This window comes from Mirounga leonina, unplaced genomic scaffold (assembly GCF_011800145.1).
Source record: "Mirounga leonina isolate KUSES-001 unplaced genomic scaffold, KU_Mleo_1.0 Mir_201, whole genome shotgun sequence".
Taxonomy (NCBI): domain Eukaryota; kingdom Metazoa; phylum Chordata; class Mammalia; order Carnivora; family Phocidae; genus Mirounga; species Mirounga leonina.
The window spans coordinates 9,103,660-9,169,797 of record NW_023270504.1 but is presented as its reverse complement, the minus strand read 5'-3'; the positions used below and the strand labels follow the sequence as shown (position 1 = coordinate 9,169,797).

At 39.8% G+C, this 66,138-nt stretch overlaps 1 long non-coding RNA gene across 1 annotated transcript; it reads left to right on the top strand.

Moving 5' to 3' along the window:
* Window positions 1-19,287: 19,287 nt before the first annotated feature.
* Window positions 19,288-43,747, top strand: LOC118025574. The gene is made up of 5 exons (XR_004683356.1): window positions 19,288-19,399; window positions 24,410-24,473; window positions 27,743-27,844; window positions 28,704-28,804; window positions 42,904-43,747. It is a non-coding gene; the product is annotated as an uncharacterized LOC118025574 (long non-coding RNA).
* Window positions 43,748-66,138: the final 22,391 nt, after the last annotated feature.

The following is a 66,138-nucleotide window of genomic DNA, read 5'->3' as shown; positions in this document are numbered from 1 at the left end:
CTTTCTTTCTTTCTTTCTTTCTTTCTTTCTTTCTTTCTTTCTTTCTTCTTTTTAAGATTTCATTTATTTATTTGACAGAGAGAGGGGGAGAGAGCACAAGCAGGGGGAGCGGCAGGCAGAGGGAGAAGCAGGCTCCCCGTTGAGCAGGGAGACAGACATGGGGCTCGATCCCAGGTCTGGGATCATGACCTGAGCCGAAGGCAGACACTTAACCTACTGAGCCACCCAGGTGCCCCTATCCATCTTTTTCTTGTTGATTGCTAGGAGTTCTTAATATATTTTGGATGTAAATTCTTTGTCATTTTTATTAAAGATACATTTTTTTTTTCTGGCTTATGGCTTGCTTTTTCACTTTCTTCATGGTGTCTTCTGATGAACAATTCTTAATTTTAATGTAGTCCAATTTATCAGTCTTTTCCTTTATGGTTATCATTTTTCATGTGCTTTCTTTGTTGTATAAGAATTCTCTATTTACTCCAAAAACCAGAAGGTGTGTCCTATTATAAAGAAATGGAGACATAGAGAGATGGGGTGGTTTACCAAACTCATATCCAGTTATTTTGATACCAAATTCTGCTTTATCTCCATTACATCATGCTAATGTCAATTTTTAATGCAGAATTATTTTTATTTATTTTAGTCACTGATCTTTCCTCATTGCTTGAGGTAGTACAAAGCTTTAAGAGTATGGAGGAGCAGGTGATGGTACTTAGGGATAAGAAAAGTCCATAAGCTCCCACATGTCCCTTTATACCCTCAACTGGGCCTAGAAGAATATTTGGAGATACTACAACTTTAATGCTCATACAGCCTTTTTTCAGCTGATTAATATTCCCACACATCTTCTGGCCTCATTTCTGTCCTACACATTCAAGACCAGGTAAAATACAGTGCAATAGGGGATTTAGGTTTGTAGAGAGTATATATGCTAGGCCAATAAATCACCTTAAAAGGTTTTTTTTTTTGTTTTTTTTTGTTGTTGTTGTTGTTGTTGTTGTTGTTGTTTGAATAGCAAAATACATGGAAAGTTTTGGGGAAGGATCTATAAATAAAGCAGTAACCCAGCATGTTTTCAGCTGATATAGGCCTCCTCAAGTTTCATAGGGATGTAAAGCTACATATGATCCCACCTCTGCTGGATAAAGATCCCACCAGATTTAAGAAGCATCTAGAGTTCCTATAAACACTCTGGCAACTTCCCCTAAGTGGTTCTAAAAACTCTGGGTTCATCTCTGCTTGCTCACTGGGAGTAAATGACTGGTACAGACCAACTCCAATACATCCCTAACATTATTTTGGATAACCAATTTTGACATAATTTTAAACTTGCAGAAGTTGCAATTATACATAGATCTCCCATATGCCCTTATGCAGTTTCACTAATTTTTTACATTTTAGTCTATTTGCTTTATCATTCTATCTATCTACACTGAATACATTTTTTTTTCTGAAGCATGTAAGAATGAATTGGAGACATCATGTCGACTTTTCTCCTAAATACTTTGTTATATTTCCCATTGTCAATATTATAGGCTCATTTGGTATTTTCCTTGCCTGAGCTTTGGAATCAATTTTTTTTTTTTTTATGGATCTCTAGTTCTATTTAGTGGAGAATGGTATTTAGGAAGCTAGATCCAGGTAGCATTTACACAACTGCATGCATTTATCAAAACTTACAGAACAGAGAAAGAGTGATTTAATTTTTTCTTTCTACTTCTTTGTATTTATAAAATAATATATGTAATCATTATAATAAGAAAAAATAGAAGTTTTAAAAATGAAATTCAGGCCATTAGTAAAGTCTCTATCAGTCAATCAAAATATAGTACATTTCCAGTACCCACACAAATTATCTGCGTTGCCCTAATGTCAATCTCTCCTTCCACCCAGCCCCTGACAGCCACTGACGTATTTTCTGCCCCTATATTTTTTGCCTTTTCAGAATGCCTTATAAATGGAGTCATATGGTATATAGCCATCTATCTCTTAACTTCATTCATTGAGCCTTTTCCATACTATTGCATGTATTGGTAGTTTGTAGGGTTATTTTTTATTGCTGTGTGATATGCCATTGGATATATTAAGTTTATCCATTCATCAGCTGAAGAACATCTGACCTTTGGCAATTATGAATAAAGCCACTATAAACATATATGACAAGTTTTTGTGTGAACATACATTTTTCATTTCTCTTAGGTAAATACCTAGGAGTAAGATTACTAGATTGCATGATGTGTTTAACTTTATAAAGTAAAACTTTATGCTTTATAAATTATTAAAAAATGAAGTATAAAAATGCCCTTCACTTTATACAGTTTAAACTGTTTACCTTTATAAAGTAAAACTGCCAAACTGTTTTCTGCTTGCATTCACACCAGCAATGAATGAACGTTCTAGTTGCTCTGATCTTTGCCAGCACCTGGTATTGTAACATTAAACAACGACAACAACAACAATAACAACAAAACTTTAGGTATTCTAATAGATGTATAGTGATATCTCATTTGTGTTTTAATTTGCATTAACTTGATTATTAATGACATTGAGCATCTTTTTATATAACACCTCTGCTTTTAAAAAACAAAAGTGGACTTATATTGCATATACTGTTTGTAACCTACTTTTTATTTCCCACCTAACATGTGTCATTCATGTTGTTCTATAATACAATCAACTATTTTGTCTGAAGTCTAAGTAAATTAGTGGCTAGCAAATGTGAAAAATAGATGAGGAATCATGTAATGTGATGCCACTTTCTCTAATAAAAAAATAAATAAATCTAGAATTCACATTTTGGTGCCAGAAGGACACTTAGCCCCAACTCTTTCCCATTATTTGCTTTCCCTCTTGGAATAGCCTACAGATTATTATTTAGTGTCTCGTTTCTCCATTTCCCGGACCTCTTGCCGGAATAGCCTTCAGTTAGAGACGGAGCTGGCAGAGTAATCTGCTTCATAGTTCAATCTTCAACATCTTCCTTCTCTTCCCTCCAATTCATCTCTCACTCTTTGATCAGCCTCTCCAAGAGGGAAGGGTTCAGACAGATTTTGCTTCTCTCCCCACTGTGTGGGAGACTTTCCTTACCTAGCGTCTTTTAACTGAGCTCTTAGAGATCGTCTACTACGATGATGACTCCTATTTCCCTGGGATCCACTGGACCTCTCAGGACCCAGTCACTAACTGCTCTGCTCTCAACCAGTTCCTATTTTATCATGGTCGTGATAGTTTTCCAAGAGCATGCCACAAACTTCTGCTGGGGTTGATTTTGTCAGGCAATTTCTTCTAAAGTTACTTTTTTTACTATTTCCATGGACTCTTCTGTTTAGCTGGATAGGTTTCCTAGAACAAGACATGTAGTCCAATTTGCTGTTTTGTTCACCTCACCCATGTGGAAATTTGACATAGAAATTTGATAAATCAAAATAAGAGAATGACTTCTCAGAGTTGGGATTTTAAAGTCCCCTTCCCTGGGTATGCTTCCCTCTGATAAGAGGCTATTCATGGACTTCTGTGCTCTCCTTTTTTCCAGAGGCAGAACAATCACTTGGAAAGGATCATCATGAATGCCTGGCTCTTAGGCCCCACTTCTCCAAGTGATCTCTGACTCTGCTGGTGAAAAATCAGTTGAAGCTTCTTGTTTTGAATGGTCATTCTCCTCTCCCCTTTGAAGTAGAAGATTTGTGGGAAGCAAGTTTCTCTGTGAACTCATTTCTCCTCCATGTTGGTAAGTACTTCCTCCCACTCTTGAATAGATTTCCAAAAGCTTCTCTCTGCCTGGACATTGACTCCACTTGGTCCTCTCCAGTTAAGTTTCTATTGTCCAGAGTAGGCATTTTCCTCCCCACTTTGTTGGAAGATTTGATGAGGACAAGCTAATCCACCATCTTATCCCTTAACTAGTGTTCAACCCAAAGCCCATCATATCAGAAGATGTGCTGAGAATGAGCTGGGATGTTGGTAAGATCTGAATCTGTCTCCCCTATTTAACACTCCTTCCGGACTTCTTGGCTCCATACTGCCATGCCTTCATTATCTCTCATTGTGTAATGAATTGTCCCAAAATAAAACAGCAAACATTATTATCTCACATAGTTTTTGAGGGTCAGGAATCTGGACTGACTTAGCTGGATGATTCTGGCTCAGGATCTTGCATGAGGCTGCAGTCACAGTATCAGTCAGGGTTGCAGTTTCTGAAGACTTGACTAGAGCTAAAAGATTTGCTTTCAGGCTCATTCCTGTGGCGGCTGACAAGTAGCTTCAGTTCCTTACCACATGCGTCTCTCCATTGGGCTGCTCATGGCATGACTTCCCTCAGAGAAACTGATGTATGAGAGAGAGAGAGAGAGGGAGGAAGGAAGGAAGGAAGGAAGGAAGGAAGGAAGGAAGGAAGGAAGGAAGGAAGGAAGGAAGCTTCCCAAGATGGAAGCCAAAATCTTTTCATAGGCTAAACCAAAAGCAACATACCATCACTTCCTGTTGCATGCTATGTGTCACAGAGCCCAGCTTTGCTACAATGCAAGAGGGGACTACACAAAGGTGTGAATACCAGAAAGTGGGATTCACTGGGGGCCATCTAGAGGCTACCTCCCATATGCCAGTTACCCTTCCCTACTGATAGCATTCTTAGAAACTTTGCCATAAAGGGCCAACCCTCATGATCTTCATGCTGGTCAGTTCATCAGCCTTTTTTCTGAGAGATCTCTCTTCTCCCTATTACATGGCTTTTTCCTTATCAACAAATATTTGCTGGTTGACAATAAACATTCTAGTGTTAGGATAGACTTTTTTTTCCTACCCTTTATTCCTAAATGTCCGCATTTAGTCATAAGTAAAACTTACTCAAATGCAAAGTATCATGGATGCCCCAAGTTGGTCCCCAAATCTTCTCTGTGTTTGTGCAACCTCACTGGCTTATGGAAACGTTTCATTCATAGACAGGCTAAGTGCTCCAATCCTTTTGAAAGGATTTTCTTAATCTGGTAAAACTCAGCACCTTCTAAGGATCAGTGCAGAGGGTTAGAGCAGTGGGTCATGCAGTTCTCTTTCTCCTTCTTGGGAGTGTCTTGCTGATTATTATTTTTTGCCACTACTCTGATGTTAAAGTTTTGTGATATCATCTCCAAAACTCTCACCCATTTCTTCTCTTTATAATTTTTAAGGCCTAACAAATCTGTAACCATCAAATAAGCTTTTTCTGAAAGGTTGAAGACTTATAATGAAAGCTAACACAGAGAGTAACAAATTTAGAAAATATAGCTAACAAGGTAGTTTAGAGACTTTTGCTTATACTCTACTCTGAAGTCCTGGTCCATCCTTCCTAGCTACTTCCCTGATCTACCTGGAAAAGGCTTTTGTTAATTCCAGCCAGTAGGGCCCACTTCCCAGACACCTGGATTCCTTACTGTCTAGCCAGAATGAAGACAGAGCTCTTTACTTCCCTAGAAGTCACCCCTACAGTTTTTCTCCTTAAGGAGTTTTCTCTTCTTATGAATGCACCAAGAAGGACATTGCCTACCCTTTAGGGGAAAGACTGCTTCCAAAGCTGAAGAACTGTGGCTCTGCCTCTGTCAGCCTTAACCTGATGGCCATTTCTAAACAAGCACAGTGACCTGATATTTGCATATGTAATGCAGAAACTGGAAGTTGTTTTCTTACAGCTCCTACCATGATCAATTATTTTAATTATTGATGTAATTTCGGTTCAGTTTCATTCATGCTGAGAGGATAATTCCCAGAGTAAATTAGAAAAAGGCTACAACAAATATTGGCAGAAGACATTTTGTATCATTTCTCCTACTAGGACAGGTGTTACATTTAACACCGACATCCTGTCAAAAGTGAGCTATAGATTCCAAATTAATTTCCAGTCACATGGTTTAATTCTGGCTTATTTCCCTGGTTTGCATGAAGAATAGGAAAAGCATCTAGAACTTTCAAAAGAGTTTGAAAGTTCTGGAGGACAGGCTCTAATCACAAGGACCCCTTGCTGTGAAGAGGAACTCTCAGGATATATCTTTCCTTTGTACAATACCTGTCATTCAAATCACATACTTAAACTGTGTCAGTATTCTCTGTATCTGGGATGGCAAGAGGATTTCCTATCAAGGGCCCGGAGTATTGTACTGTGAGAAATGATAAGGTTGCATTTGTGATGAGTAGCAATGAGTCTCTATAACTGATGAGAAATTTCTGCATTTGGGTCTGGGTGGTCTTATGTAGCCCAAGTGCCATGAACAGGCTGTGCCCACCCAAAAACATTGTCTAGTTGTGGGCTCTGGGATCTTGGACCATCAGCCCATCTAAGCCAAATGTGCAAGATGCCCAATTCCAATTAGGAGAGAAAGTGTTTATTCATCCCCTCCCCCAGTCCGTGGAAAGTGGACTCAAGTAGGTCTTTTGTTTAACAAGGTCAACCAAAAGAAAAAAAAAAAAAGAGGAAAAGCTAAAATTTTCTTATTTACACCTCTTATAAAAATTTCTTATTTACACCCCTTTTGGCAAATTGCATTTTAAATGGAACAGGTTTAAATTGTATAGCTAAATTTATGAAGTTGCTACAAATATTCAACAATGTACACCAACATGAAGCAAACTGTGTTTGAAAAGAAGCTCAAGACGACAATAGTTTCTCTTAAAGCAAAGGGGAGGGAAAAAAAAAAAAAACCCTCCTGATGTGACTTTACAAAACACCACACCAAATATTTTAGGCATTCATGAGAACTAGTTCTGGAAGCTTGTGTAAAGAAAAGACATATTCTTTTCCAGCACCCACATAGCTGTAACTACCCTCCCAACAGTCTCCAGAGTTCACATAATTGGCCCCAAGATTTTCAAATGATTTAGCCAAGTCCCTGGAGTAAAATATTTGCCATTTAAATGTTCATTGCTTCTTTCAATCATTCCTCCTTTTTAATATCTTACTCACTTCTTTGTCTAGTAATTCATTTACCAATTTGTGTAATCGCCAAATTTTTCTCTTTTGGGATAAACATACAGTTTCAGGGTAAAGAAGAATTTCCAGGATTTTGGATATGTTATATTACTCAATATTAAGGATCTTTATGATGGTAAATGTGGAGGATGGGAAGGAAAACATCTCTCTATACACTTGAAGATGGGAAGAAGTTACTAGTGCTTACTGGCACATCAAGTCTCCCTTTAGGTAACCAGCTAGCATTTAAAGTATTATAAGTAATTCAATCACACAATTTTTGAAACCAGTAAATATTTTCTAAATATGTACTCTGGGCATACACTGGAGGCTATAAAGATTGATAAGGCAGAATCCCTGCCCTAAAAAACTTACAACCTCATGAAGGAGCTAGGCACACAAGTATAATGTCCTATTCTTCTGAGATAATTGAGTAATAATGAATTGAGGCTAAATGGCTATGTTCCCATCCCAAAAGAAATATGGTTTAGATCTTTTTAATAGAAGATAAAGAATAATGTCTTCTCCAAAGGTGAAGTCGAAATGGAAAAGGATTTGGGGTTTATACCTGGGACACAACAGTCGTGCTTCATATACGCACAGTATTTCAGTGTTTGAAACATCACCGTGTTGGGTTATTATGATCCCGTTTTACACATAAAGAAACTGAATCTCATAAAGATGATATTATATTTCTTTAAAGCCACATAGCAAGTCAGAGTTAGAGTTGGGACTAAACCTCAAATATTTGTACTCCAAGATCAGTTACACCATATATCCAAGTAAGTCTTCTCTATATTCATATAAGCATCCTCACCATCCAGGAAGGCCCCACATGCAGGGGTGTATAATTCCACTAAGTCCATTTCCTAAATTTTCTCATGTCTCTTCTTAAGAGAAATGACTTCACAAAGTAATTACCCCAAGTTACCCAGTTGTTCCCAGCTCCACTGAAGAGAGAAAGGGAAAGAAATGTCACAGAGAAGATGAGATTAGAAATAAGACTGGAGCCATTAAACGCAACAGGTTACTGGTGATAGTTGTGCAATTTGCTCGAAAGGTATCTAAAGACAGGACAAATTCTCAGCTGCTCAAACTATTTAAAACATAGTTCTGTCTGAAGGTCAGAGAATAGTTCCAGTAGTCTCAAAATATAATTACACGATTTAGGGGAAATGGCCAAAAAAACTCTTTTTTATCCCCAGTGGAAGTGAAACATAGTGTGTCTAGGTTGATAGTCAATAATAAACAGAATGAACTTTACTTTGTAAGCTTTTAAAATAGAGACATTTATCTCAAACTCTTTCTGCTATTGTTAAATCCTAGAGTTGGAGACTTGTGACAAATAACCCAGATTCCTCTATGTTGTAACAGCCAACTTTCCCCTGAGGGAAAACACCTTTAATCTTCAAAAGACAAAAAGAGAAAGTGTTCAGATACAAAATTTTCGCTAGCATTACTTATCACCTAGCAGACATAGCAAACCTACCCTATTGAGAGTCTCTGTAAGACACCAGAGGGAATCCAGAGAAGGCGAAGGCACAGTGCTTATAACCGAGCCGTGTAGCAATTTTACTGGGATCACCAAATGGCAAAGAATCTATGATACATTTGCAGTTCGAATTAAAACTCCCGGGAGCGGTATCTTTAAGCCCCAGCCCTAATTCATTTCCAGATAGCCCGCTGTTTTAACGGGATTTGTAGACCGTCTGCAAAAACTGTGGAGAAAACCCTTGGTAATCAGATGTCTTGTACAAATATAATTTACAGATCAAATCAGAGAAAGAGCATCGAAGCAAGTCCAAGGGAGGGAACCATGAAATGTTCCTAAACCCCATAGCGTCCCTCACACTACAGGCACCTGATAAACTTTGGTCCACTAAAGAAAGGTGCGTGCCAGGCACTGCGAAGGCTACAGGGTGAGGAACACCAGATTCCTCCTCTCTGGAGGCTCATCTCTCGTGGGGACGGGGCACACAAGTGACTTATCATAGACGTGCCTGCTCGGGATCCCTGAACCACTCCCGACCTGACGGCGGCAGAAAGTCACGGGCACTGCATTCACAGCGGTCACGAGCCCCTGAACCTCGCTTACGTAGTTCGAATTAAATTTTAATTAATTTTTTAAATAATAATTTAAAATTTTTAATTTTAAATTTTAATTAAGTTTTAATTCCTGTCTGCTCGTCTTGCAGCTGTCAACCTCGAACCTTCTCACACGTCAACGTATGTCATTCCTGATCCATTTGGCTTTACATCTTGGTCCTGCCCATTGGTGTCGAGCTTCCCTTGGACGGGTCACCTTAGTTAGAACCGCTTACCTTGGCACGGCCCCAGCAAACAGTTCGGAGGGACTACATGGTGATTAAAGAGCACAGACTCTTAACTACCTTTAACCATCTGTATTTGAAGATTGGCTCTGCTTCTTCTTAGCTCTTCCATTTTCTCTTGGGCACATGACATAACTTGTTGTTGGTGTTTCAGTTTCCTAATCTTTTGAATTAGGATTATAATAGTACCTAATTCATAGGGTTGTTATAAGGACTGAGTTAATACTTCCAAAGCACTTAGAAAAGCTCCTGACACCTGATTTCTGTATTAAATTAAAGTCACCTCCTTGTGGTGTCCTCTTAGTGCTGTTTGACTAAATTGAAAACAATAGGCCCTATATGGCCACCTGGCCTGGCCGGATCCTAAAGAGCTCTGAGTGAGCAAAGGCAAGGAGGTGGGCAAGTAAAGAATGTCTAAGTAAGAGTGCAGTCTGACTAAAGCACTGGGCTCAGGGACCTGCATATGTAGTAGTGGTTTTATTTATTTTTTATTTTTTTAAAAGATTTTATTTTATTTTATTTTTGTCAGAGAGAGAAAGAGAGAGGGAGAGAGCACAAGCAGGGGGAGCGGCAGGCAGAGGGAGAGGGAGAAGCAGGCTCCCCGCTGAACAGAGAGCCTGACATGGGGCTCGATCCCAGGGCCCTGAGATCATGACCTGAGTCAAAGGCAGACGCTTAACCAACTGAGCCACCCAGGTGCCCCTGTAGTAGTGATTTTAAAAGGTTGAAAGGACCAGGTTTGGGAGTAACTTGAATACCAAGATGGGGTGTTTGTAATCTCTTCTGTGTACTACGTGCCATGCCAGCACTATGTCAGCGCTCTAGAAAGAATCCTGTTGGTAGTAAGGAGGATGGATAGGAGGCTGCGAGATGATGCAGGCAAGAAAATATTTTTCAGAAAGTTGCAATGACAGAAGTAAGCGATCATGCATCACGAAACTAAGACGCTGACAATGTCAGCGACCTCGAGAGAGAAAATGCTAAGACGGTAGAAACTATTTGGGGGCACACCAAAGAAAGGAAAGTGTAGAAAAATGATTTGCATGTCTGTTATATGTCAGGTCTGTACAAGGTGCTTCGGAAAACATTTCATTGATGCAACATCTCAGTTGGGTAAATATGGGTGCTTGATTAATTCAGATTAAGAAATTCAGGGAGATTAAGCAATTCGCCCAAGGTCGCAGTTCTAGAAAGCAGCCGAAAAGGGATCCAACCCAGTTCAATTTGGTTCCAAAGTTTGATCTTTTGTCACTGATTAAGTTCATGAAGGGAATGAAAAGAAGGAGCTGAATGTGCTCCCAAATGTTCTGAGTGGCTGGAAATGCATTAATCTAGGCAAGAAAGTTTCAGAGATGAGGTGACTTTTGCTTTGATTTTAAATTTTAAATTGTTTTAGGATATGGAGACATAAAGCGGGCAGTTGGAAATTCAAGTGCCGAATTAGGAGAGAAGTCAGGATTAGAAACACAAGGATTCGTCGTGGGGGGATAAAAGATTGGAAAGGTGTAACTTTTGGAATCACTTGCAAAAAGTTAAAAAGCTCTCAAAAGACAGCACAAAGAGAGAGCTGGATGAAGGGGATCAAGAAGACCCTTAGTAACACTTCATTTAATGGAGAGAAGAGAAAAAAAGTCTGCAAAAGGTAGTGAAGTCAAAGATCAAGGAGGGGAGTCCAAGGCTTCAGGGAAGAGAATTTCAGCAGGGAGTAGACGGTCAGTAATGTCAGATGCTACTGAGGTCAGAGAGGATAAGAACAGAGAAAAGGCCAGTGGATTTGTGTGTAGCGAGGCCACTGGGACCTACGGGAGGACCCTTTTAGGAGAGCAGAAGGAGCAGGCCTGGGTTTAAAAGTGAAGGTTTGGTTATAAAAGAAGGAAAAGAGATGGGACATTTGGACGGGGATGAGGAGAATAGAACATGTTTATAGGTTGAGGAGAAGTCAAGCTAGAAGGGGTGACTGCAACTTGGTGGAGGGATGACTGTAGAGAACAAGGCCTCAGAGGAGATTGGAAAGGATGAGATCACACGTAGGGGAGGAGCCTTCCCTAGAGGAAGTAAGTCCTCTTCTCTTCAAAGATCCAAGGAAATTTGTGGTGAAGGGCAGCATAGTGAAGGGCGCCCATGTTGCCAGATCTCGCTTTCCTCAATAAAGTAGATGCAAATAATGATCTGCTGAAGTTGAAGGTCTGGAGGGATGTCTAAGGCGTGTGAGAAGAGCAAATAATCCAAACCCTTCTCTTTTACCTTTTCCTGCCATATTGCTGAATGGCCCATTACAGACATGGTTTCTCATTTCCCTTTATTGACTTCTTGTTGTTATCTTTTTTGGCCTTATGCATGAGATACAGTAGGTTTCCAGCTCTTTAAATGGTTCTCAGTTTTTCCTGGCACTTAGGAAATACATTTAACATTCTACGAAAAAGAGTGAAAATTTTATAAGAGGATACAATTGTAGCAAAACAATAAATAAATAGATAGGTAAAATAAGATATCATGACAACTCTTGTCATAAAAATATCCAAACGAAGAACCCGAAATAAGATTTTTGGTGGATTCCTGAAAATGATAGTTAAATCATGTAAGCTTTGTCTTCGATGACCAATGACATTTTCTACATTTTCTAAGCATTATACTAGGAAAATGGGAAACATATTTTTACTTTTAATGATTGTTTCTTGTACTTCATTTGCCCTATTTCAAGACAAGAAGCTACATCTTTGTATAGTGTAAGTAACAATAACATCACTGTTGATGATAACAATAAATAGAAACATTTCCAATTCTTCCAAACTGTAGGTCAGGGACTAGAGGTTAGACGCTGAAATTTATGCAGAATGGGATGAATTCCAGCCCAGCTCCTGCAGGGCACTCCCCCGATCCTCCATTTTTCTAGAGATATGAGCAGTCTCGGGGATTTCCTGGTTGTAAAGAAAGGGCTGGTATGTAGTGGGGCTCTGCTTCAATTCTCATAGCTCTATGAGCCGAATCTGGGAGAAAACATATGAGGGGGATGGTGAACTGAAAACTTTCTGTGTGGCGCATTTGCAATGTGGCTGAAAACACTGATCAGAATATCACTTCTTTCTGTTACTACGCTTTTCATCGAAGGAGCTCAGACATCTTTATCCCACAGAGCATTCCTATCTCAGGATGGGCACAGTAACTAGCCCAAGGCAGAGGAGGCACCCAGATTAGCCATTTAGTTCACTTAGTCAAGGCAGAGGTTTAATCACATCTCCCACTTGACTTTTCAAAATTTTTTCCCCTAAGGTCACCCAGTTTTTAACTGTTTACTACGTGGTAGGCCCTGTATTATTCATTCACATAAATTAACTTGTCCCATATTAACAACTCTGAAAGGTAGTTTTTATTGCCTCAGTTTTATATATGAAGACACCATCTATCTGGAAAATAAGTAATTTCCCCAAGATCATTCAGCTAGAAAAAAGTAGAACTGAAATTTGAATATAGACTGTCTATATACAAAGGTCATGGTCTTTACACCCTAGGAAGCCACTTATCCATGGATCCCCCTACCCTCACCCACATATATACTATCTCCCTCCCCCAGACATAGAGTCTTATCCTTTCCCTCGGTTAAAAAAAAAAAAAAATCTTGCTTTTCAGTACATTTGTGCTTAAAAAAGTAATGAAGAAGAAAGCTTCATAATTTTATTTCTGAAAAGTAATACTGGTGTTACAAATGTTCATTCTGTATTAAATATTATGGGTCCAAACTACTTCAAAATACATACGTAATAATGCATTTTGAGAAAAATTTGAAAATACATATATAATTTAGGGTCCACTGAAGTCTGGTTTCGACCTCAGTACTCAGCCAAAATTTACTATTTGACTTCAGTTTCAGACTTACACTTGGCTTCTGAAAGTCGGAATAGCTGAATGCCTACGCCATAACATAGTATCAGTAATACAATGTATGTTATTCGGATTAATATTAATATCTGAATATTCACTTTCAAATAGAAGTGATTATATGCTTACATATTATATATTTGTAATGTAAGCTTTCTAGAAATGAGATTTTATAATGAAATTTATAATATAGAAATATTATAGTACTTATAAACATTCTAGAAAGTATGTAGAGTAAAAGTTCACTTGTGTGCTTTGCTCAGATTTTGTCAGTTGAAGCATAAGTGCATTTTGACTATTTTGAGAATAAAATGCTGCACTAACTGATCATAAGTGTAAGCTTACTAATTTTATGCACCCAAAATGGCCCTCGACTACTGAGAACCTTGAAATAAAGATTGACAGTTACTATAAATATAGGTCTATAATCCTTTGTCCCATATATCTTATAGAGTTCAGAAGTGTTCGGATTTCAGGAAGGTAATATATTACACGCACCATATTTATCGACTCCTCTGCGGGGTGGGGGACTGGGAAACAAAAGAATGAAACATATTACTGCATAGTAAAGTGTATGAATATTTCTACTGAGTTTCACATCAGATCAGATTTTGTGGCCAAGTTGTAAAATATTTTCCTTTCTCAGAGCTTTTGGATTTTTTAAAAAGATTTGTTTATTTATTTTAGAGAGAGAGAGAATGTGTGCACATATGGGGCGGGGCAGAGGGAGAGAGAGTCTTAAGCAGACTCCTCGCTGAGCCCGCTCCTCAACAAGGGGTTCCACGCAGGGCTCCATGCGGAGCTCGATCTCAGGTCCCACACGACCTGAGCCGAAAGCAGGAGTCAGTCGCCTAACTGACTGTTCCACCCAGGTGCCCTTCAGAGCTTTTGGATTTTTAAATTCCAGGTAAAGGATTATGGACCTCTTTAGTGGACACACTAGCTACATAATTTTAGGAAGAGTAACAAATGTTTTACAAAAAAAATGTTTAGAAACATAAAAGTAGTAATGCAAGACCGAAAAATAGAGATAGATATTATTAACATCATACCATAATGCTAATCTTGATTGAGTTGTTTTGTGAACTGAGATTCATAACATTAAACTACAATCATCTTTTAGAATAGTATTTAATTTTTAGCTCTTTGGTTCCATTTAGGCCATTTTTCAAGAAGGTCTCTATTCGGGATTTCTTTATACCCTGTGAGGATGAATTAAAAAAAAATTCAGTGTTACCATCTATAAATTCCACAAGGATAAAAAGCTCTAAAAGTATGTACAATAACATTCATGATGAAGACAAAATGTATGAAGGAAAGAAGATAATCTTAGAGAAAGATAAGGTACTCAAAACATACCCTGTACTCACTACTCAAATTTCAAAACAATAGACTTTGTAGGAATGTTTTAGTAAGATACTTTCTTTTGGTTTTGGGTCCATGAATTCAAAAAATTTAAACAAAAAACTTGTTTAAATGATTGTTACAGCTTGCCAACTATGTAAACATAGAGGATTTTCAGACTTAACTACACTGTGAGTCCTGGGTACAAATCTTCTTCTAGAAAACATCTTACTGAAAAACATCTTCTGTTTTGCACAAAAAAAGTGAGTGATGTCACTCAAAATGGGGCATATCTCCATTGACACAAATGTAGGATCTAGAACAATCTAACAGCTGACTATGCTAAGAAATTATTGTTTCTGTGATATCAAACTTTGAAAACTTATCTAATTTTTATTTTATTTTTTTATTTTATTTTATTTTTTTTAAAGATTTTATTTATTTATTTGACAGAGAGATAGACAGAAGAGCACAAGCAGAGGGAGTGGCAGAGGGAGAAGGAGAAGCAGGTTCTGCACTGAGCAGGGAACCCGATGCGAGACTCGATCCCAGGACCCTGAGATCATGACCTGAGCCGAAGGCAGACGCTTAACCATCTGAGCCACCCAGGCACCCTATTTTATTTTATTTTTTAAGATTTTATTTATTTGAGAGAAAGAGAGAGAGCATGAATGGGGGGGTAGGGAGCAGAGAGAGAGGGAGAAGCAGACCAGACCCCTTGCTGAGCAGGGAGCCTGACCTGGGGCTCAATCCCAGGACCCTGAGATCATGACCTGAGCTGAAGGCAGATGCCTAACTGACTGAGTACCCAGTGCCCCTAGAAAATATAATTTCAAACTGGGACTATAGAAAACAGTATAGTGACAAATTTTGACACTGGTACTGATGAAAAATCAACTACTATTTATTGAACTCCTATTATGTGCCATGCATTGATCTAGGTACCTTCAACCAATGGCTCTGTGAGAAAGGTGGTTTTAGTGAGAAAATTTCACAGGGGAGAAAATTGAGGCTCAGATAGATTTATTTATTTATTTATTTAAGGCTTTTATTTATTTATTTGACCGAGAGAGACACAGCAAGAGAGGGAACACAAGCAGGGGGACTGGGAGTGGGAGTGGGAGAAGCAGGCTTCCCGCTGAGCAGGGAGCCCGATGGGGGGCTCGATCCCAGGACCCTGGGATCATGACTTGAGCCAAAGGCAGACACTTAACGACTGAGCCACCCAGGTGCCCTGACTCAGACAGATTTAAATGTTGAGGTTGAACCCAATTCTTTTTTACTTCAATTTTTAAAAATGAAAAATGAGGGTAAAACTCCTAATTATCATGGCTCTCATATGAGAATAAAACCAAAGCAAATTTACAAATCAATGCCAAATTAAATCAATACAATATAAATCTACAGCAGTAATATGATATTTGATGTTATTTTATTGAAGTTAAATTGTCAAGTTAAATAATGGAAAGATATTTTGTGTATTTTACTCTACTTGTCTGCATGATTCCTTCCTTTGCTTTCCCACATGATTAATCCTCAGTTGCACTGCCATTGGACCTGCAGTTTGCTTTTCTTTTTAATTTTTGACTTTCATTTATTATTTTGTTCTGCTAATAATTTTAATAATGTCCTGCAAGACACTATCACTAGGACAATTTTGTAAGGTTTTATAATTTTAACTATGCTAATGTTCATCAACTGTTGTTAAGTTGGAACGCATACAGACATATACACTACAGACTCCTTGTCTAGAATAATGACTTGTCACCTAGACCACAGTTTCTCTTAAGTTCAACAAGTCTATACACCATGCTCAAGGTAATGACTCAATTTTCCTACCACTTTCCTCTATTCAAATTACTGGGAAATCTTTGCTTGTGCAACATAGCATGATGTCATTTGGCTTGCTATGAACCCAATCATAAACAGAAATGTAAATGAGGCCCCTGAAATCACATGACACTACTCAGAAAGAAGGTAGTTGTCCTGATGACCCAAAAGCTACTTGGATAACAAAAATAAAGCACAAAATTTTTAAAAAATCTTGAATTTCCAGACTCCTGAGAAAACAAGGACATAAACATAGGTACCATTAAATGTTAGTAAATGTGCTGTAAAACAGAACAAAACAAAACAAAAACCACGTATTGTTGAATAGGTTTGGGAAACTCATTACCGTATTAAAGGCTCTGAGAAGTCTCTTTAACTTTCACTCAGTTCAAACTAGAATGCATTTTGGCAAATGCCACTCTCAACAACGATACACAAGGTAGAACCCTATAATACAAAGACTGATCTTCTCAAAATATTGACTAACCAATTGTTTTCAGCTCAGACTTTCTGAAGTTTTTTTTTTTTTTTCCCATGGCTTGGTCTTCAAAGACCAAGAAACCAGCTATCTGTTTATACTACATTAATCACATAGTAATAATACCTGGATTCAACTTAACTCTCATTTCAAAGAAAAGAATTACATCTTTTATTCTGAATATGACCACATTGCCTACCAAGTGTCTTGCATGTTGTAAACACTTCCTAAATGTTTGATATTTGGCTGATGATGCAATTTCTCTAAGCCCCAGGTAAAATTTACAGGGGTAATTTTTGTTGATAATAACTAAGTCCATTGGGACTGAATCACATGAGCACAAATGTCAAAGCCATGATACTGTCAGGAACCTCCAGCCCTGTTGCTGTTGAATAAATATAAATAAATATTTATGATATATGCAGAAATAAAATACATAGGACATGTTTATATATGAGTACAATAAACAGGATTGAAAAGAACACAGGATATATTTTTAGCCCATGTTTTCCCTTCTTATGAGACTGGATGGTTTGATGTTTCATGTTTTTAAAAAGATGTTTTCATTTCCTTTGAGATTTTTATGAGTTCTTTTCGGTTGGGAAAAACTGCTGCCTCCCGTGGCACATAGGTCTGTAGAAGCTGCTTGTGGATTTTGGCCCCGGGGACGTAGGCGTTATTGTGTATTTCTACGATAAATTTTCAGGGATATGTAACTTGCCTATAAAAATATGCCTGTGGGCTGAATTTTGGCAGTTAGCATTTTAGTAAGAGAGTATATTTAGTAATATCTGAATGTCTAAACAACCAACACGTAGGTAAGCTATTTTTAAAAACTGGGTGACAAAAAAAATTGCCACCTTTTGAATGTGTTTGGCTATAACTAAATATCAACTTCCAAATTTATTTTTTAAAAAACATTTGAGAAGCAAGGATTTGAGTTAGCCCTGCCTTGGGTCACCTCGTCATGAAAAACAAATAACCCAAATCCTTCATTTGAAAAATTGGTGTCACTGAGCTGGACTTTTTGAGTCAATATTAACACACCTTGACTTAGGTCCTTGGGTTCAAATGTTGAGGGCTAGCAATGACTAGGGGTTCTCATTACAATCTCCCTTTTTCTTCACTAACTCAGTTTCATAAGGGTGTGGAGAAGGTGTTTAGCTTCCCTATTTAGTATTTACTTTGTCCCAAAAGTACATAAAGACAGCACCTAAGAACTGGAGGACGTTAGCTTTAACAGGTGTCTGTAATTTGCACGTACGGCTGAAACAAAAGAAGCAGCATTGCAAACTAAGCCGTTTGTTCAGTGGGCTTGTCATCAATAGTTTATGGGTGGGGACACAAATTTATTAACCCGCAAATTAAAACACCCAAATGAGTGAATAATAAGCGCATTTGCAAGACAGATGGCTGTCGTGAAAGACTCCATGCTTTGGATCCAAGCTTGGGCATGGTTCCCTAATCTCTTTTTGCCATAATGCTCACATTTGTAAAATTGGGATTGTTTTGCAGGGTTGCGGGGTTGTTGTAAAAATTAGACAAATATAAAGTGCTCAAAAACTGGGGACTACATGATGAAAATGTCTTTATGGCCAAGTGTCTGTTGGAGTTTCACAGCTAGAAAGTGCTAATGGGAGTACTCAGTAAGGGAAGGGTGAGGTAGCCCAGAGCAGCCGAGAAAGGCCTGGTCCTCGAAGAGGTGAGACCTGTGCGAGAGCAGAACGTAGACAACGGATGAGGTAGGAGGGAAGAAACTAGGTTTAGAAAGAAGCCTTTCTTTGATCTCACTTAGGACTACATGCTCAAGCCACATGGAAGGATTGTAAATCCAAAATCTCTGCATTTTCATGGTCAGTAGGATAGTACGTTGTTCTTAACACTATGGTTAAGCTGGATATGGCTATTATGACTGAAATTTTCTTTGACCGGAAATGAGAAATAACAGAGAAATCTGTTATTGGCCATATTTTCATATTTTGAAAAATATACCCGTTTATCTCCCAATCACATATTAAGTTGAGCATTGGCTCGGTGCTTTCAGAGACATGATCTCATTTCATCTGACGGCAATGTTGACAAGTATGCATTATTATTCTCACTTTAACTATGACAAAATAGGCTCAGAGAGCCCGGCAGAGCCAGCATTAGCCTTTAACGACACCTTGTTGCACATCCCATACATGTCCATATCTGTATCACATATCACTGATTTTCTACTGCTGTTCTTAAATTTCAAAACAGTAATTGAGGGAGGGGCACGGGGGCAGGAAAATCAAAGTATGGAGGGAGATCATGAGCTCTTGGGGTGGAGGTGGGATTGAAATGGGGACTGGGTAGGGAGGAGACTATCAACCATATTCTAAAATAATCCAATGTACTATTAATTCAAATATTTTGAGGGTCTCACTGGGAACCTCAAGAAATATTTTCTTGTTTCCTCAGTTACTTACTGGATCTCACAATTTTGGGGGGGTGCAAAATTTGTTATCACATGGATTTCTATGATAACTCTGTTTGAGACAAGCTGCTGCTAAAACCCCACCTCTTCCAGCAAGCCTTCCAGGACTACCGCCAACGATGTAACGACTACCAGCAACTCCACCCAGGGTAGGCAGTAGTAAACTCCTGTGATTCTTTCCTACTTGTCACTCTTCCTCCTCAGGCCTGCTGACCTTTCTGTTTTTTCAGTAAATCTTACGCTTTCATTCAACTTTGACAATCACATTGTCTACACTCCTCGTAGAGTCTGCATAGTCTTATCTGTTTATTGGTCTGCCTCATCTTGCAAAGCAGAACTTCCTGACTGTTTACTTGAAGACTTAGGAAAGATCTTGAATTTGAAAACCCGTGAGCATTTCCGTTTCAAGGAGGGAAGCAAAGCTCCCAGGAGCCAGGCCGGCCTGTCTTGAAGCTTTGGGATATTTTCTAGACTCCCCCTTCTGCGCTCGGACTTGCCAGGTTTACTCTGAATGTGGTGTAGGTAGAATTTTCAAAGACGATGACTAGCAGCACAGTGTGGAGAAGAGCCCCAGCCTCCGAAGCCCGTGGTGTACAACTACCTTAGTGTCTGTGTTCCTACCAGTGACCAACAAGAGCGTTTAGACAATTGGTGAAGAAAGTTCAGAGCAGATTATAGAATAATTTAAGCATCATTTTAAAGCCTATTTTAGGGCCGCCTGGGTGGCTCACTCAGTTAAGCATCTGCCTTTGGCTCAGGTCATGATCCCGGGGTCCTGGGATCAAGTCCCACATCGGGCTCCCGGCTCTGCGGGGAGCCTGCTTCTCCCTCTCCCACTCCCCCTGCTTGTGTTCCTGCTCTCCCTATCTCTCTCTCTGTCAGATAAATAAATAAAATCTTAAAAAAAAAGTCTATTTTACTTTATTACAAAAGGAATCCCTATTTACTGTACAAACTCTGTGAAAGGTAAGCATTCGGATATGATTGACAACAAAGAAGACGCATCTCTTAGCTGGTTTGGGGGCCACTCTCCTTCCACAGCCACTGCTCTCATTAAAAGACAAATGTGACAAAGGGTACCAAGAAGTTCCTTTTCCTTTCTCTCTTTTCACAATTGCATCTTACAGAGGAATGGCAGATCTAGAATTTTCCACAAAAGGGCTTCGGGGCCATGTCCTATTATTATAAAGAGAGGGTTAAGGCTGTGAGTTTGCATAGCACTTGACCTAAGGCCTGGACCATGTCAATTGTTTATTTTAAAGAAGGGCTCATGAAGATGTTCTGCAATATAAAGTCCTCCCAAGCTGTGATCCTAGTGTCACCGTTGCTGCAGAGGAATGTTCGAGGGGGCTACCCAGTTGTTTATTCAGCTAACAAGCATTTACTGAACACCTACGTGCAATGCCATAAGGTAGATTCTAGATGAAAACAGACACAAGAAATAAACTTTGGTTTCGCCTGTTATGGAATTTTTTAAATAACAAAAAGACTTTGTTTGACATTTAGGTCATTTTCTACTAAAAATAATTCGGTGATGAAATCCCTGTGGTTAAATTCTTTTGCACATCTATAAATATTTCCTTGGGACACATTTTTAGAAGGGGATTTGTAAGGTGTCATTGGGTGATCTTAGAACTTAGGATAAAATAACCAGACAAATGCATTAGACATAGATAGAACTTAGCGGATTATTATTTTGAGATCTGTAGGGGTTGGGTGACTCTAAAACTATGAAAATATATAAAAAGAATGCAAGCATTTGACTAAAAAGACATTTAAATATCTCAAAGTCCAAAGAAATACAAAATCCAATCCAATGAAGCATTTTCTTTCTTTTTTTTTTAAGATTTTCATTTTTAAGTAGTCTCTGCACCCAACATGGGGCTCTAACCCACAACCCTGAGATCAAGAGTCACATGCTCTACCTACAGAGCCAGCCAGGCGCCCCCAACGAGGCATTTTCAAGAGTGGGTGTCACAAATTCTAATATGTCTTGAAAATTAGGTAATGAAATGACCCAAATCTAAGGTCTTTTGCTAAGTGACCACCTTTTGTTTTAAATGATGACCACTTCTCTGTTAGAGGTTAAAAATGGGGTTCAGTATGCCCCATCAGTGTCATAAACAAGGACCCAGTATTGTCTCGGTCTGTACCATCTGGTTCTTATGAGGCTTCAGCAAGCTGAAAACACGATGTAAAAGTTACATGGGGAGGTAATCCTCCAAACTATAAAGGATGACATAATTACTTCATTGGTGGCTAAGCCTCTTTCAATTCAAAGATTTAGAAAATTTTTCTTGGTATTAATATATTTTGTATTAGGAAATCTGTACATACTTAGTATTTTGGGTACTTTCAATGTTTGGAATTTGGCTAGTAAACAGATCAGTTTTTTTGTTACAGTTTAGAACATATAATATGTAATGGATTTAGGCTTGTGATTTAAGCTAAAATTTTATTGAGTTGATATACATATTAGAATAGTTAAGTTAAAGTTCATTGCACTTGTGAGTTTATTTTGTTAGATTTATGGTTTATTTGATACCAGGAAGATTTTTTTTGCTAAATCAGACAATTATAGTATTAAAAAAAATGAGTATTTTAAATTTTAAATGGACTTTAAGATGTTCAAAAGCATTCATTTAACTGTAAGTGAAATCAAGCATTAATTGATGGTCTTTAAATATGATTGGAAGTATTTATTGAATGTAGAATATTATTATTATTATTATTTTTAAGATTTTATTTATTTATTTGACAGACACAGCAAGAGAGGGAACACAAGCAGGGGGAGTGGGAGAGGGAGAAGCAGGCCTCCCTGCTGAGCAGGGAGCCCGATGAGGGGCTCTATCCCAGGATCCTAAGACCATGACCTGAGCCCAAGGCAGACGCCCATCAACTGAGCCACCCAGGCGCCCCTGTAGAATATTATTTTTAAGCTTAATTTAACACTTTAATAAAAAACTACTCTTAAGAATTTGTAACTTTAATTAAAAAGTTCTGAATAATCTTTCTACACACAAAATCCTTCTTCAAAGATAATCAAAAACATCTGGCTTTTAACACAGGATTAATACAAATGCACAAGTCTAGTTGTTCAGTAACTATTGGGTTATCTGTGTTTGAAGTTTTGAATTCTCTTACCCCTGATTAAGTTATCCCCATAATATGCATAGCATTATCCCCACAACACATTTTTTTAATCTTTCTTTTTAACCTCTTATTTTGTTCTTCATATTCTACTGAATTTTGAACAATCTTGGTCTAGGGCGCACACATTCTGACTTACAAGCTGATTGGCATAATGAACTTCTAGGGGATATAAATGCATGTTTAGAATTCAGAGATTCTAAAGAAATCTACTGGTTGTAGAGTTTTCATGTTATTAGGTAGGAAAAAAAAAAAGAATTGAGATGACCTAATGAAAGAACCACAAAACTAATTAAAGTTTTGTGAAATAAGCCCCACAGGAAAAAGTTTAAAGATCTGAAATATGTAAACTGGAGAAAACTGAAATGTCTAAATAAAGTGGATTTAAATTTTCCTTGTAAATACTGGTTGGAGTCCTTCCAATAAACTCCTCCCTCCTCCTCCCCACATGAAAGCCAATGAAGCTGAGATTTTTTTTTATTCATCAGCTGGTCTATTAAGTACAGAATTTGAGGGTCTCTTGATATAGGAAGAGATATCCTATGAATTATATGCTAAACAGACATTTTCTTTCCATTAGAGATAGTACAAAAATAGAATTCGCTTTAACTATAGAAAGAAGATTATAGGTTGACATAAAGCTTTAGATCTCAAGATCGCATTGTACAAATAATGTACAAATAATCTTTTTTTTCTGGAAAAAGAACTAAAATAAATAGAAACGATTTTTCTTTTCCTTTTTTTTTGTTTGTAAGAGTGTGATTATTTTCTTATAACTGAAAATTTAGTTTATGTTTTGTACAAATTTATGAAATGATAATGCTCCACTAAATACTACTCATATATGATCAGTATTAGTGTTTTCAATAACATTAAGCCATGACCTATGCTTTCAAAGGCCCTGTTTCTTCCTTAAAATATCTCTGATACCAAAAAAGTAATCTCAGGATGGATTTTCCACTTAATTTACAAGAGTCTTAAATTAAATTTGCATGCAACTAGATATTAATTGCTGATTACACTTATTTTAAGAGTTCTTATCGTTATCTCAGAAAGCATAACAAATATGAGCTGTTGGAGTTCTCCTTTCATAAAGTTAGTAGCATATTTTTTACCTAAAACTTTCTCATTTTAAATAATTTTCTGGTATTGGAAAATAATGTATTTCCTTTCTTTACTGGTAAAAAAACAAAAGGCTACCCATATGTCTCTATGCTTCACTAACCAAACTTTATGATAAGTTAATTAACATTCTTTTTGTTCACTTGTTTGTTATGTACCCAAACAATTGATTTTTATAATGGTTTAATATCAACTAATGTGGGGGCGCCTGGCTGGCCCAGTAGGTAAACCGTGCGACTCTTGATCTTGGGATTTTGAGTTCAAGCCCCACATTGGGTGCAGAGATTACTTAAAAAAATAAAATAAAATAATGTCAACTAATATGATTGTAAATATGTCAAATTATCATATTCCATGAACATTTCTGTTATACATTTTAAACCCTTAAGTACAAGTCTGTATCTGTAAATGGCTTACTGTAGTATCTAACATATTTCATATGCTAAGTATTGACAAAAATTCTAAAAACTCAACCAAAAGATCTAATCAACAAATTCATTAAAGTTGCAGGATACAAATTTAACATACAAAACTCAGTAGCATTTCTATACACTAGCAGTGAATTTTCTGAAAAAGAAATAAAGGAATTGGTCCCATTTACAATATCTTTTTAAAAAAATTTTTTTTAAAGATTTTATTTATACATTTGAGAGAGAGTGAGCAAGAGAGAGAGCACACAAGGAGGGGCAGAGGGAGAGGGAGAAGCAGACTGCCCACCAAGCAGGGAGCCCGATGTGGGGCTTGATCCCAGGACCCTGAGATCATGACCCGAGCCAAAGGCAGACCCTCAACCAACTGAGCCAGCCAGGCACCCCCCATTTACAATATCTTAAAAACAATGAAATTCTTAGGAATGAATTTAACCAACACCATTCTTTAATGACCAGAGATGACCAGAAAAAGGTGCTGAGGAAACCTCACAGAGCAGAAACTGAAGGAAAGGAAGCAAGGGTAAGTAGCCCTTGGGCATAGTCAGGTCCTAGACAAAATTTTAAAGATGTCAAATTCAGTCCTCTAGTTATTCCAACTTTCCTACCTCCCATTCAGGCTCCAGGAAACTAGCTCCTCAGAACCCTCACTGTCACAGTCCCTGCTCTGAACCACACTTGTCTTTCTCTAACCAACCTGTCTCCAGCCCTCAGGGCTTTTTTTTGATGAAATAAAAATCTGCTCATCTGACAAGGTAGTACTTACTCAGTTGCTAATAGGTACCCCTTGGCTAAAGTGATCTTTGCCAAATAGCACATGTACTTTATAATCAGATTCTCCTGAGTATTTAAAGCTTCACTCAGAGAAATTACTTCAATAATAATACTCTCTGGTACTTTGTTAGGTCTGGGTGGGGAAAGCAGATTTGGGGGGGAGATCTAAATATCCCATGTATATTCATTCATTCAATAAATAATTACTAAGCAATTCCTGTGTTCCAGACACTGTTCTGGGCATGATGGCATCAGAGAGGAACAAGATATACAATGTCCCTTTCTCATAGGATTGTGTTCTAGTGGGATTTAGGGGAGACACCTGTAATTTCATATGGTGACATGCACTATGAAGAAAACACAAAATGGTGATGAGACAGAATGATTGGGCAAGGTTGGGCAAGATAGGGGGTGCGGGTGGGAATGGTGGGGGGATGTGCTCCTTTTTCTGGATTGGGCAGTCTTGGGACTCATCTCTGAGGAGGTAACACTTGAGCTGAGAATCTGAGTGATTTGGAACTAGCCAGGTAAACATTTGGGGGCAGAGAGTTTTCCAGGAAACTCTTCCAGTGAGGTTGGATGGTCTGCATAAATTCAACTGAAGAATACCAGTAATCCTGGCAATACTGGGCTCTCATTGTCTCTAGAGGTTCCAGAAAACTAGGAAATTCAGACCATAATTTGACACCCCTCATGATCATTTTCTTTTTAGATTTCAATCTTCTAGGCAATTAGAATAGTCATACTTGGCTCATATAAGCTTCTAATTATTCATTTATTCATTAGATCTTTAACATTCATTCAATAAATATTTATTATCTACCATGTGCCAGATGATACAGCAGTGAACCAAACAGATAAACATCCACATCCAGGGGTGCCTGGGTGGCTCAGTTGGTTAAGCATCTGCCTTTGGCTCAGGTCATGATCTCAGGGTCCTGGGATGGAGCCCCATGTTGGCTCCCTGCTCAGCAGGGAGTCTGCTTCTCCCTCTCCCTCAGTTGCTCCCCCTGCTTGTGCTCTCTCAAATAAATAAATAAATAAATAAATAAATAAATAAATAAATAAATAAATAAATAACATCTTTAAAAAAAAAATCCACATCCATACGGAGTTCGCACTCTAGTGGGAGAGAGATACAATAAAGAAAATACCCTATTTCATGAAGCCTAAGATGCACAATTGCTCACACTTCAACATTTTTGAAATTCTAATGTGGCTTTTCTTTCTTCTTTCTTTCTTTCTTTCTTTTTCTTTCTTTCCTTTCTTTCTTTCTTTCTTTCTTTCTTTCTTTCTTTCTTTCTTTCTTTCTTTCAAAGATTTTATTTATTTTTTTTGACAGAGAGAGACATAGCAAGAGCAGGAACACAAGCAGGGGGAGTGGGAGAGGGAGAAGCAGGCTTCCCGCCGAGCAGGGAGCCCGATGCGGGGCTCGATCCCGGTACGCTGGGATCATGACCTGAGCGGAAGGCAGACGCTTAACGACTGAGCCACCCAGGCGCCCCTAATGTGGCTTTTTCAACACTATCTTGCATTTATAATTGGCAGCTGTTTTTCTTTCTTAGTGATACAAAAAATAATATTGTATCTTATAATCAAAGGCATCTTAGATTTGATGAATTATAGTTAATAAAAAATAAGTGCATAGTTAGATCTAAGTACAAAATAGAAAAGTAAAGCAAGAAGGGAGAGGTAGAAAGTGCTGGTGATGTTGGGAGGCAGGGGAGAAATTGCAATGTTAGATAGGAAGGTCTCATTCAGGTGACATTCATGTACAGACTTGAGGATGGTGAGGAACCTGAGGGATGGTGAGCCATGGGGTCATCTAGGGGAAAAGCATCCCAAATAGAGAACTGCAAGTGCAAAAGTCCCGAGGTAGGAGCTTGCCAGGTGTGCTTAAAGAACAGCAAGGAAAGACATGTGGCTGTGACAGAGTGAGCAAAGGAGAGAGCAGTTCAAACAGGTAATGGAGTGCCAGTTATGAATGGCTGTATCAGTTGATTTGCCATTGATGAAGGAGACTGCAGGAGGAGAGGATTTGAGGAAAAAATATGAAGAACCCAACATGGGGCATGTTGGGAAATGTCAAGGAGTCAGTTTATCCTTGTGTCTAGACTCAAGAGAGGTCCATGTTGGAGCTATAAATTTGGAATATATATATATATATATATATATATACACACACACATACATATATATATATAATTTTATATATATATATATGTATATATATATACACATCCAAATTGTTTTAAATTTGGGATAAGAATGCTAAGGACTGAGTTGGAGTGAGGAGTGTTACTCCAGCATTTGTCTGTGAATCAAATAGGGAAGCTTGTGCTCAAAGATGACTGACTTTCCTATTCTGCACTAGGAAGGAACCTCACTCACAAGGCTTAACGTTTCCTAGTTCCAATCCAATTAATTTAAAAGACCCTGTGGGATACATTTAACCATACTGCATGCATTTATCACAGTGGATGATGGCATAGGTGGTTATTCCTTGGGGAGCAGAGTTTTGATCTGTTTTACCTGTTCCAGACACCTTTCAGTACTAATATATTTCAGAATTGAGCACAGTTGTGCCATAAATATCATCCAATCTAGATTTTTCCCATTCCTTGAGAGGTTACAAATAATGATATCAATTTCCTTACTCTTTTTTTTTAAATTTTTTTTAAAAGATTTTATTTATTTGAGACAGAGAGAATGAGAGAGAGAGAGAGAGAGCACATGAGAGGGGGGAGGGTCAGAGGGAGAAGCAGACCCCCCGCTGAGCAGGGAGCCCGATGCGGAACTCCATCCCGGGACTCCAGGATCATGACCTGAGCCGAAGGCAGTCGCTTAACCGACTGAGCCACCCAGGCGCCCCTCAATTTCCTTATTCTTAAAATAGGAATATAATAGCTACTTGACAACATTGTTTTGATGAAATAAGGAAAGAAAGCATTTAATACAACATTTGGGAGCGCACTGTCAAATCCATAGGTGTTTATTTCTTTATTTCTTTTTTTCCAGGAACAGTCTTGAAGATATTTTTTTTAAAAATCCACTGGACCAGAGTGTAAAGATATGTTCCAGGGAACCACCCAATGGCACCTGCAATTATAAAAAATGAATGTGCGAGGACATTCCAAGATTATCTTGGAATCATATGAAAAGATTAAATGCACAATCTTTCCGCCCTTTGCAATGTATAAGGAATGACTATAATGCTTTGCATCATTGAAACTGCTCTTATATATAGCTTAAATTGTATCAACAGTATTATTTGTTGTTTATCTTAATTTTAAAGACTGGTACTAAAAATCTAGGCTTCTAGAAGAAAGAGAACTTTCTAACATGGTGCTTCATCATACATATAACATAGCACTGCATATCCATTGGTCAACAGATTAACTTAATGGATGTCTATGTATTTCTTTTTTTTTTTTTAAAGATTTTATTTATTTATTTGACAGAGAGATAGCGAGAGAGGGAACACAAGCAGGGGGAGTGGGAGAGGGAGAAGCAGACCTCCTGCAGAGCAGGGAGCCTGATGCTGGGCTCGATCCCAGGACCCTGGGATCATGACCTGAGCTGAAGGCAGACGCTTAACGACTGAGCCACCCAGGCGCCCCAGTCTATGTATTTCTTTAACAACTAATATTTTAAGGACTTACTATGTACTGGCTAGTGTACTAACCACCGGAAATCCATTGGTGAATAAGATAGCCTTTATGCTGTCAAAAAGATTAATGTAAAGAGTGAAGTGGAGAAGGAGAAATTTTACAATAGGAGTAAGTTCAATGCAGTATGGGAAGACAAGAGCACCAGGATTTTCCCCTGAATCCTTCATAACCCGTTGGAGATTTCATTTACTGGAGGTCTAGCTTCCAATGTCACAATTCCACTTTATGAGTAGCAGATGATTTCAAATATTTGAAATAGACTACCCCATTAGCATCATTCAAGTTTTCCTTTTCCTTTCTACCCCCAGAAGTGTGAATATGAATACCTGAATCTACCCCAAGCGTGCTCAGCCACAATAAGAATGGGTATTACAGTCATTTTGCAAGTCAAGCCTGAATCACAGTTTCAGTGAGTAAATTCTCTCTCTGCAGATTTTTCTGTAAAGGGTGCAAGAGTATAAATGTCTTGGCTAAATAACACCAATGCGGGGCGCCTGGGTGGCTCAGATGGTTAAGCGTCTGCCTTTGGCTCAGGTCATGATCTCAGGGTCCTGGGATCGAGTCCCGCATTGGGCTCCTTGCTCCTTGGGAGCCTGCTTCTCCCTCTGCCTCTCTCTCTCTCTTTCTGTCTGTCATGAATAAAAAATAAATAAATAAATAACACCAATGCTATTTTCCTGCAGGGAGATCAGATCTCATAGAAGTATTTTGATTTTCTTCCTGGAGTATTTACAGTCAACGGCTCCTGGAAGCAAAATCTCCCAGTGGATGTAGTTGTTATGTGTGGTAACTTCTTAAGCCATTTCACTGTCTGTTTTTTTTCTTCTCTCTGAGTTTCAAGGTAGATTACTAGCCTCCCTCAACACTTATCGAGTGCTTATGTGTCCTGGGCTCTAGGGGTGAGGAATTGGATAGTATTCACCTCACAGCCTCGTACCTTTCTTTCTGGACATTGTGAATTCTCTTTGATCAACTTCCAACCACAGAGGTCTCTGTGATATTTGTTCATGGAGGTTTACCATTTGATGCTCACCAAGACAAAAGAAAACATAATTAAAATTCAGCAATATCCCAAACCACCTAGAAATGACCCATACTTAGGGAGAAACAATCCTATTCAAAATTCCTTGCTTATCCACTAACAAGTAACCTCAGAAAACATCCCTTAAAAAAAGGCTGACAATTTCTATTTTTTTGAAAATGTTAAGTAATTCAGTGAGGTTGAATCAGGTACAAAATATTGAGGAAATTATTCATGGTTTAAAATTTGTCTTTTTAAAAAAAAATTTAGCAGTATACTTTCCATTTTAGTGGGAAAGAATTATTACAGTTTTTGCCTAAAATAAAGAAACATCTCTTTTAAAGCTAGGCTTATCCTGTAATAATTTATCATATATTTCTCAGTTAAAAATATTACATTCAAATTCCCATCCTTCTTGTTGCCTCTTTGTAGACCTCAGTGTATGAGTGCTTATACAGATATGCATTTTCAAGTGAATTTGAGATTTGTAAAGGACTTAATAAATTAGTTGTATTGTATGAATTTCTTTACATCTCTCCCTGATTAGACTGTCAGTTACTAGAGAACAGGGACTGAAATCCTTAAGTATGCACAGACCCGACACCTAATGGAATTTCAATAAATAATTCTTGAACTGGATTCTCAAGTGGGCCCTAAAGACAATGAGACTTGTGGGTAAATAGGAATTGGAAGGAAAATTAAAAATAAACTTTTAATTCTGGTCATGTATTTCTTTAAGATATTTTATGCCCTAGCACTGTATATAAAATCGGTAAGATAATAGTAGGTAGAAGGTGATGCCAATCCCCAGAGCAGTAACACATTTTATGAGCAAACTAGTCTTAGAGGAGATTTTTTTCCCTGTTTTTTTCTTGGTTGTTGTTATTTCTAGTATCTGCAATTAAATGAACGGAACTGCTGCATCCAACAATTTTCTGTGCTTATTGTCTATTTAAAGCCAAATATAGCAAGATTCCCAGAGCAGTGGATTCTTATAATGGCTTTGCTTCTTTACCTTCTCAACAGCTGTGTGTCCATGTGTGTGCCCATGTGTGTGTGTGTGCGTGCTTTTTTATATCATTACCGACCTATTTAAAGAGGAAAACTTCTGAGAAAAATCACCAGAGAACTGAGTTTATCCTGCTCTGACAAACTAAAAATATGAAAACAAAAAACCAGTTTCAGCAAATCCTCTCTTACCTCTCTTTACAAACACTTGATCCATTTGCAAAATCACAAACTTTTAACTTAAAAGTTCTTTCCCTCAAAATATATAATATGAAAGGGAAGAATAATAAAGTCATATCACTGATGCAAAGCCAGGGTTTGTACCAGGTTTCTAGGGTCCTTATTAATGCATGTGAGCTAACCTCATTCAGAAAGTTTCCCTTTAAAATGTTGGGTTCATTCTATCCTCTTTGTGCAAAGGACAATCGTGGGCGTGAGGAAGAGAAGAGTCTTTTAAAACAGCTTCTTTTCCAGTTGTCTGCCTTCCGTTAATCAATGAAGTTCATAACTATTTATTGAATGCTTACTAAGTATCCCCTGCATTAGGAGATACAAAGATGAATAAAACTAGGTCCATCTCCTTAGGGAGAGTGACAACAATACATAGGGCAGGCACACTGTGGGGAGGCACGTGACCCGTCTGGGGATGCTGGGGAAGGTTTCCCACAAGTGTCTTTTCACTGGAGCTGGGAGGGGGAGTTGGCATGCTGGAGAAGCAGGGAAGGGGAGAGGTGGAAGGAAGGCCCTTCATTTCAGGCAGGGTGGAACCACAGGAATAAAGGCATGAGGCACTGGAGGACCTCCTATGTTTGACAAGTGGGGAGGCGTCTGGAAGGCTCAGAGGGTGGAGAAGTAAATAGCATTTGGATTCTGAAGGCCTGAAGAGGGAATATGGGCTTTGTTCCCTAGACTTGAGATGGTTGCTTCTCAAACTGCTCTGTATGTACTCACCCAGTGGCATCTGAGGCTTTAGGATAAACATAGTGCAGCTTCCTAGACTACCAATTTAACGTGAAGATTTGGGGAGGGAAAAACCATCATTTTTATATAAAAATAAACATGTATATATTGTAAAGTAGAAAGCCACATTTTCTGTTTGGCACAGTTGCTTAGGGCTTTGCCCTAGATGCTCAGATTTGCTCTTCTTCCAACCCTTCAGCCATTAGGTGTCCTCTGCTTATGTCTGGGAATTGCCGGAAAGTCATCAGTTAGCTGGCGTAGAGCCTGGACCTGAGTACAGCCACCCAATCAGAATCAGGAGACTAGCACCTTCAGACGGCGCTCCTCCCCCTCCTAAAGAACCCCCCCCCCCCTGCCCCCGGTGTTAGGTGCATTCATTCCATCCTTTCTCCCTTCTCTGATGTGTATCTGAGTAGGAGTTCCAAGTTTAAGTGGAAAGATAATAATTATAGCGTCATTTATTAAGACGACTATGTGTCATGCTCAGAATCTACATTATGACATTAAACTCTTAATCTCCTGCTAGAAACTGTGCTTGTTTTGCATAGGAGAAAACTGAGACCTAAGTTCACATAGTTTGGAGTGTTGGGGTCAGAACTTGAAGTCAGGTCTATCTGACCCCAAAGCTCGTTTTCTAAGTACTCTCCTTTATGTAACTCTGCTTGGAAAAAAAAAAAAAAAATGGTTGACAGAATTAGTTAACCATGTCTGTGGTGAGTCCTGATGCTCAAAACAGCATACTTGTACATGGTGTCCTAAATCCACAGAGACAAAGCCATACCCAGGTATAAGCCTGCCCACTGTGCACTTGCAGAATCTTCATCCTGAGTTGCCAGACCTCTTTCAAGGCCACAGAACCCAAAGCAAACACTGGGGCTGGGGAGGTAAAATGCGGATGCCTCAGGCTGGGGTGGAGTCCACTTTGCCTCTGTGGCCCAAACAGGAGTGCATACAGTCCTAGCCTCATACCTTACCTATGGGAACTAAGACTCAAACCAAAGAGCTAATGCAAGCACTCTCATTCAGCACTCCTTTAGGCTTTTATGACCTCCGCCTATAAGTGAGGGTGGGGCTTGTTGGCAAATTTATGTAAATTGGCACTTCATTTCCCAGTTGATCAATGTTTTTCTTACACTTTGTACTCACCCTGTCATAGAAAGTTGTTTTTTTTTAATCTGGCAAAGCATGAATTCACCAGAAACTTGCAAATTGTTTTTTTAATAGAAGTTTGCAAATAATTTTATTTTTATTTATTTTTTTAAGATTTATTTACTTTAGCGGGGAGGGGCAGAGGGAGAGGGAGAGAGAGAGAGAACCTCAAGCAGACTCCCAGCTGAGCACAGAGCTGACCTGGGGTTGGATCCCAGGACACTGAGATGCTAACCTGAGCCAAATCAAGAGTGGGCTGCTCCACCGACTGAGCCCCCCAGGCACCCCGCAGATCATTTTACAAAACAGACATTTTCAGAATCCTACCTGCTCTTACATACTTGGGGGAAAAATTAGTACTTAAAGGGCAGGAAATTAAATATATGGTAAGAGCCTAGCTGTAGGACTTTCGTCTGCCTGAAGAGTCATGTGTGGAGTTCATTTAGTGCTGATTCTGGGTCCCGGCCTTAGGGATACTGAGTTAGTACTTCTGGAGGGTCCATGAAGCGGCAGAGTTAACAAGCAACCAGGAGATTCTGAAGCAGATCACATTCTTGAAAAATACTCTCTGAGCTACTGTTCTGGAATACTATATAATCACTTTGCTTGTTTTCCAACTTTTCCAGTTTTGAGATTGTATTATTTTTGTAATCAGAACCAAACATCTAGTTTTAACAAAAAGAAAATGATTCCAACTGCTGCCTTAGGCTACCATAAATACTTTGCAAAACTTCCAACATATCCCATGATTTCTTGCTGAATTTTAGTCTCTAAAAAATATGCAACTGGGCATTAAGAATTCTCTGTTGGTGCTCAGTCTCTTTCCCCAACCTCCAAGCAGACTGAATTATTTGAGCCAGGCTCTTAATGCACAATTACAATAATGAAAAGAAAAAAAAAAAAAGATGTGCAACTGATAGATGCATCAGTACTGTGAACTAAGGATTATGATGAAACCATTAAATTTTAACTTATTAGCAATTAAATAGCAATGCCGTGTAAATGCTTCACCAAGAAGTAGGGGCAGAACTAGTTATCGAGAAGAGCTAGAAAGGGCAAGAATGTCTGCTGTGTCAACCAGGACACAGATCACACAAGTCAGAATGGGCTGAGCCTGCTTTTTTTTCCATGCCTTCACACCTCTGAGCTTTTTCAGGCACACCCGGGTTCCTGTGCTTTAGGGTCCATGGTTCCCAGGTTAAGAAATCCTGGACCAGCCTGTTGAGGTAGTTTTGGAACTTGCCTCATCATCCAGGTATTTGCTGTCCTCTCAGGATAAGAAACTATTTTGAGCAGAGTAGGGCCAGTTTCAGGGACTCCTTGGAAAGACTCAGTTCTACACAGGTTTACCAGAGGTATGAGCAGAAAAAGAGGACAACTTGAACTCCAGGCAAAATGCTGTATTAGGTTTTCACATCCATAATCTAATTTCATCCCAACTTCAAATTGTCCTACATTTTAGAGATGAGTTTCAGAGAGGGTAAGCAACCCTCCCAAATTCACACAGCCATAAGTGGTAAATCCCAGTTTCAAATGAAAATCTGTCTGATTTTCAAACCCAGAAAACCTCATGTCCAAGTGGGGGGGGGGGTCACATAAAAAACCCTAAGTAGGATCTCACAAGCCACGAAAAGTAATATGGGGATATTACAATCTCTGAGGCCAATGCAGCACTGGAGGGGGCAAATGGGAGACTGTGGAGAAATTAAGAAATGATGATGCATGCTATGAGGTAAGTTTCAATGTTTTGTTTACTTTTGGACATTAGAAAGCATATTTGAAAGGCTGGCTTGGGGTCGCCTGGGCGGCTCAGTCAGTTAAGTGTCTGCCTTCAGCTCAGGTCACGATCCCAGGGTCCTGGGATCGAGCCCCGCATCGGGCTCCCTGCTCAGCGGGAAGCCTGCTTCTCCCTCTGCCTGCCACTCCCCCTGCTTGTGCTCTCTCTCTCTCTCTCTGACAAATAAATAAATAAAATCTTAAAAAAAAAAAATGAAAGGATAGCTTGTATCCATAAAAGCTAGGATAGAAAACTCATTAAGGGAAGGAAAGAGGTGTTTACGCAACTAGATTCTAAGTAGAACTAGGTAATCAACAGCCTCAGCAGCTTAATTAATAAGAGATGATGACAAAGGGGCATATTTTCAATTAAGAAGAGCACTTATTCAAGATCAGCTTAACTGATACATGTTCTGCAAGACTGAAAAAGATTATTTAACTGTGATCCTATCTTATTTATAGAGAGCTTAATGTACTAGGAAAGATTTGTTTCACTTTGTTTCAGTTCAAATCACAAATCTATAAAAATGTTTGTTAGATAAGCAACGAAGAGACATTAAAAATGTCACCGAAAGGCTTCTCCACTGTCACCCCAGCCTCAATTGCATTGCCCTCTTTTGTTTTCCTCAGAACGCTTGGTACTACCTGCAGTTATCTTAATTTATATACTACTTGTGTGTCTACTAGAGTATGATCTCCCCGAGAGCTGTCTGGTTCGTCACCATACACCCGGTCATACATCTGTGCCTGGCACCTGGGAGGAGCTGGTTGTGAATTTGTTCAAGAAATGAATAAGACAGTCAAAGCACTTGCATGAGGGATTTAAAAATATTTTATCTGGCTAAGTTTATGTTTTGGGTCTGGTAGCGGAAGAATGATATAGCTACATCTAAAAATGTTACCTCATTATTTGGATTTGTAGTTACTATCCTGTATTTTTTTTTTAAGAGTGCTCTGAAGAAGTATATATTTTATATAAAATAGAAAGATACATTACATAGAAAGCCAATATTTATTGTGTGCTTACTATGTGCCAGACACATATTATCAAGTCAATCCCACCACACCACCATAAGCTAGGGCAGTATTTTTACCTTCTAAATTTTATAGATGCTAAAATTAAAGCACAAGGAGATAAGGCAACTTACCAAAGTTGTCCAGCAGGGAGGTTGTGGAATTGGGATTCAAACCTAAGCCATCACAATCTGGAATCTATAGTCTCAATCACTATGTTCTATTGGCTCTGTATCATTGTTACACATGGATTGGGGGGGGGGTGCGGCATAAACATGGCAGGAATCGTTACATACTTAGAAAAAAAAATTTTTTTTAATTCTATAATGGTCCTGACATTTGGTGCAAACACAGGTCTAAGAAGTAGACATGATGCCATAGATTGCACATTAGTCACAAGGGGGAAAGCCAGTAACTATGCAGGGGAGAAAAAGACTACATCTTGACTAGCTAACCAAAATTAAACTGCCAGTGAGGAGGAGGTGGACATCATGGGTCCACCATGGATGGAATACCTTGAGAAGGACGTAACATCACTTAATGTAATGATACATAACCTGAATCTAATCATGAAGAAACATCAAACAAGCCTAAGCAGAGGAATATTTCATAAAACAACAGCTGTAAAACAAAAATGTCAATGCCATGAGAGACAAAAGAAGGCTGGGAACCTGTTTCAGATTAAAGGAGAATGAAGAAAAATGGCAATTAAGTCTAATGCACGATCCTAGACAAAAATCCCATATAGAAGAGAGAAAATGGGATACATGATCAAATAAATTGACAAAATTCAAACATGGACTACAGATTAAAGTAGTCTAGCAATATTGAATTTCCTCAATTTGATAACTGTACTGTGATTATATAAAGAGTAACCTTGTGCTTTGGAAATACACACTGAAGAGTAAAAGGATAAAGGGGTATGATGTGTGCACCTTCTTAAATGGTTAAAAAAAAACAGTAAAGGGGCGCCTGGGTGGCTCAGTCGGTTAAGCGGCTGCCTTCAGCTCAGGTCATGATCCTGGAGTCCCGGGATCGAGTCCCGCATCGGGCTCCCTGCTCGGCGGGGAGTCTGCTTCTCCCTCTGACCCTCCCCTCTCTCATGCTCTCTGTCTCATTCTCTCTCTCAAATAAATAAATAAAATCTTTAAAAAAAAAAACAGTAAAGAATGATAATGTATGTAGCAAGTTTTTAAAAATTGGTGAATTTGTATAAGTTGTATATGGAGTTATTTGTATTACTCTTGAAACTTTTTGGTAAATTTGAATTATTTCAAAAGAAATAATTTAAAGTTAAAAATAATAATTTAATAATTTAAATTTAAATTTAATAATAATAATAATTTAAAGTTAAAAAAGGAAAAAAATGCTTCAAGGAGGCATTGGGTTTATTATTTGATATAACTGATTTATGTAGACTGTATTTCAAGAAAGAGCCTATCCAAACTAGGACACGGTTTGAGTTGTTGGGTGTGTTATCATGCTTCTGTCACAGGAATCACTATGTTGTCACTAATTATGACCACTTATTATTGGCATTCAATTTCTATTCAATCTAAGGCATGGTATCCTGTATGCCTTCAAGATTCTCTGATAGAAGCGTTCAGAATCACCTCAAACAACTGGTATCCTGTAGTTAGGTAGAGAGAGACCGAATGATCTAGGGTTTCGGCTAACCGTGAGTTGAGACCTGAGAGAGATCAGTGAGGCTTTATTAGATCTCTAATTTACAAATTAAGATATGGAGGAAAGAATGTTAAGGAATTGGCCAAAATTATATATTCATATGAAATAAGGAAAAAGCGAGTTTAGAAGGTGGGTAATAATAAGCAAGAAGAGGTGGAATGCATATTTGTTGCATTGTAATGTAATAATTGCTATGTGAGGACTTTGGATTACTCCAGTGGACAGCACACATTGATTCCCAACGTTTATACCATTTATGGAAGCAAGAGTTTGTTCCTTTTTTATTTGTTACACTAATGTTTAAAAACTCCCAGTTTTGATAGAGCTCTTTTCTTAAAACTAGCTATTTTGGCAAAGGGGTAACTTTAGCTGAATGTCTAGGAAGTCCCCCCGGAATCCTTTTTCTCTTGAGTAGACTACCGTTTGAAGACAGCCACTTAATCTTATGTAATGGTGATCATTACTGACAAGTAGAATTTTCAAGTCTTCCCTGGTACATATAATCACAAATGGAAAAGAATCTTGTACCAAGTCATTCAGATGCATTCTAAAAAGACTGTCAGCAAGTTTGTTGACATGATGATTCCAGCCACCTAAATGAGCAATCCAGCCGCTGAATGGCTAATCTGTCCGAATGCAGTATACAATTCAACTTAGCACTCAGAATCCATAAGGCAAAACTTGATTCCACTATAATTTATAGACATAAATTAGCTAATTACTTCTTCCAGAGCCTTGAAGATTAAATAAAGTCTTAACATAGCCTATTACTAATGTTGATAGAGGAAAGTAAGGTGTTTCTCTAAGAACTTAAGAAACTAGAAAAAGATTATTTTCCTAATATAAAGGAGAGATGATAGTAGTGATACATAAGAGTAACCCAAGAGGGGCGCCTGGTGGCTCAGTTGTTAAGTGTCTGCCTTCGGCTCACTCAGGTCATGATCCCAGGGTCCTGGGATTAAGCCCCACATAGGGCTCCCTGCTCCGAGGGAAGCCTGCTTCTTCCTCTCCCTCTGCCCCTGCTTGTGTTCCTGCTCTCACTGTCTCTCTCTGTCAAATAAATAAATAAAATCCTTAAAAAAAAAAAAAAAAAAAGAGCAACCCAAGAGAATGCTGGCAATAGTGAATAGAGTTTTTTGGGGGACATGTACAAAACAAACCCTACTCAAGGTGTTTAAAGTATTTTTTTTTAAAGATTTTATTTATTTATTTGACAGAGAGAGAGAGGGAACACAAGCAGGGGGAGTGGGAGAGGGAGAAGCAGGCTTCCCGCTGAGCAGGGAGCCCGATGCGGGGCTTGATCCCAGGACCCTGGGATCATGACCTGAGCCGAAGGCAGACCTTAACGACTGAGCCACCCAGGCACCCCAAGGTGTTTAAAGTATTATTTGAGGAAGGTATGAATGGATGTGATTATAATAAAGGAAGACAAAATAAAAACAACTGTATAGATATAATGAATGAAGAAAGATTTTATTTACAGAAACAGAAGGAGCCTCGGAAAGGGGAGTCCAACTACCAATAATGTGGCACCTCCATTAGGAAAGACTTGGTGCTCTCTGTGAGTGACAGGTGTGGTTCATCAGCCTCACCTGGACCTGGACGCAATCCCCCTCAAGACTGGCTTGCTCCTGCGTTAAAGTTACGTTTCTTTTCCTCACTAAGCTCCCTTCTGCATTTGGCTGCTCAAAAGGAGAGAATGCACCCAGCAAATGAACTGGAGCTTCTGTTCCATTTGTCAGCTACGTTTCTCATTTAAATGAAGAATTTGTCACTCTGTTTAACTCAGCAAGCTCTTGCCAGTTTAGTTAGCAATATTAGATTCCTTGCTCCCATGTCGCCGTGCTGACTCTTCGAAGCTGAAGACCAGTTTTCTGCGAAGCAATGACCATGCCCAGGTACTGCTAGATTAAAGGAGCTGCATCCCCACAAACTCTCCCTAAATGACAGTTCTCTCTTTAAACCCTCAATCTGTAATCATTGGGAGATGTATCATTCTGCTAATTAACCATAATTAATTTTATAGCCTTAGTTCCACATCTTACTGGTTTTAATGTTATTTCAAAATAAAAACCTGCAGCAACTAAAGCATTACATCAGCAATGTGCTATGTATTATCTCCTTCTCACAGCTGGATGGATGGGACAAAGCAAGATGGAAGCCTGAGGGGTCTGGGTGAGGGGTGGGGAGTTGAGGACAGGCTCCATTCAGGTTAAGCACTGGTTTATAGGTTGCACTTCAAAGGACTTGGGACATATTCAGAAGACCATCAGGCAGCATAGAATGAGCAAGGCAAAGAGACCCAAGAAAGTCTGAACTCCCCTTTTCCCACCCACAGGAAGGAAAATCTATTAGGACTGCCTGAAACCTTTACTCGCGCAAGTGCTCTGCCAACCATCAATTTTCCTGATCTCACTGTCCTCACAGTTGTACAGTTCGCTCTTTAAACCATATTATCCTGCAGGGAGGTGAGGCTATCTCACAACAGAATAATATAAATACCATTCAGCTAATATCTATTGAATGCCTACGACATGCCAGGCACTCTACTTCATAGAGTCATCTCATGTAAGCCACACAAGTCTGCAAATTAGTTGCTGCTGTTAGAGAGTATATATATATGTATTTAATATATTTAAATTTATTTGTATATACTTAAATATATATGTGTATATATTTACACATAGATGTGGAAATTGAAGTCTATGAAGGTTAAGTAAGACAGGTCAAAATTCACACTGCCAATAGGTGGAACAGGATTGAAATTTACATCTGTCCGTGTCCTTCCCACTGTACCAAGTGACAAGAGCACATTTGCACAAATCCCTAGCCAATTAGTGTCCACCTTACCTTGGACCCAGGCCATTTTCGAAGCAGCTTGGTTTAGATGCACAAAAGTTCCTGTGGAATTTCAGGGATGAAACAGCTTTTCGCACCTACCTATAGAGACTGGCAGTTATTATTAATTATTGTTATTATTAATCATTATTTCACCTGAATATTCAAGCAGGACAAACATAATGTTGCATGAATTGTTCTTTTAAATATTTACTTTCATATTGATTTTTACCTTCTTAGTGCCTTTATACTTAGTGTCATATTTTTCTAAACACTTATGACAGATATAGCCAATCCACATCCTTCCAAATATTCTCAACTGTGAATACTACTTACACTTTTAAAATTTTAGTTTACTTCAGGAGAAAACACTTCACTGACAAAAGACTGTAGTGTTCCTGAACAGCAAATAGACTTTTTATTGAAGGACTCAAAAGTCTAGGAGAACACAGACCAACCACATTTTGTATCCTATAAGGGATCTGGAACAAACTGGTGTTCCGTAAATATGAAATAATATACCAATTGAATTTAAGTTACCATTCATCATTTCAGGCTAATTTTATACCTTAATGGAATGGATATTATTTTCATAACAGTACAAAGAAAATGATTAAAACTGTTACTTGTAGATTGTGTTTCTAAGATGTTGGAGGCTTCCCCACCCCCCGTGGTGTATTTAAAACATTAATAGTATTACTATTATTACTCTCATTTTTGAGTAAGAAAAGACAATCAGATAGATATTTGTTTTTCCAAGGTAATACAATGACTATGGATCAATTAATAGCTTCTAGTTTAGTCAACTTGTGCTTTAATTCTTACGTTCCAATTTTTTGTTTTCCAAAAGAAATGTCTTTTCACTTATTCTTCAATCACTGCAGATAGGAAGTTGTCTGGGACAACTTAAGAAAGTATTTTGCAGTGCTGATTTGAAGGGACACAATGTTTATAACAGCACTATCAACAATAGCCAAACTATGAAAAGAGCCCAAATATCCATCAACTGATGAATGGATAAGGAAGATATGGTATATATACACAATGGAATATTACTCTGCAATCAAAAAGAATGAAATCTTGCCATTTACAACAATATGGATAGAACTAGAGTGTATTATGCTAAGCAAAATATGTCAGAGAAAGACAAATACCATATGATTTCACTCATATGTGGAATTTAAGAAACAAAACAGAGAACATAGGGGAAGGGAAGTAAAAATAAAATAAGATAAAAACAGAGAGGGAGGCAAACCATAAGAGACTCTTAAATATAGGGACCAAACTGAGGGTTGCTGGAGGGGAGATGGGTGGGGGGATGGGCTAAGTGGGTGATGGATATTAAGGAGGGCACTTGTTGGGATGAGCACTGGGTGTTATTTGTAAGTGATAAGTCAGTAAATTCTACTCCTGAAACCAATACTACACTATATGTTAACTAACTTGAATTTAAATTTTAAAAAAAGTATTTTGCATCGGTAGTAATCAAACCAGATGATTTCTGAGGTTTCTTATAAATTTGATATTACTTTAGGTATAAAGCATTTAATATTAAAACCAAATAAGCATATAATATAGATTTAATATCTTTTCAAAGGGTTACCTATGTGTTATAAAATATATGAACAATATAGAATTGTGATAAACACAAAAATATTGGGCATCTACTGCCATACTTATGGTAATGACTTCTCCAGTGACCCTGTCAAGCCAGTTTCTCTCCCTTTTGAAGGACAATTCTTTTTCTTTCACTCTAGACATTGCTCCTAGATAGGAACTGCCATGTTCTTACATGCCTGCCCATCCCTGGCTATGGGATAAAGAGGGTATGTGAACCAATTTGGGCAACGACAGTACCTACATTATTGGCCCCAGTAATTGGTGCAGGAATGGGCATGTGACCCAAGCCAGGCCAATCGGAATCCTTCCCTGAGATTCTTGCTAATTCAAGATGAGGGAGGAAGAACTTTCTGGGAAAATATGAGCCTAGAATCTGCCAGCAATGGCCATGTCCCCACAGGGTGAAAAAAGCAAGCCTGCAGGTCAAGAGGAAGATAGCTGAGATCCAGAAAGAAAAACAGCGAAATTGTTTATGGCATTTAGATCCTTGACCCCAGATATTCCTCAGGCCACCTGCACAGATGCCCTTCCTACATTTGGGAACATGATCCAATGAACTCCTTCTTTTTTTTTATGCTAGCTCAAATAGAGTTTCTAGCATTTGCAGACTCCCCCTGCCCCGAAAAAGCCTGATTAGTACAATTAATGTATAAAGTTGAAAGCAGAATAATCTCCCCAACCCCATCTCCAGAGGTCCTCATCAGGGTTTTATGGGTGTAAGTTCAGAAACCCAATTTGATCCATCTTAAACAAATAGGGGGATTTATTTGCTCATATAATGGAGCCTTTGGAAGGGCAAGTTGTGTGAGCTAGCCTTCTGGATCGACACTAGGAGATCAGGAGCGGCTCTTTCTCCTTCCTGTTTTTCTCTGCATGTTAACTTCATTCTCTCAGACTGATTCTTTTCTGCTTGGAATGAAATTGGCCACCAGCAGCTCAAGAATCATTCTGTGACCAGAGAGGGAAGAGGCCTTTCTCCTCCTGTTAAAAGAGGCTAGTTAGAAAAGCAGAGTGGCCAGAGGCTCTCGGGGAGCACAACTGGCCAAGTCCTGCAGCCAAAGAGAGAGAGAATTGAAAAGACAGTGGTAGCTTCCATTTGGAACAGCTGACAAGAGCAAGAGGGGTGGCTTATCAGAGAGGGTTGCTGTTTCTAGAAGAAAAGAGACGTGTAAAGCAGATAACCAGTTACTGATCACATGCTTTCCTTTAACAGTTTGGTGCATACCTTCCAGACTTTTGTCCCTTGTGAGTAAATGTAGAAAATAGGAAAATTCCAGTGTATCTGCTCATGCTGGATGCATCCCAATATTTACGACAAAGCATAGCTAAATACAGATTTCTCTGTGAAAATGAGACCTGCCATATTGTATCTTGTGTTAATATGAAAGGACAAAATTGTCCCTGTTCCTAATTGGTGGCATTCTACTTTCTTTCAGGCCAAGAGAAAAGCAGAATTTCCCAAAAGAACTTGGAGGTGCAGGCATAACTCTGCCTAACTTTTGGCAAGAGAACACCATTCTGAAAATATATTACAAAGACATCCTTCTTTTTTTTATTTTTTAAAGATTCTATTTATTTATTTGAGAGACAGAGAAAGCACAAGGAGGGCAGGGGAGAGGCAGAGGGAGAAGGACAAGCAGATTCCCTGGTGAGTGTGGAGCCAGACTCGGGACTCGATCCCAGGACCCCAAGACCATAACCTGAGCTCACTTAACCCACTGAGCAACCCAGGCGCTCCACAAAGATATCCTTCTGATAGAATCCTGAGACTGCTCTATCACTTCTGCTATGTCCCTTAAGATGCTCCTAGCATGGTTGTGGGCATTCAGCATATTCCCAATAAATAGATGATTAACTGCCTTGGAATCTAAAATCTGAATGTCTTTTCATCAGACCTCTGCTGTTCTCTATGTATAATATTACATGTAAATATATATATATTTGAAAAGAAGTTAATGGTTTTGCAGTTCGGTAATGTTTAAAAAACATCTGCACAGCTTTCTATTCTAAGCTGTGGCAGCCAGCCTCTGAGAAGGGCTCCTCTGTGGTGTTCATGCCCTTGCATGATCTTCTCCCACAATGAATCAAGGCTGTTTTGTGTGACCAATAAAGTAAGACAGAGGTAATGGTTTCCGAGGCTAGGTGACTGCCGCCGTGCCTTGTGCTCTCTGATTATTCACTCTGGGAGAAGTCAGATGCTGTGTCATGGATATTCAAACAGCTCTGTGGAGAGGCATAGGTGGAAAGAAACTAATGTCTCGGGCGCCTGGGTGGCTCAGTCGTTAGGCGTCTGCCTTTGGCTCAGGTCATGATCCCAGGGTCCTGGGATCAAGTCCTGCATCGGGCTCCCTGCTCAGCGGGAAGCCTGCTTCTCCCTCTCCCACTCCCCCTGCTTGTGTTCCTGCTCTCACTATCTCTGTCTCTATCAAATAAATAAATAAAATCTTAAAAAAAAATAAAAACAAAATAAAAATAAAAAAGAAACTAATGTCTCCTGCCAATAGCCACACCAACTTGCCAACTGTGTGAGGGGGCCACCTTTAGCCCCAGTGAAGCCTTTACATGAGGTCAGTCTCGGAAGACACCTGAGAAAAGCTCGCAAGAAGACTGAGCCTGAACCACCCAGCCCAGCCGTTCCCTGATTCTGGCCTATGGATGAATACAGTGGAAAATAAGAAATGTATATTGTTTTAAGCCACTAAATTTTGGGGAGTCATTTGTTACACAGCAATACATAACTAAATATAAATGAATAAAAATGAATTTAACAAATATATCTCAGTACGCTTAACAGCAACCTTTTCTTCTGAAATTCTAAGTCAATTTTGAGATGTCAAATTAGACCACATTACCACAAATGGAATATGTTTTCTGGTTCCTTCTTCCTGTTGAAGCTACTATTCTGAGAAGTGCCTATCTCTAAGACACTAATAATTAAACATCTGTCTTCAGCCAATGAGATCTTTGTTGCAGAGAAAACTAGAAACCTTGTTTTCTTTACCAGTAGTAAAAATTCAGGCAAGAGCTGAGGTCACTAGTGAAAGAATACGAAGTAGCAGTTGGGCAGTATCTCTCCACCCCACCCAGCAGGTTTTCCTTTAAATGCTAAATAGACCTGTACCTTAAAAAACAAAAACAAAAAAAACCACATTTAACAAAAGTTCTGCTATTCATATATATTTTAGAATTTTTTTTGTTGTTGTTTACTTTCACTAAGTAACTTGTTGAGAAAATGCACGCTACTGAATTATTTTTAGTTATATAAACTCCTTGTTAATTGCTAAAGGAAGGGGTTTTTGGAAACACTCATGCTAATATTTGCTTTCCTGAACACCAACTGTCTTTAGCTACATGTTCAAAAGGTTCAAAGAAAGAGCTTTAAATATTGCAGAGAAGGAAGAATAAGAAAAAACTATTTTTCTAAAAAAAAGAACTATTTTTAGAAAAATTCAAATTGATCTAGGTATTCTAACAAAGGTGATAATGAATTATATTTAAGTTCATGTCTAAAATTACAGGATTTAACATGAGTAAATATGAAAATATGGTTCCTTTTTAGCTGCAGGTTTAAAAAAAAAAATCCTACCAAGTTAAAAATCATTGTCATTCAGAAAGTAGATTAGTGGTTGTCCAGGGCAGAGGGTGCAAGGGATGGGGAGTAACAGCTAATGGGTTCAGGGTTTTTTTGAATCTAAAATTAGATGATGATGATGGTTGTACAGCTCTGTAAATTTACTAAAAAACCATTGAATTTCATACTAGAAATACAAATTATATCTCAATAAGTCTGTTCTTAAAAATTGTCATTGATGACTGAAAATAAAGTATTTGCAATGTGCAAAAAGTCACCAAAAGAAGCATTCTAGCTCGTGTTGCTTTCCTGCTTCTGACCTGTTAGATGTGCATAACTAAAGCTGAAATCAAATTTTAAGATGCTCCAATGGTACATTAAAAAACCTCTCTAACAAGAAACACATTTAAGAGGCCTTATTTAAGCATGGAGTTATGCTTCACCTTGTGCTCTGACAATGAATTTGATCGACTTTGAACTTGCTTTCAGAACTGAAGAGGTAATAGCTACAGTTGCTTGCAGTTACTATCAAGGCAAATGCACAGTGCAAAACTGAAACTCTTACAAGTGACAAAGGCATGCTTTTCATAGACATTACTGTAACCACAACAAAGCATGCCAGAGATTTTGCATTTTAATTCTTTCAAAGGGTTATAAAGAAATTGTTTTTCTGTGGGTTACCTTATATATATGGAACAGTTGTGAGCTCTAAAGTATGCAAGTCTATTTTTGTTTGTTTGTTTTAGTTTTTTACTTCTGGCACTGCAACAACCACCAAAAAAATCTTGGTAATTAGCTTTAGTTGACTGTCTGTAATACGAGTTTTTTGAATGGGAAAGGTTTAGTTCTTTTTTTTTTTTTTTTTTTTAAGATTTTATTTATTTAACAGAGAGAGACACAGCGAGAGAGGGAACACAAGCAGAGGGAGTGGGAGAGGGAGAAGCAGGCTTCCTGCCAAGCAGGGAGCCCGATGCGGGGCTCGATCCCAGGACCCTGGGATCATGACCTGAGCCGAAGGCAGATGCTTAACCGACTGAGCCACCCAGGTGCCCCAAAAGGTTTAGTTCTTAAGTAAAAGGCCAAAGATAATTAAAGGTACTGTAACTATATCTGTATCTATACATTTACAAATTAAGTTTATTCAATATACCAGGCCAAATTGTATATTTTATTCAAAAAAATATAAAATGTATAATGAAAATATATTTAAAACAAAATACTTACAGTGAAAAAAGCCAGGAAGAAAAGACTATTACTGTATGATTCCATTTATATCAAGTTCTAGAAAAGCAAAACTTTAGGACAGAAACCAGATAAATGCTTCCCAAGAGCTACGGGAGAAGGGGTGCTGACTACAAAGGAGCACTAGGGAACTTTCTGGGCTGATGGAAATGTTCTGTATTTTGATGTGGTTGTCATTACATGACTTTGTGCATTTGTCAACATTCACTGAACTGTAATTAAAAGGGATGAATTTTAACATAAGTAAATTATAATTCAAAATCTGACATAAGTAAATATATTAGAAAAAGTAGATTTAACTACACACTTTGACCATAGTATGTAGTTAGAGTTGACTATATAATGCTGAAAATACACTATGGCATCAAACAAAGATTGAATCTATAGTTACTGGAGGTTTTATTACTTCCCCCAATTTTCTTATCTTCATTGTAGAAAACTTCATGAGAAAAAGGTTTTAAAACCAGTCTGGATAGAAACTCTTTAAGCTGAAATTAGTTCCTACGATGTAGATGATCAAGTGTTTTACAGGGTACTTACTTTCGTCATTCACCTGATTATTAATCATTTACTGCATCCCTCTATAATTCGTCTACTGCTCTTATTATTACAACTACTTCATAAGCTATAGTTCATTAAAGGCCTACTAAATGCCAGCCATTCTCTCACCTCTCTGTCTCTCTCTTCTCTTTCTCTTTTTAAAAAAGAATTCATTTGACTTAGTTCCCTTGATGTAGACATTTCTTTACTGTTTGTTGAGGTAACAGACCATCCACATTATAATATTCTTGGTACATGTATATACAATGTTACACATTTAATAAATAAAATCAGAGAGATTTGAACCTAGATTTTTTTCAGTTGGAAAAATGTATCTTTTCATGTTTATTTCTATTTTGCCCTATTATGTGAATTGTTTGATGGAAGGGGCAATGCAGTATGTGCCTTCATTTGCGATCTCTACTGTTCTGCCCTCAATGTAATGCACACAGCACATCCTCATAAGTTGTTGCGTGAGGACAAAACTGAGCCATGAATAGTCACCACAGAGTTGTGTGCTATTGTAATACTTAGCCTTACCTCAAAATCTTTTTGGAGATATATTTATATTAAGAGTTATGGGGGGGGCGCCTGGGTGGCTCAGTCGTTAAGCGTCTGCCTTCGGCTCCGGTCATGATCTCAGGGTCCTGGGATCGAGCCCCACATCGGGCTCTGCTCGGCGGAGAGCCTGCTTCTCCCTCTCCCACTCCCCCTGCTTTGTTCCCTCTCTCACTGTGTCTCTCTCTGTCAAATAAATAAAATCTTAAAAAAAAAAAAAAAGTTATGGGGAAGGGCTTCTCCCTACATCAATAACTAAACTGATTTACAATTTATCCTTGACAGTCACGGTCATTTTATTTTTAAAAGAGCATTTCCACTTATTACACAGGGCGTGGAGGCAGAATTTCGTTCCATTCCAATGAATTGAAGACACCACTTGCCTGTGGTTGTGATGGCGTTTGTAGATCAGCGTTGCACACACTTTCCAGCATCCTTCTAACGCGCCCGCCTGCTCTGCAGAGGCTCCCGGCTTCCTTGCAGCTGGGTCCCCGAGCGCGCTTAGAATCAGCCAATGAGACGCACTTCCGGAAGAACAGAGGCTACTTCCGGTGCCTCTGCCGCAAGGACAGTTGCGGCAAGTGCGGGACTTCGCTGCGACAGCGTTAGTACAGCACCCGCTCTGTCTGGTTTCTAGCTTCAGGGGTGTGGGGCACGGGTGTTGCTGGTTTGGACAGAAATGAGTGTGAAGTGCTTCTGAAGCCCGCAGCCATACCGCTCGGTTTCTGATCGTGGCGTTGATGGCGCAGTTCTGGAACCTGCGACTTCCTGACTAGAGAAGAGGCCGGCGGTGGCTTCCTTGGTGGTCAGTCCTGTGGAGTGGTTTTGTGGATTGTTTGAAAAGCTAGAACTCGAAGGGTTTCTTCAGCCATTTCAAAGATTTAAGTCATTTAATACTCCCTAATAAATCCCTTCCTGCTTAAAGACGCTTGAGTAGATTTTATTCTCTGCAAATGAACCCTGACCAGTAGAGAAATGAAATGGATGGTAGTCATCTATGGACAAAAATTAAATGGATGATAGCGCTCTGCTGTCAATCAATACAATGACCAAAATGACTCCTGAGCCTCGCTAAAAGGAATGAGTTTACATTGTAAGTTTAGATGGAAATTCTTTGTCTATCTCTAATCTAATGAACTCCAAAGAGAAGGCTCCGTATTGCATACACATTGAACATTGCCTGAAATAAGAAAGTATTGATTAGGACCTGTTGGCTTATGATATTTTCCTTTTGATAGCACTATTTCAAACTGATTTTAGGCATGACTAATCAGAAGTGGGAGGGAGGGAAACAAATGAGCGAGTCACGTTTTTGCATGGAAACTTTTCTAAAATATGCTAATTTTTTGAAAATCTACTGATTTTATTTAGTTACGAAGAGTCTTAAGCAAAGCCTGTGAGAAGTCAAAGCCCTCCCAAAAAGGGGGGACCCCCAAGTATTTGAGGGTACTGGATTAAAAGGGGAGCCCTTCATGAAAAGTTTTGCTTGGAGGTCTAAAATTACACACAGGATATGTGTAAAATTTTACTTTGAAACCATATAATCAATTGGTGTTAGACAACTTATTGCAGAGAATTTTGGACTTTTAGAAGAAAAAAAGCCTTAAAATGTAGACTACGACGATGATCATCTATTTTGAAGGATATTTCTCTTGAATGGTAGTTAGAGCCACCATAACAATTTTCGTGATGCTTTAACTTAAAATAGTTAAAAGGAAGTCTTACAGTACCACCTAGGTTTCAAGTTATATCATTATATCATTGTGAATGTGTCAGCAATATAGAACTGCTATTTAAAAAGCGCTGACATGATCCTACAGTATACTAACTGAAATGTGACACACAAAAACCATGAAGAAATTTTTCCCTATGTGTGTATATATATATATATATAGGGTCAGTCAAACCTATATTAGAAACTCACATCCAGTCTGAGGCTTCATTTTTTTTTTAAAAGGATGCCAGAAACTAGAAAGGGAACAGTATAGTACAAAGACTGATTACGGAGCTAGAAAAATAGCACATAAAAATGGTAAGGAAGGGAACTGGTTTTATTTAGCCATAAGAAGGCTAAGTGGTTTTAATGTGTAACTTAGCATTCTTGGCTATAAAAATAAAATATAGACAACTTACAGGTAAAAGTCCTAACCATCCGGACAGTAATGGCATAGAATTAAAGGAATAGGAACCTAAGCTTTGCCACAACAATCACGTAATTGAGAACTGGTTCTACCTTTTGATACCAAAACAGCTAGCCAGATCAACTGAATCTCCACAGTGTAAAAACACCAGGATAATGATAGAAGTTCTGTGGTGTCTGAGGATTGCTGGATTAATATTTAAATATTTCATGACAAGAAGAAGTACTCCAACTATTATTTATTCCGGGGAAAACCATTAATGGGGAGGCCAGCATGCTGTACCAGTTGCAGATATTGTCTGTAGAATAACTCATGCACACAGGCATCAAGCTAGCTGGCATTAGCAAGTTCCAGCAAGTTTTACGAATAATTGTAGAGGACATACTTTTAACATGTACTGACAGATTTGAATCTCCAGTAGTAACACTTATTCTTAAACCTAGGCTCCATGCCAACAGGGAAAAAAACAAACTATTGGCTCTTGCGTCCCTGTCTACTTTCTGCGAGGAACCTGCCTTGTCATAAACTCAGTGTTTTAAAGAATAATCTTGGTCATGAGGCTGGCTTCTAATATAAACCAGGCTAGGGTTAAAGATGGCAAAACAGCAGAAGGCTGTTATCAAATGCCACTAATTACTTCTTTTGAAACATTTTTGAAATATTTTGATAATAAAATGAGGGTCCTCAGTTGTCACCCCTGCAAACCCCCGCCCCCCCCCAAGAGAAAGCATGACTGATTGCCAGAACAATGCCATAGATCTTGGACCACCCTGATGACCATATATATCAAGAGATGGACCCAGTGGTTCTCTAGAGAATCATGTGGGAAGATGTGGGAGGAATTTGGAAGGGAGCTAGTGAGGAGTAGAAAAGTGGTGTTGCGAGAGAGCTTCCGGATGTTTTCTGCAATCAGATATAGCCTTGATGCTTTAACTCTGCCTCTTAAAGAAGCTTAGAATTCCAAGTAAAATGCAAAAAAAAAAAAAAGCCAAAAAAAGGTGTGAGAAAATGTTTTCTTAGTTCAAATGAAGAACAGAATGCACAATTATCCAGTGATTTTGAAATAGTTCCAGGATTCTGTTTGGATAAGCAGGCAAAATGAGAGTTTCATATGTTCCCTGTAGTGGAAACCTGTGGCGTTTTTGCTGCTCTCTAGGCCTCACTCTGGGCAAGTACTTCCTTGCCCAGCTCCATGGGATCTCGATAGGACAGCCAATCACATGGCTCTGCCTGACCCACCACAGGCCTGAGCATCAGAGGAACCCCTTCCCTGGGCACCGTGGTTAGTCCAAGGTAGCTACGGGTCTAAACTGAGCCTTGGAGATTAGTGTGGCTTTTGGAGAATAGAGGCCACCTCTTCTGGGACAACCAGCTAGCAAGTCCATGTAAACCTAAGATGGTGGAAGACCACCTTTCTTGCCACCAGGAGAGAGTCTGCAAGAGAATGAGTCCAAAGCAGAGCTGGTGCCAAGAGATCAAGAGTGAAAAACAATCCCATAGCGATGTTTGAGCCTATCCAGCCATGATGAAGACAAGCTGACCCCTGGACTTTTTATGTGAAGGGAGCCATAAGCTTCTTTGTTCTTTGGCCTATGTGTACTTACGTTTCTGTCACTTCTACCAAGAGTCCTGACTATTACACTCCTGTACAGATTGGGAAACAAAAGTATGATAATTATTAAAATCTAGAGTGAACAAGATGTGAGAAAACCCATCAAAATGTTCACTACTCCGTAAGCAACTGGATATACATGGACACAATGACGCTATCACAATTTTATTTATTTGAACTTAACCACTTTAGAGTTTGTGAGGTTTTATAGTACAGAGGTGAAGGGCATGGGTTTTGAGTCAGACAGCCCACAGTCCCAGTCCCAGCTAACACTTACTGGTTGAGAGGCCTATGTGGCAAGGGAGATGAACCAAACCCCCCGATGTATCAGTTTCCTTATCTGTAAAACAGGAAGAATAATAAGTCCAACCTCATACAACTATCATAAGGATTAAATGAGGTAGTAGATGTAATTTACTGTGTGCAAACTCTATGTAAAGCATACAGTGAGTTGTATTTGGTAAGGATTCAGTAACTTCCTCCTGTTTTCCTCATGTTAGTTCACACCAACATTATAAATGAGACCTGGTTGCAAGGTTCAAGGGAAGGTTCAAGGACTTGGGGGGCAGAAATTTTGTGCATTTCAGAGTATGGAGGTTTCTTCCCCTACGTTAAAAGATACAGTTATAAAGCTGTTCTGAACGTTAGAACTGTTCTTTTAAAATCAATTGGACCTATCAATCCTGTGTATACATAACAATACTACAATGAGGGAGTTTTTATTTATTTATTTTTTAAAAGATTTATTATTTGAGAGAGAGTGAACACAGGCATGGGGGAGGGGCAGAGAGAGAGGGAGAGAGAGAATCTCAAGCAGACTCTCTGCTGAGCGTGGAACCCAAGACAGGGCTCAATCTCACAACTCCAATATCACGACCTAAGCCAAAATCAAGGGTTGGATGCTTAATCTTAACTGACTGAGCCACCCAGGTGCCCCAATGAGGGAGTTTTTAAAAAGTTAGGTTATTTGTGTCCTTCTCTGTCTCCCCTCCTTCATCCTCCTCACTCCCACCATCTTCCTAGTTTCCTAATCTCTGGTTCTGACACAACCATCCCACCTCAATCCAGGCAAGATAGCCAGGAGGAATCGATCAACTCTTTCTCCTTTATCCTCATGTCTTGCTCATTTGCCATCTTGCTCAGATCTATTTTTGTACCTTCCTGAGCTTTGCTCTTCCTACAAAAGACAAGCTACCTTTCTCAGCCTCCCTTGCCAGCCAGCTCCTAGTCAGGCTTGGCCAGTGGGGATAAGGGGACCAGGGGAGGGCATTTCTTCCCTCTTGCTGACTGCATCTCTTTCATGGTCCAGCTCCCTCTAGGCAGCCACAGCTCTGGGGCTCTGGTGGCACGACCTGCCTCTTTGGTCTGTCCAGTCTTAGGGGGAGTAGCCCTGCTCTTCCTAATCTCGGGGTTTCCAACGGTTTCCTATTAACCCTTTCATTTTTCTAACACTTTCAAAAATAGTTCCTCATGTTAAATTTCTTCTATGGAACTCACTGACATGGGTTCTGCTTTCCTGAGTAGACTCTGACTGATGGAGTCCTCTATATCCAATTAGTGACGGTGCCTTGCCAATCTGTGTCTCTGTTTCTCTTCATCCTTTTCTCAATGCCCCTAATTCAGGCCATCATCTCTCATCTGGACCAATCTAATGTCCCCATTTCTAGTCTCTTGATCTTCAATCCAGTTCCCTATAAAGACCTTTTCCACATGCTGCCAAAGCAAACTTTCTAAGACACAATCACCTTACTGTGACCTTGTTACTAACCTTCTTAAAAACCCCTTCAGTGGCTCTTTATCTCATACAAGAGCTCTGAGCTCCCTGGCGTGATAGACAAAGCTTTTCATAACCTGTCTCTTTCCCCTGCCAACTGCATCTCTGACTTCCCAATGTTCTAGTAACACCAAATTGCTTATAACATTGGCCCACACGCATTCACACATATGTATGCACACAACTCCTCACACACAAACATTCTGTTCCACCTCTCTGGTCTTAGATTGTTTCCTTCTTATCTGGCTGACTAGCTCTTCCTTCAAAACTCAGTTCAAAGATGTCTCCTCAAGAAAACTTCTGTGATGATCCAGCCTGGGCTTCCTCTTAGCTTGAGTAGCATCTTGTGAATACTTTTATGAGTGTAGTTACCATATTTTATTAACATACCCTGCTTATGCATCTCTTTTATCCACATGGAGTTCCTCAAGGGCCTCGACCATGCCTTCCTCATTTGCCTGTTTCTGCACTTCCTATCAAGAGATATTGGTTGAACTGAACTGAACCCCCATGTGCCCTGGCAACCCAAATTAGGAACCTGTGAATCATCCTTAATTTCCTTCTCCTTTATTCCTACATCCAGTTGGTGAACTGGTCTTAATTGTACCTCAGAAATTACTCTGATATCTTGATCCTTCTCTCTCACCCCAGAGCCACTGCCTCAATCTTGAAGTCAACGTTTTTAAGCTTTCTTGAACCCTGACCCCATGGTAAGAAATACATTTTGCGGGGCGCCTGGGTGGCTGAGTTGTTAAGTGTCTGCCTTCGGCTCAGGTCATGATCTCAGGGTCCTGGGATCGAGCCCCGCATCGGGCTCCCTGCTCACCCGGAAGCCTGCTTCTCCCTCTTCCACTCCCCCTGCTTGTGTTCCTGCTCTCGCTATCTCTCTCTCTCTCTCTCTGTCAAATAAATAAATAAAATCTTTAGAAAGAAAAGAAATACATTTTGCATTCTGACCCAGGATATGCCTTCGGCAGTTCGCATTTTTAATAAAATCACTTCTAAGATACCATTTGTAACCAAGAGGAAACTTACTCAAGATTTAAACCTAATAATTAACCACTCATTTTTTTCCCTCATTTCTTTTATTTTCCAGGTCATAAACCCTCCATTATGTTGAATGGCCTCAAGCTGTCATGCTTTCTATACAAAGTAATTGGTGCCTATGTTGAAACATAGGCACTTAAACATGCTAAATTTTAAGTAAATCCACTTTGTTCATTTTGAAGGTTATTTAAATCTATTGTAGAAGTGAATTTATTAAAAATTCAAATTACCTAGAAAGTGATGCACGAGTAAATCAAAAAGAAATTTTATGAAACATTGACCTTTATTACATGAGACTCTGATACTTTTTGCATTCAAATCTATTTTTTTCTAAATGCAGGTTGTGACCCACTAAAATCATTTCAAGATCCACTTATGGGTGGCAACCCACAGTTTGAAAACCATGTTGTAGGCTTTTGTGATCACTTGCTCGTCCTACTGCAATTACATCCAACTTGCCTCCTTGTCTCCAGGCTGGTCTCCATGCCGCTACCTTTCTAAAAGGGATAAGCCTAACCATGTCACTTTCCTTCTAGATAAAACGTGTTCTGGGAGACTGACTCCCCACTACCTGTAGAATAAAATCCCTGTTCCTTAGCGCGGGCACATCAAGTCCTCCAGGAACAGCCCAGCTTCACTTTTCACCCTAATGTCTACCCACTGCTGTCACATGCTCTGCCACACCACCCAACGTTTACCTTTCCCCTCACAGACACAGTCCTAGCGCCATCCTTCACCACTGCTGTTCCCTCTACTTAACGTGCCCTTCCCCTTCTTATGGGTCTGTTTATCTTACTTTATTCTTCAAGGCCTAAGTGTCAACGTCAATATTTATGTCTCCCTCACCTGCCCCTCATCTCTAAGAGGCCAGCAGATTAACAGCCTCCTCATCTGTGTTCCCATTTGACAACTTTGGCATTATCATTATCGCTTTCTGTGAGGCTTAAGATGTGCCCATGTCACCTTTCTGATAGGAACCTCTTGAGGACAGAATATTTTGTGCTATTAGAAGAGATGATGACTATAAAGCATTTGGGAAAGAAGGTGGCAGGATCAATAAACAAACTCCTATTCCTTTTCATTCATCTTTGTGTCTTATCATCACGTGGTCATCAATAAATGTGTGCCGACTTCCAGCTCATAATAGTCTATATTTATAATTATTGTATATTAATAACACCCTATTTTTATGTAGTACTTTATAGTTGCATCTGACAAAGTATTTCTGCAAATGTAACCCATTAATTCTGACAGTCAGTGGGGTATATGGTCGGACAAATGGAATCCTATTTTACCATGGAAGGAAGACCCAGAGAGGCTGTACTATTGACTAAGGCCACACAGCCAAACGTATATCCAGACCCGACTCAAAGCCACCTGTATCTTGTTCTCTTTTGGGGGAACTACCTGAGGCCACTAAAGCCTTGCAGTCATCCACCTGCCATGGAGCCCCATCCACATTCGGTGAAGTGCAAAGGCTCTCACTAGCTTTCAGTTTATAGCTTTCTGGCTCCAGTCTGACCCCTCCTGAGTGTCAGTCCCACTCCTTCAAAGACAATCGGAATAAAATTCCTTTTCTGAAGGAAAAGATGGCTTCCCCCCAAAAAGGATTTTGGGAGATAGATTTCTCTCTTAAAACCAACAAAAAACCAGACCAACAGAGAAACAGTAATATCTGAGGCAGCTTGTCCACTAACAATGGAGTTTCAGTCAAAAATCAGGCCTAGGTTTTGTAGGTGTTTAAAAAAAAAAATTTAGGGATGTGGCAGGGCTCTAGGAGCTTACTGTAAATATCTTTCTCTTTCACTCACTTGGGGGAGATAAAGGGTGACAAGGATGACAGACACAAAGCATCAAATGATAACTCCTAAGCTTCCTTATTTATTTATTTATTTATTTTCAGTAGGCTCCACACTCAACTTGGGGTTTGAATTCACGACCCTGAGATCAAGAGTCGCGTGCTCTACCAACTGAGCCAGCTGGGGGCCCTAAGCTTCATTTTAACAAGTGGAAGGAAAGACAATCCAGATGTACCCAATGTCTATTATGTCCTGGTGACTCAATATACATATTTTATCTAACCCTCACATCCCCGATCAACTGTACACGTACTTCCTTCCAGAGTATTTTCTACTCTGCCTCACACTGTACCACGCATGAAGGAGATAAAGGTGGACAGGGCAGATCCCGCCCCTTTCCCTGCGGCACTGCCAACCTCATGTAGCCGTTCTCAACCTTTCTTCCGTCCTGACACACTTGGGGGACACAGCATAACATCATCCATGCCAGGGACTCATTGTGTTGGGATTTTCAGCTCAGAACACACTCATGGCAGATTGTGAGTGGGGAGGGGTGGATGGGGTTTTGGAGAGCCGGTTGACAAAGCACCCTGAATGATTTTGATGTATCCCCCTTCCACATGAATAAGGACACAGATTCAGCCAAGTTTAAAGGCACTTAGTATACAGTGTATGGGTGCTGTGATGGGAAAGCAGTTCACTGAGCAAGCTTGGGAGCACCTACAGTGGAGCTGAGTGGAGCTGAGTGGAGGTCAAAGAGCCTTCTGGAGGAAGTAACATACAGTGAGAACTAAAGAGTAGTAGGAGCTGTTACAGAAGGGAAGGGAATGGGATGACATGGTATGGCAGTACCCTAGGAGTAGCTTACACTAAAGTTCAGAAAAACAACGAAAGGATTTGGTGCCATTAGAAGAATTAAAAGAATTTAAGAATGGCTGAAGGATGGAGTGCAAGCAAGAGGAATAGCTCAAGACCTAGGTCTGGACCTAGTCTTGAGGGGCTTTGTAACCCATGCCCTGCTTCATTCTGAGGGCAGCAGAAGCCACCAAAGGGGATTGATGAAGGGGATATGGCTGCACAGTGAAGAAGGTTTTAGGGGCTGGTAGACAGAAGGCAGCTAACAGCTTGACCACGGTAGGAGCTGGCCATTAATTGGAGGTATTGGTTAAGGGAAAGAGGAATTAGCTAGGTTTTGACTTCAACACCTGGGTGGGGATAGACCTTTTCTCGGAAGTGGCTGGGAGATAGATAATGACCAGTTCAGTTTGGAACATTTAAGTTTGAGGTGTCCAAGTGGGGACTTCTATATATAGTCAAATACACAGATCTGGAGCTCAGAAAAAAGACCTGGGCAGGAGAGGAGGACTCCAAAAGGTAGCCAGGCCCATGGCCAGGATAAATCATCTACGGAGAGTGTGTTGAGTGAGAAGAGACGGCCGAGGCAGGGATTTTGATCTTTTAATAGCAGCATTTAAAGAACTAGAGGAGGAAGTAGAGGTAGCAGAGGAGAATGTGAGGAGCAAAGCTGTCTAGCAGCGGATGCGTAGCAGGTTACCTTCTATTTCACAGATGAGGAAACTGGGTCTCACATTTCACAGCTCGTCTAAAGCCTTCCAGCTGGGATGGGGCAGAATTGAGCTTCAACCTCTATCAGGTGTTTGGCTTTCAAATCACTTGTTTCTATTAGAAGCATACCTTGTTTTATTACACTTTGCTTTATTGAACTTGGCAGATATTACTTTTTTTTTTAACAAATTGGAGGTTTGTGGCAACCCTGCATCGAGCAAGTCTATTGGCACCGTTTTTCCAACAGCATATACTCACTTCAGGTCTGTGTATCGCATTTTGTGTAATTCTTGCAATATTTCAAACTTTTTAACGATTATATTTGTTATGGTTATCTGTGATCACTGATTACGACTTGCTGAAAGCTCAGATGGTTAGCATTTTTAGCAATAAAGTATTTTATTTATTTCATGCTTCAGTAATCACTACACCCAATGTGGGGCTCGAACTCACAACCCTGAGATCGAGAGTTGTGTGCTCCTCCCACTGAGCCAGCCAGGAGCCCCAGCAATAAAGTATTTTAAAATTAAGGTTTTAAACGTATAAACACTGTTTTTTAGACATATGCTATTGCACACTTAATAGACTACAGTATAGTGCAAACATAACTTGTATGTACACTGGGAAACCAAAAAATTCCTCTGACCCGCTTTATTATGACATTTGCTTTACTGCAGTGCTCTAGAACTGAATCTGCAGTATCTCCCAGGTGTACCCGGGTACACAGTTGTGGTTGTATGAACAGGTACAAACTCATCCCTCTGAACCTTTCCTCATTTGGATTTCCCTTCCCAGACACCAATCACAATCTTCCAAAAACACAGGCAGTTTCCCTTCCCTGGCTCTCTGTTGCCTAAATGCTAGTGAAGAGAGAGAAGGCAACCAATGGGGAAAACAAAGACTCATCTGACCTTGAATTAGGCTATCTGCTAATTCTGAACATGGCCTCCATCCTAATTTACATGGCAATCTCACTCAGTTCTTTAGGTTCCCTATACGCTTAATGGGGAGAAAAGGATTTCACATTATCCAATGGTCTGAGCTAAGAATGAGGTGCTATATAAAGTTAATCATTAAACAGCTTATAAGATACTGTTGCAAACAGTGCAATGAGAAAATTAGCTTAGGTAACTTCGGTTTTCCCAACAGTCTCTTTTACATAAAGGGACTAAACCTGCTAACCCTGCCACTTGACACCCACCACGTTTAACCAAGACTAGGTCTGGGGTTTTTTTGTTGTTGGTTTTTTTTTTTTTTTTAGTAATCTTTACCCCCCAACATGGGGCTAGAACTCACGACGCTGAGATCAAGAGTCGCAGGCTATACTGACTAAGCCAGCCAGATGCCCCATGACCAGGACTACGTTTATTGTAGTTCACAGGATACCAGGGATGAATAAAGGCCCTTGCCGTCTTGGTGTGAGGAGAGGTGAGCCTGGAAGTTCCCCAGACCACAGTCGTCTCCCCTCCCGCATACAGTTGGCATAGAGAGGTTAACTGTGGGCTTTGGAGTCAGACTGCCCGTGTGCTCCCATCCCCCTAGCTAGTGGAGCCCAGATTCTTGGAATCAGTTTCCTTAATCTGTAAAACGGGGTAATAGTACTCACCTCATCCAATTCCTGCGCGATAAAGTCTGACAAAGCCCCCAGCAAGCTGCACGGCACAGAACAGTCAATAATCATTAGCTATCGTCACCACCTGTTCTGTGTTAAGCTTTGCCCAGGGGTGGAGTGGGGCAGGAACCTGGAACTGGTTACTAAGGTTACCTTGTAATGACCCTGAACTGGGGAGTGAAGGAGCCCCAGAGCAGGTGAGGCTAGTGTCAGACTCAACATTCCAAGGGGCAAACAACGCACCGGTTCACAATACTTTCCTGCTTCATGCCCGTCAAGAGATTTCTAAAGAGCAGCGACAAGGCCCCAGAACACGGGCCCCCGGCAGAGAAGAGGTTTCTTGTGATCGTGTGCTGCGATTCTGAGAAATAAGATCCCTGACAAGGTGTGGAGAACTCGTCCGTTTCTACGCACTGTTGGGCTTTCTCCCCATTCACCACCTGCTCTCCCGGGGCTGACGCGAGCGCGCGCTCAACTAATAGACAGCAGCTGAGCACTCCGTGCCGGCCCCCACCCCCTCCTGGAATTTAGGAAATCCATCTAAGCGCCGGGCTATCTTTGAAAGGAATTAGCTGCGGCTTCTAAGGAGCTCGCCGGGGAGGGCTACGTGTAGCCGCTCAGGCCAGCCAGGCGAGGAGTCCCCAAACGCCGCCACCCCTTCCCCCCCCCCCGCCTTTGAGTGAACCCCGCAGCGCCGCACAGCGGGACATCCAGCGCCCCAGCCGGTGGCCAGCGAAACCTTTCCAAGAAATAAAGGGGGAAATTTGGGAGAGGAAGAAAGCCAGCCCTGCAGATGCAACGGCTGCAATTTGGGTCTCTTCTCTTCTGACGTAATGCCAGCTTCCTGCTTTCGCATTGCAGTGTGCAGTTTGCTGGCTGGGAAGTCTTTAGATCAATCGACTGAAAGCCAAGATAATCACTGCCACTATCTTGCAGTTTATTTTCCGCGAATACACTAGAACTGGTCCAATAACCCCGCCCCCAAATTCCACGACTTTTGGCTTTTCAGGCCGTATTGTTCTCCCCTCCCCCCAGGAAGGCCGCCTCTACCGAGCACAGCCCAGCAACCAGGAAACGGCGCCCGTTTGTGGCTCAAATGTGGGGCCGGGGCGGGGTCGGTTCAAACGCTCTGCCCCCTTCTCACCCCCCAGCTTTTGTGAGATTCCACATGCCTGGCTTTGTTTTAAGTAAAACTGTTGCTGAAACTGCAGCATTTCCTCCCCCTCTCCAGAAACCGAGGCTGGGAAGTGGGTAAAAACCACCGTGGAACGTGCTCGGACTCTCTTCCACGTCCCACACCCCCACTGGGTTGGGACCAGCAGCGACCGCTCCGCCACCTCACGCGCGCCGGGGTAAATGCACCTCCACAGCCTCCGCCGCCGACACCGCCCAGCCGGGCCCGAGGAGACTCCCAAGGGCTCTTTAAATACGATCTATAAATACTACGGGCTCTGGGCGCGCGCGTCAGGGCAGACTCGGCTTTCTATTGGCTGTCGTAATCTTGCTTATTTGCATAGCCGGATTGCTCAACCGGGCGGCGACCTCTGCCTAGCGCGCCCCTCCTCCTCAGGCAGCGCGCGCGGCCGCGCGGGCGGGCGGGGACGGCGGAGTGGCGGTCGCGCGGCCCGGCGACCGGCGCGGAACAGCGGCGGCGTCCAGAGTCGTTAGAACTGGGGAACCTTTTAGGTCTTGAGTCGTGCAGCAGCCCTGCGGGATGCCGATTGTTTCCCGGAAGGATCAGTTTTGGGAAGCCGAAAGTCGGCCCTTTTAGACTGGATTTTTTTGCTCTCTCCAGAAAGAAAAGGCACGAAGTTTTAAGGGTTTTAACCCGAGCAAACGCTCGGGGTGGCTCGCAGAAGCACCACGTGGGAGTTGGACACGCATCTAGAGTCCTGTCCAATGACTTGCGACTTGGGGTGTTCAAAAGTGGCTTTTGCATGATCCCTAGTAAGACCTCAGTAGCTTGAAAACGAAACAAGGAGGGTTCAGAAAATGCAAGATGTAGGATTCCTCCTAGTTTAAATCTAAGCCTTTAAAAATGAGCCAATTAGCTAATAAAAAGCGGCGATGCGGAAACTTTCCCCTTTGCGGTTCTTGCAGAAGAGACTCTGTTGCAGCAGTTGAAAATGTGCAGCAACTTGACCCTGCCCGGAGTTGGTTCGCTCTGGGGGGAGAGGTGGCGGCGGGGGGGAAGGTCAGAGAGGGAGGAATAGAACATGATTTGCAACCCAGGAAGCAATCCGATGTTGTGGAGACGCACAGAAGATTCTCTCCAGCAAGAGCCGTAGATCACGCGAGAAATATGAAGCTATTGTCACGTATTAATAGTCGGGTGTTACAAAATCATTTATCTCTTCAGGATGTGAACTGAGAACAGAGACTTTCTGCTGTTCGTTCCAAACATCTTTGGTAGAATCTATCAGACAGTGAATTCTTTACATTCGAGCGGGTAAATATGGTGACTTTATTCCTTCATTTTGTTTTAAAATGTTCTGCCCTTAAAGCGCGTACAGCGTATTCTGAAGTTCCAAGCCTTTCTGTAACAATATCCGGGATGACTGCTGGAAGCATATGTTGGTATCTTACACCCCTTTGGTCCTCAGTAAGTATTAGCGGAATGAATCAATCAGACAAATACATTTATCCAGAAGAGACTAAGCATGCGCTAAAGTCAAAGATCTCATTAAATTGTATTTCATAAACGTTCCACTTTGACATCCTGCTCCCCTGAATAAAACTCAGAGCCCAAACGTACTTTTTTTTTTTTTTTTTAAAGATTTTATTTATTTATTTGACAGAGAGAGACGCAGCAAGAGAGGGAACACAAGCAGGGGGAGCAGGAGAGGGAGAAGCAGGCTTCCCGCAGAGCAGGGAGCCCGATGCGGGGCTCGGTGCCAGGACCCTGGGATCATGACGTGAACTGAAGGCAGACGCTTAACGACTGAGCCACCCAGGAGCCCCCTACTTTTGTTATTTGAAAACAGTACTTCAAGTACTGTTCCTTGGATTCTAGCGAATGTGCTACCCTAAAAGCCTTTTAAAAAGAATTTCGGATTTTAACAGAAGAGCGCCCTCTGCTGCCAAATGGTTTATGGGCAACGAGCCTGAAAAGTAAAACGCTTGGGGTGTGCCATAGTATACAAGTCAGTTTATGCTTTAAAATCCATATTAGAACAAAAGATGGACTTGCTTCATAATCATTATTCTCTACATTAACAGGTACTAATGTAAGAAAAAGTGCCTGAATCATCGAAATACTTTTTCCAGTGATGTTAGTATGAATCATCAAAATTGATTTGAACACAGTCCACTTGCAATCATCTTACACCAGCCTTTCTCTTCTCAACTTGTTTCTCTTAATTAATTAGTGTTTCTAATTTCCCAAGTCAGGTATGGATGCATTTACAATCTCTGCCTTCTTGGTAATTATCTCTTCAATACAAAGACTGTCATTTTATTGTAGTATCTGTATATTTATTGCATTTGTACAGTATTTTCCCTAAAGTTTTTTTAATGTTACTTTTTTTTTTTTGCTAATTCATTTATTGGTTTCCTTGTTAATATGCCCAGATGAAAAAAGATTTTGAAAAGCCCCCAAGTAACTGTGTAAGTTGAAAACTGCACATCTCAGCTGCCACTTCCACTGGCTCTCATTTTTTAGAGGTGCTCATCTTGAGGAAAGAACTACAATCAGGGGTTAGCTGCTGGGACAGCTTTGAGTCAGTAGGAGGTAAGAGGCTAACTGGTAAACCACAAACGAAGAGCTAAGGGAGGTGTCTGTCTCCCGCTGTAAATGCTAATATGGGCATTTCAGCTGTGTTCTTTACAATAAGCACTTTACCACCCTTTATAGAAGCATACAGATAATGATCACGGATTATCCTGTGGTTCTCAATTCTCTCTCAGCTGCAGAGGCAGAAATGGAAATAGAGTTTATTATTATGCTGAAAAAATGTATTTAGAAGAAGCTCAAGTACTCTCCAGGGCTGGAGAGAGACTCTGTATTTGTGTAAGCAAGACAGACAATCCAGAACTCTTAACAGGATTGCCAAGCACTCCGGCTTCTGGGTGAACTGGGCTCCCTTTTCCCAGCTAATGGTGCAGGAACCGTATTTTTTTCACACGGGTGGCCCTGTGGTCACCACACCTCAAGCCAGCTCTAAAGGTAGAAAATAGATGTGGGTGCCATGAGAATATTCCTGGCAATATGTTTGCCTTCTTCCCCATTTATTTAGTGATAATTACAAATTGTCCTCTTTATAAAAGTTCACATCTCTATCGTGCACACAGAGTTGGTAAAAATGTCAAGGCTTAAGGGCAGATTGGATACTGGACAAAAGATTTATGAACCGGCCCAGCTTCACTGCAGTTAGGTCAGCACACCCCTGAGATTCTGGGGTGATTAATGAATTAATTTGCAGTGGAGTGCAGTGCTGGCCTCTCTGGTCCATGGACTGAAGGATGGTCTCTAAATTGTATTCCCGCTGCCCTTGCTCACTGACAGGGAGATCATCTGACCATATGACATGAGTGTGGGAGTATGTGCCTTAACTATTGAGGAAAGTGTGAAGTACATGTTTATTAAGTTTGGGTTGTCTTTCCATATTGACATATGACTCGAGTTTCATATATGTTGTCTCTTAGGAGCCCATAAATTCTGGTTAAAGTCAAAATAACTTTTGTTTTTATAAAAATGAATTTACAATAAAATCCACTTGACTTTTATGATTTATAGTTACTCTTTCAAAATTATGCTTCCTCATTCAAACACAACTTCCTTTATGTAATTTTGCTCTGTATGTCAGATGGCCTGAAGAATACTATTAGTAGGATCACCATTTAATGAGAACTTAGTGTCTACCAGGGACTATATCCAGGTTTCTTGCAATCCTTATCTTAAAAGGGTAGCACTGTTTCTGTTTGCATTTTACAGTGAGATAACTGATCTTTAGGGAGGTTACATAACTTGCTCAAAGTTAGTGTCAGAGCTGGCCTTCAAACTGAAGCCCATCTACTCCAGGTCAAACCCTCAGAGAATACTGCAAATATATAAAATTAAAAATAAAAGTTATAGGCCCAATACTAACCACTTTTTATAGTATGATAGAGCAGTATTTCCCGAATTATGTATCAGAGAAGGTTAGTTCCATATGACATGTATGAATGACATAAAGAAAAAAGAAAGTTTCCACGATCCAGTAAGTTTTGGAAGTAACGGTTTGAACAGTAGAACTGTACAACGTTCGTGAGAGCCATTCATATTGTAGTCATCGTGGATTTATATAGTTGTTACAAGATTTTTCCAGGAGATGGCAAAAATGTGTCCTGAATAGGGGAATGTTCTGTTCTGCACAATGGTGCCGTTTGGACTCTCACTGGGGCCAGAGGCTGGAATAGCATGAAATGCCTGACACCTGGATACGGCCCCATTTTTTATGTATTGCCAACATCATCACTTTCTGGTGTTTTTTTACGGTGATAGATTATTTGTATCAGATAGACTTTAAAAAGAGCTAATTATTTTTAGGGTTTTAAATGCCTCATGCTATTACTTATTACATCTAGAAGATATGTTTGGAACACTAAAAGATTTTCTTGCCAGTAAGAGACTTCACAGTGTGTTATAAGAACACTGGAATGATGAAGTGTAAAATTATTTTCAAAATCAGCTAAGAACAGGTAGTTGGTTCAAGTGAAAATAATTGAAATTTGTAATGAATGTGCTAATACATGTGCATAAAATCCATTTGTTTAAACTTCTTGAAGGGAGAGGCTATTTTTGTTTCCTTATCCTTGCCAAATGCCTAGCCCATAGGAGGCGTTCATAAATGTATTAAATGTTTACTGAGTATTTTCTTTGTACCAGGCATGGTTCTGTCGTGGATACTAGAGATAAGAGTGAAAAAGTGGGTTTTTGTCCTCAGGGAGCTTACATTTTATTGGAGAGAAATACACAATAAGTGGAGAGGGGGAAGTGAAGTCATGCAGTGGGTACTACACAGTGGAAAAGTTGTAGGGCCAAGGGATCAAAGTTTTCAGTGAGGCCAAAGAATTTTTGAAATTCTTTGTCTAAGTAAAGGCACTAGGAAGGATAACTTTTTGGGAGGTGGTATAGTGACTGGTAACTCTGAGGTGAAGTTACTTTAGAAGTAAGAGGATTAGTGGAAGATGAAAGGTTTCCTGGAGAGGAGGCCTGAGCAGGCTTGATGTTGAATGGACAGCACCTGGGTGTTGCAGTCGTTGGGAACGGTGACAGGAGCAGAGTGGACAGGAAGATGGTGAGCTCTACGCCTCAGTCTCCTGGGAAGCAACTTAAGAGATCGTTGATGACAGCATGGGGAGGGGTAGGCACTCGTTACATTGCATGGGATGACTTCATAAAAGCTGGAGTTTTTCAGGAACAAAAGAAGAGAAATGACTTGAAAAGGGCAATTTATATAAATTCAGGTCAAAGGTAAAGAAGGTGAGGGAACAGTCTGGCAGACACGTTCCTAGGTGCAGCCAGATTCCACTTCCGCCACGACTGATTGAAACACGTATTTGTTGAATGAATAAAATCTAAATCTTCACAGAGACTGAATGATTTTGGATAGTTTTTAACTTAGCCTTTTAAGAGAATTTATGTTTAAACTAATGCATATTCCAATTCTCCTTGTTCCTATTTTCATTCGTGTTTCAACATACTCCTAAGGATAAAAGTTGGAAATAGAAGAGAGATTTCTGAATTTAAAAGTATATGTTGAGAGGGCAACTATCATTTTTTACTTCATGCACTTCAGAATTTTAAAGTTTATTACAAGTATCTAGTCCTTTTATAATAACATGAAGGTGAAAACAAAGTATGTTTCTTTACCATAAATATCTGAAAATCAGGCCATCAAAAATTAAAATGGATATCTTGAACAACTTCCCTTTCATTCCTGAGCTAGGATAATTTCAGAAAAGAAAAGTCATCAATATGTTTTTGTAGATTGTTCTGCCATCTCCATTCCCCTACCCAAACAGGAATTGTGGTTGGATTTTTTCCAAACAACTGAGTAGCTACTCCTTTCTCTTTGTGGAACAAGGAGCTCTAAAGACTTTTCATATCATATGCAGGTTCTAGTGGATGTTTACCCATGTTAAGGAAGTGCATAGAGGGGTTCTGAGGAGAAAAAACTGTTCTCTCCGCTTCCTATTTTCCAAGTAATTGAGTCACTTGTGTATTGT